We start from the raw sequence: 67,796 nt of genomic DNA, 5'->3' as shown, positions 1-67,796 counted from the left end.
GGGCTGGGTGAAGTCTCCAGATGGTGGGCTGTCTCCCCCTTCCCAGGGCACCCGTGAGCAGACATAAGACTCCACTAGGACAAGACAGCTGTGAGGACTAAATCAGAAAAGGCAGATGCTGGAGACATGGAAGGCTCGCTCCTCATTACAGGAGGTGCAGACTGAAGGCCTGGCAGAGGCCCCTAACAGGATCCAGGGAGGATGGGGAAGGAAACCTTAGTCTGAAGTGTGAACAAATGCAATAGCGCAGAGGCGGGAAAGCACAGGGGAGGGCTTCCGTGGTGACTCAGCAGTAGAGAATCTGCCTGCAATGCAGGAGACCCAGGAGACGCAGGTTCGATCCCTGGGTTGAGATGATCCCCTGGAGGAGGACATGGCAACCCACTCCAGTATTCTTGCCTGAGAAATCCCATGGACAGAGGAGCCTGGCGGGCTACAGTCCATGGGGTCACAAGGAGTTGAACATGACTTAGTGAATAGACCACCACCACCAGGAAAGTACAGGGAGATTTCCAGGTTACCAAACATCTGGCCACCATGTGTGTTGCTAATTCTTTGACTTGGGGAAAAGATACAGCTTGACCAAAAGACCAGTGGGGCAATATCTGGGTGGTGTAACGAGGTTGCACAAAACTCACTTTTCTTTCCTTCTCCAAGGCTGAGTGGTCACCCGGCATCTCCCATCCAGGCTGCCACCTTCCAAGGTGCCCTGGCCCAGCCCTCAAGGGTCCCACAGGGCAACTGAGTCCACAAACCTCCCCAGGCCTCACAGGCACATGGTGCTTCCCTGGTGTTGATGGATTAGAATGTTCTTCTTGGCTTCAGCACTCCTCTGTCCCTTGGGCATAGTATTTCCCCCAGCTGTGCTTTCTTTTCCTCCCAGCATCTTCCTCCCCAACCAGAGCACTGAGCAGGGAGTCCTGGAGGTCAAATCAGAAGGGATGTCCTAGACTTTCCTGGTGGTCCTGTGGGTAAGAATCTGCCTGCCAATGCAGGGGATGCGGGTTGGACCCCCGGACCAGGAGGATCCCACATCAGGCAAGAAAGCCCTTGGGCCACAGCTACTGAGACCTCACACTCTAGAGCCTGTGCTCCACAACAAGAGAAGCCACCGCAATGAGAAGCCTGTGCACCGCAACTAGAGAGTAGCTGTTGCTCTATGCAACCAAACTAGCTGGTGGGCATCAACGAAGACACAGTACAGCCAGAACTAACTAAATAAATAAAAAGCACATTTTGATAAAAAAGCAAAAAAGAAGAGGGGATGTCCTGAAGGCTTTGGGAGTCAAGAGGAAGAGGTAAAACTTTTGGTTAAGATCAGGGAAAGCTTTGCAAGGTGGCATGTCAGGGCGAGCAGAGGCATCAGCTGCAGAGATGGGGGACAAGCAGGAGGCTCTGAGATGGCTTGTGGTTGGAATGGTCAAGGCAGCTTGAGACCTGACCTGCAGAGCTGGGGTGTGGACAGTGAGGAGTGTCAAGACCCAGACTCTGCTGTCAGGCGCGGGTCTGTGTTCTGAAGGTGGAGGGTAAATGGTCAAGTCAGCATTCTGCCTCTGCACTTAGAAATAGAGTGAAGTGTGCACATTGGCCTGGGAGAGCCTGAAAATCAGGAAACATGGAGTCTGGAGGTTCTGGCTTCACTGAGAGGAGAGAAGATGGGGGTAGGACCAGGGCAGGGGTGGTGGGAGGTCAGGGGAGTATCCTCAGGAGGAAGAAGGAGCAGGTGGGGCTCCCAGGCTTCCAGCTCAGAGCTCCTGCGGCAGCACCCAGCCAACAGCCCAGTGTAGACAACCAGGGCATTCATGGGAGTCCTGAACCCAGAGGCAAAGTCCAGTATGTGTGTGATGGGCACTGGTGTCTTGACAAGGGCCATCCCCAGGAACGTGTGAGGACTGGGAGGAGAAGCAGCCTGGATGCACCTGAGCCAGCCCTACCTCCTAAGAGGAGAGTCCTTGGAGGAGAGTCAGTAGGAACCCCCAGGGAATTGGAGGGGACCCAGGAGAGCAGGGACAAGGGAGAATTGGTCAGGGGCAAGTTCAGGAGGACAGAGTGTTTCCCTCATGATAAATATGTTGAGTGTAGCAACAGGCCACAACTGCTGGGGTCTTTGGATGTGACATCCTAGTCTGAGGAAGGCAGAGGAGAAGACTAGGAAAAGGGGACAGGTGAAGCTGAGCCCCTGACTGTCTGAGGGTTGTGAAGAGAGAAGAGGATGGTTTGGCCCAAATGGCTGCCTAGGGACAGGGTGGTTGGGTGAGGGGCTAGAAGGGGTCGGTCCTGTCTTCCGCTCATCAAAATTTAACTAAGTGCCTATCAGGTGCCAGGCAGTGCCTAAAGGAGAAGATCGAATAGTAAATACCCTCCTTTACTCTGAATCCTGAGGAGCCCATGGTGTGGAGGTAGAGTGGATGTAGACAGTGCCTGGCCCCTCCATCTCCTGGAGGACTCAATCCTCTTGAGCAAGCCTGCTGGTGACACTCCCCGTGGGGTCCAGGAGAGGCCAAGGAGTTGTCAGGGAGATGGAGAAACCCTTTCTTCACCTTGCTCAGGGGCCTCCCTGCCCACTGCCCAGAAATCCCATGAAGCAACAGCAGGGGCAGAGGCAAGTCAATCTCACACCCTGGAAGGAGGGCAGGGGTGGGGTGGGTCAGGAAGACTCCTGGTTGAGCCTTTGCATCAGGACCCAGGCTGAAAATAAAAGGAGGGTCCCTCGGGCTGGGAGGAGGCAGGCTGGGGACGGTGAACCCAGAGGTCCAGCTTCTCCCTGGGACGGTGGTCACTATGGCTACTGCGGCTGGGACTAGTGCTGCCCTCGACCTCTGCCCAGGCCCTCAGCTACAGGGAGGCCGTGCTTCACACTGGGGATTGCATCAATGACAGGTCCACAGAAGCTAATCTCTACTGCCTCTTGGAGCTAGACTCACCTCCCAAGGATGTGAGTTGGAGAGGGGGCTGAGCCATCTCCCCTCAGCCTTGGTCACATTATCCCTCCCTTCGCTCAGGCTGTTCCGCCTGTCAGGAAAGCACTTCTCCCTCTAGGTGGGCTCTCACCTCTTCAGGACACCTTCCCAGAACTGGGACCCTCCCAGCCCCAGGCTTCCTGCCTTAGCATCTCTGCTGTGGGAACAGGTGCCCTGCACACCTGGCTCCCAGGACTTCCGGGAGCTCCAGGGATGGAGGGGGTCACAGGCTCTGTGAGGTGACGTCCCTGCTGAAGCCCCTCTGCACTGCGGTGTCTCCCTGCCAGGGAGGCCTCTGTCAGCTCTAGGTTCCAGGTACAAGGGCTCTCCCTGCAGGCGGCCCCGACCTCCCTCAGCCCCTCTGCGGGGAGGCGCTGCCCTCAGCGCTGCTGTGCGGTCCGCTCCTGCCCTCTGTGAGCCCTTGAGGCCGGGGACGGGCTCTGTCCCCTCCCCTGGGCTCTCAGCACCAAGCCTGGGGCTGGACACACAGGGGGCTGGAGAGGCTGCCGTCCGGGTGGGGGCGGGGAGACAGATCAGAGAAGGAAAGATGAGCCCGAGTCCAGTCTCCCCACTTTGATCTTTGACCAGGTGGAGGACCACAGTGCTCCAAAGCCTGTGAGCTTCAGGGTGAAGGAGACCATATGCCCCAGGACGAGCCAGCAACCCCCAGAGCAGTGTAACTTCAAGGAGAATGGGGTGAGCCTGGGGGCTGGAGGCTGAGGGCTGGGATAAATGCTTCTCAGCGCAAGCTGAGCAGGGGCCTTCAGGGAAGATTTCCAGCCCCTGAGGGGTGAGGTTGGCTGAGCCTGGGAGGTTATGGCCTGGGGGGTTCCAGTTTGACCTGGAAACTCCCCTTCCAGCTAGTGAAACAGTGTGTGGGGACAGTCAGCCTGGACCAGTCCGAAGACCAGTTTGACCTAAACTGTAATGAGGTGAGTGGCCCCTTCTGTGTTGTGGAGATGCTAACAGGGTGGGTTGTGGAACATCCTTTGGACCAATGACCCGCTGCTCCATCCAGGGCAGAGAAAAGGCCCTCCTACCCAGGCCCATTCTCCCCAATCTGCAGGTCTCCAGCCCTGGCTCTGTATCCTTTAGAGAAGTGGCTGTCTAAAGGGGTCCTCACCCAGGAACTGACAGTAAGGCAGATTCTCAGCCCTGCTGAGATCTCCTGAATCAGACTTTGGGGTGGGGCCCAGGCATTTGTATTTTCACAAGGCCTCCAGGGGATTCTGACAATGCTGAAGTTGTGACACCCTGATGCAAGTCATGGTCTTGAGGCCATGCTCCAGTCCATCTTTGCCCGGATGGGCTTGTGACATTTGGAAGCTCCTTGTCATCTCTGGGATCAGTTTCCCCATATGTTGTGGGTTTAAGGATTCAACCACATGCTCCAAAGATCACCGCCAGAGGATGAGCTGGGGCCAAAGTTCCTTTGGTGGCCCAGTTTGGGGGTTGTTCAGGTGGGGAGAGAGTGGTCTTCTCTTGACCCTTGCCCAGTCCCACAAGTAATCTCTTCCATTGTGGTTCACAGCTTCAGAGTGTCAGGGCTAAACGACCTCAGCCTCCCAAGCCTCAGCCTCCTCACAGGCCAAGGCCAAGGCCACGGTCATTGTTCCTGCCAAGGTTCCCCGGAAAGCGGTGAAGAACTGGCTATCACACCTATTAATGGCTTTTGGTGAATCCCGAGCCTGGGGAAGTGTTTTAAAGATCTGATTTGTTCTGTCTCAGACTTCTGGATGGTGAAAAATAAATTCTTGTGAAATCAGCTTCCTCCAGCCTTCAATTTCAATTATTTCCCTTTCTCCCACTTACTGAGTCCTTGACTCTGAGAGGCCTCCTCTCTGTTTATGTGTGTTTGTGTGTGTATGTGTGTTTGTGTGTGTGTGTGTAGCTATGTGTATGTGTGTGTCTATTTGTGTGTGTGTCTGTGTGTGTCTATGTACGTGTGTGAGATCACTCCTGTGAACACAGAGAATCGTGAGGCTCCTGTTCCTTCCAGGAGGGTGTAGGGGGAGGCAGCAGTGCCAGGAGGTCCAGGACAGTGTCTCCACCCTCGGGTCCCTCCCGAGCCCTTCCCGCGCCCCTGCCCTCCTCCTCCAACAACCAACAGGACGTAAGGAGACCTGCTGTGTGTGCAGTGCTGGTGGGAATGCTGTTCCTGCTGACGTGGAACTGACAGTCCACGAGGGGCCAGGCTTCTCATCTTGTTAAACACTCACAGAGATGCAATTCAGTCTCAGGGTTGAGCATGCAAGTACAATGCCCTAAGCGTTCCTCTTGCCCTTGACAATCTTAATTCTGGAATAGCCTGCCCCTCCTGGCTTTTCCTGTGGTTTTGAGACACACTACCATTTCTTCAGCTGGGTCCCAGATTTCAGTGGTGGGCTTGTGTTTAGGGATCACATGACACAAAAATTTGCACCATTAAATACAAGCATCCTGCTCTTTGGGATGAAGGGCACTGCATGAAGGTGAGAGATACACAGAGTGACACATAGGTCACATCACTGTTTGCCTGGGTGTTTCAGACACTGTCCACGCCCCGCCCACTCCTTATTCTCTAACCGGGCTTTGCTCTGGGGCAGACTGGAAGCACTGGTTTGGGGCTGGGGGCTGTTGGATCCAGGAAGCAACTTCAATCAACCATTGCAGGGACTTGGTGGAAAAACACCTCCTCTTCCTCAAGCCTTGGGTGGCTGGTTTCCAGACCTGTCACACCACTCCCTGATGTCCACAGCTGGATTGAGCCCCTGTCTCCCATTTTTTTTTTTTCTCCTGTCTCCCATTTTTGTAACCTCTTCATTGAAACATATCCTCTTTGACTTAAGTCCTGCCCTGTCTCCCCTATCTACACTCCTGCTGGTGCTTTCTGGAATCATCTCCCAAACAAAATGCTGAGTTAGCCAAAAAGTAATATCTTACGCCAAATCCCGAACAACTTTTTGGCCAACACAATACTTCCACTAAATGCTTGTCTTAGGTCTGCCTTGGAGCCAACCTGAACCAAGACACAGATTCCCTTCTCTGAGGGGGACAGAGGGCAGGATCTCACAGAGCCTTTACTCTGGTACCTGGCAGGCTTGGCTCCTCTTGGTGAGCACGTGGGGCTGATTTCAGGCAGGTTGGAGGAACCTCATGCTTCTCACGATACATCACTCTACTTCATCCAGTATTCTGGGATGAATGCCACAGGGAAACTTGGGACTGTGCTGTGTCTGTGCTGGAGGATTCAGACTTGCCAGAGCTACAGGCTAAATGGTCAGGATTTCTTTTTTTGAGTTAGTTGTTAAACTCTTGGTTGCTTGAAGTTGGTGGTTGTTCCTGCTGACAGGTTGATGCCTCCCAAGTTCCGTGCCATCCCCTCCTGCCTGTGTTGCTGAGGCAATGAAGACTGCAGGGAAGAGGGGTGGTACTAGAACATATGGCTGGAGTCCGCTGTTGCCGATGACCAGCATCTTGCGACAGGAGCAGTCCTTCCCCATTGTCTTTATGGTTGAGTTTGGTGACTGCTCCTCTTCCTGACCTCACTCCATTCTGTGATGTCATCATTCCTCTGAGAGGTTTCCTTGAGCCAACATGCATTTCCTCTTAGGCACGTGAAGAAAAATTTCACCCTGGTGGCTCAGCTCTGTAGGTCAGGTGCTAGGAGCTATGATGGGTGTCTCTGCTTTGTGTTCACAGGGCCAGTCAAGATGCTGATAAGGCTGGATTCCTTTCAATAGCCTTTAGGGGAGAACTGCTTTCAAGCTCATTCAGGTTGATGGCAGAATTTGGTCCTTTGTGCTTGTAGGATCAAGACCGTGAATCCCTTGCGTGCTGTTGGGTGGGGTTGGTCTCCATTCCTAGAAGCTGTAACAAGGCCTTTGCTCACCTTTCTCCATCTTCAAAGGCAACAATGGCCAGTGGAGGCCTTCCCTTTCTCCTAATCTCTCTGACTTCTGGGAGTTTGAATTTCTTAATAATTTTTGATTCAAGGGACATGTATTTCCATCTTGCAAGTTATGTAGCTGGCCCTGGCCAGTGGTGTCTCCACACTTCCCACAGCACTTAAAGGAGACACTGGAAGTCATTCTCAGAACAACTGGTTTCACTCCATCCTTGTGGGAAAACATCTAGATGTCTTTTTGAAGCCTTGAGATTACAAGAAATACAGTTAAAAATAACCAGAGTACCTGGGCTGATTAGCTGAGGTCAGTGAGACCTGCATAAGCAGTGGGAAATTGAAAGGTGCAGACTTAGGAGAATTGGGTCACCACAAGTTAGAACGCTGCTTGCACACGCACTGATGGTTTCTCTGATGTTCCTGTAGGGATCTTTGCTTCCAGCCATCTAGAGTCCTTTGTACAGAAAATAACACAGAAGTTCCAAAGAAAATCATTAACTGGGGACGTGACTGGGAACATGAGAAAATTATGTTATCTAAAAAACCAGACACTTTCTGCATACCAAGAGTTCAATAAAAGCAATATGGAATTGGTCAGCGGGGTTCTTGATCCTCGAGGTCTTGAGTCCCCTTGTCCCATCTTTAAAAATTTAATTCTGTCTGTAGTTTCTTTTTTCCAAACTGTGCTTTGACCCACTTTCGATCCCTACCCGCTGTGCTGGCCACAGAGCACACTTACAAAGCTTTTATGTGTTGTCTTCACCCATAGTCTTGAGTGTCCAGAGGACAGGGGACAGCCCAGGAAGGGAAGAAAGAGAGTGGGAGTTGGCACACGCAGAAAGAGACCCCCAGAGCAGCCTGTCAATGCTCATCATGCTGCAAGTCAAAAAGCTGAGTCTCCAGGCCTCTTAAAGCAGTGGGCTGCAGGAGTGATACAGGGCTGACCAGGGTAGTGATGGGGACCAGGCAGAGGTGGCCTGCGGGTCATCTGAGAGAGACGTAGGAGGCCCCATATCGGACTGGGAAAAACTCAAGAGCCAGAGCTCTGAGCGCTGCCATAAGCACGGGCCAAGACCTCCCTCCCAAGACCACACCCCTACCCCACCCAGGGCCTCCGTTTCCTCCCTGGTCCGATGGTGGTAAGCCCTGCCCTGCCTCCTGACAAGAGTGCTGTGAGGACTTCCCTGGTGGTCCAGTGGTTAACAATGTGCTTGCCAATGCAGGGGACACCGGTTCGATCTCTGCTTTGGGAAGATTCCACATGCCACAGAGCAGCTAAGTCCATGCAGCACAACCAATGAGCCGCCTGTCCTAGAGCCTGCGGTCTGCAACAGGAAAAGCCACTGAAATCAGAAGCCTGAACACTGCAACTAGAGAGTGGGCCCCGCTCGCCACAACTAGAGAAAGCCCATGCTCAGCAATGAAGACTGTGGTGTACCAAAAAGAAAAAAAAAAAAAAAAAAAACTCCTAGGTAGCCAACGCTGTTGCTGCTGTTTACTCACTATGTCAAGTCCAACTCTTTAGGACCCCCATGGACTGTAGTCCACGAGGTTCCTCTGTCCACGGGATTCTCCAGGTAGGGATACTGGAGTGGGTTGCCATTTCTTCCTCCAGGGGATCTTCCTGACCCAGGGATCAAACCCGAATCTTCTGCTTGTCAGGTGGATTCTTTACTACTGAGCCACCTGGGAAGCCCATATATCACACACAGCAGTATTAATTATATTTTTTTACAAAAGAATGCTGTGAGCTTGGAGGAGGTGGATTCCCAGAAGCCCTTTGTACCCTGAAGGACCACACACACAGGTCCCATTCTTGGACTCAGGTCTCCAGGTTCCATAGACAACATGGCTGTGGGAGACTAGTTGGGGGGCAGGACAGAAGGGGCCCCACTCTCCTCTCACAAGTGTTTTCACCATGACCATCCCACAGATTCATGTTAGTGTTGTTGCACTGGTGATAGGATGGACCCCAGGCACCTCACTCACTGGAAGGAAACTGGTGCCACTGGAGGAAAACCCACTTCGATGAGCTCACCCATGGGCAAACAGGTGACCATGGCCGCAAGGAGCCGTGGAGGGAGCCCCCTGCTTCAGCAGCTTCAGGAACAGTCAGGGGGATCTGTCCTGTGCCCACTGCAGAGCTTGGGTTTCACGCCAACACAGCATGGCTCTCACCAAACACAGTTCTAGCCCACCCCATCCCTGCCACTCATCAGTCCTCCCAGTCTCCATCCCCATCCAATCCACAATCCCTCCTGCTCAGGCTCCTTCCTTGTGTGTTGTTTTTAATCAAGGTCAGTATCTGAAAAGAGGTTGCCCCTCGGGAGGCAGTTTGCTGCCAGAGACATGATCAGTGGTGAGCAGTCCGAAAAGTGCTTTTAAAATCTCCAAATTACTTTGTTCTGTTTTTTCTTTTTCTTTCCTTTTAAAAAAGTTAATTATTTATTTATTTTGGCTGTGCCGGGTCTTCAGGGCTACAGCTTTGTCTAGTTGCAGCAAACGGGGACTCATCTCTAGTTGTGGTATGCAGACTCCTCATTGCGGTGGCTTCTCTTGTTGCAGGGCACCGACTCTAGGCATGCAGGCTTCACTAGTTGCAGCACATGGGCTCTACAGCGCAGGATCAGGAGTTGGGGCCCACAGGCTTAGTTGTCCCACGGCATGCGGGATTTCCCTGGACAAGGGATCGAAACCGTGTCTCCTGCATTGACGCATGGTTTATTTACCACTGCATCACTAGGGAAGTCCTGTCTTTTTCTTTCTTTTTTTCTGGTTTAATTTTTGCTGGCTTCCAAATTGCTTTGTGGAAATAAGAAAAGCAAGTGCCACCTGGATCTATTGAGGTTGGACCTGGGATCAGAGGAAAGGTAGATTCATGAGAAATGGAGGAGATTACATTCTGATTTCCAGTCCATCATTCTGCCCAGGAGTTGGTCCCTTCTGTCTTTCCAAAGTGCATCAGTTCAGTTCAGTTCAGTTCAGTCGCTCAGTCGTGTCCGACTCTTTGCGACCCCATGAATTGCAGCACGCCAGGCCTCCCTGTCCATCACCAACTCCCGGAGTTGACTCAAACTCATGCCCATCAAGTCGGTGATGCCATCCAGCCATCTCATCCTCTGTCGTCCCCTCCTCCTCCTGCCCCCAATGCCTCCCAGCATCAGGGTCTTTTCCAATGAGTCAACTCTTCACATGAGGTGGCCAAAGTACTGGAGTTTCAGCTTCAGCATCAGTCTTTCCAATGAACACCCAAGACTGACCTCCTTTAGGATGGACTGGTTGGATTTCCTTGCAGTCCAAGGGACTCTCAAGAGTCTTCTTCAACACCACAGTTAAAAAGCATCAATTTTTCGGTGCTCAGCTTTCTTCACAGTCCAACTCTCACATTCATACATGACCACTGGAAAAACCATAGCCTTGACCAGACGGACATTTGTTGGCAAAGTAATATCTCTGCTTTTTAATATGCTATCTAAGTTGGTCATAACTTTCTTTCCAAGGAGTAAGCATCTTTTAATTTCATGGCTGCAGTCACCATCTGCAGTGATTTCGGAGCCCAAAAAAATAAAGTCTGACACTGTTTCCACTGTCTCCCCATCTATTTCCCATGAGGTGATGGGACCAGATGCCATGATCTTAGTTTTCTGAATGTTAAGCTTTAAGCCAACTTTTCCACTCTCCTCTTTCACTTTCATCAAGAGGCTCTTTAGTTCCTCTTCACTCTCTGCCATAAGGGTGGTGTCATCTGCGTATCTGAGGTTATTGATATTTCTCCCAGGAATCTTGATTCCAGCTTGTGCTTCCTCCAGCCCAGCATTTCTCATGATGTACTCTACATATAAGTTAAATAAGCAGGGTGAAAATATACAGCCTTGACGTACTCCTTTTCCTATTTGGAACCAGTCTCTTGTTTCATGTCCAGTTCTAACTGCTGCTTTCTGACCTGCATACAGGTTTCTCAAGAGGCAGGTCAGGTGGTCTGGTACTCCCATCTCTTTCAGAATTTTCCACAGTTTATTGTGGTCCACACAGTCGAAGGCTTTGGCAGTCAATAAAGCAGAAATAGATGTTTTTCTGGAACTCTCTTGCTTTTTCGATGATCCAGCGGATATTGGCAATTTGATCTCTGGTTCCTCTGCCTTTTCTAAAACCAGCTTGAACATCTGGAAGTTCTCGGTTCATGTATTGCTGAAGCCTGACTTGGAGAATTTTGAGCTTTATTTTACCAACGTGTGAGATGAGTGCAATTGTGCGGTAGTTTGAGCCTTCTTTGGGATTGCCTTTCTTAGGGATTGGAATGAAAACTGACCTTTTCCAGTCCTGTGGCCACTGCTGAGTTTTCCAAATTTGCTGGCATATTGAGTGCAGCACTTTCACAGCATCATCTTTCAGGATTTGAAATAGCTCAACTGGAATTCCATCACCTCCACTAGCTTTGTTCGTAGTGATGCTTCCTAAGGCCCACTTGACTTCACATTCCAGAATATCTGGCTCTAGGTCAGTGATCACACCATTGTGATTATCTGGTCTGACTCTAGGTCAGTGATCACAGCATTGTGATTATCTGGGTCGTGAAGATCTTTTTTGTACAGTTCTGTGTATTCAAAGTGCATAGCAGATGGCAAAACCTTGGAGGAGCTGCTGGAGGAGTGTTTCTACCTTCCCAGGGCACTCATGGACAGATGGAAGACATCCACTAAACATGCCAGTCAGTGGGAAGGGAACACAGAGGCACCCAGGAAAGGGGGAGGAGTGTGTGGGTTTCGTGTGAAGGGCCCTGTCATCCTCCATTCTCCCAGAAGTTGATGTCTAGACAGGTTCAGCTCACTTCCTGCTTGCAGGTCATGGTCTCCAGGAGGCTGACCCTGAGATACTGAGGGTTTGCAAATCTTTGTCCTGGTATAAGAATGAGGGAGGATTTGCCTTCTTGATGTACCCGAGATATCCAGGGTCCTGTCTGGGGAGAGAACATCCCCTCAGTCTCTCTGCTGATAGGTCTGACCTGGGCCCCCAGCTGCCCTCTCTACACCCATGTCCCCAGAAAAAACCCACTCACAGGAATGGTACCCATGCCCCACAGTCTGTTCACTGCCTAGGGCTGGGCCTGAGCCTGGTTCTCTTCTGCAAAGCTCAGGCACCTTCCTGCTCAGCCCCAAGGCGGGTCCGGGTCACCTTGTCACACAGCCCCAGATCCTGCTCAGAGGAGCTGGTAGGAGGTTTGCTGTGGTTGGTGGTGGTGAGATTTGGAGCCCGAGCTTGGCTCAGCTGAGGCCTTTGGAATGACTGGGCTCAAGGCTGACTCAGAGCAGTCACCTCGATGCCCTCCAAGTACTCTGGCTATGGTGTGGCTGGTGCAGCCTCTGTTGGTTTTATGCACCCCACGCCCCCAGTTCCTGGAGGTGGGATGGTACTGCCCCCCCTGCCAGTTGGCCTGCTTCATCAAACCCCGTGCCTGGGAAATCCCAGCCTGGATGAGGAGTTTCCAGGAGGACTTAGCCTCCCCATCTCTTGCTTCACCTGAAGTGGTCTTTGGGAAGGAGGAAGTAGACCCTGAGCAGAGAGAGAGTCCTGATGCTCAGCCCTCACCCAAGTCCACCCTCGCAGCTCATTGGAACCTTCCCTGTTTCCTGCAGAGGGCAGGAGGGAGGGCCAAATTGCCCTCCACTGGTCGCCGAGTGGTGGACAGCATGCTGGGTCAGTGGAGGGATTGGGTCCCCCACTGGGTCTGCCATTTCCTAGTGACTGGTGGTGTCCTTGATTGAAAGATTTACCTATGGGTCTCATTTTCCTTGTCAACTGATCTACACAGAGAGCTGGTGGGTGTTCCCAGAGTTCAGGGCACTGTTTAAAGCTGGGTTTGCATTCCACTTGCCCCAGAGTCTCAGGGACTGAAAGGGTGGCTGGCAGGAGAAAAGGAGGGGTGATGCAGGATCAGGGCTCCTATCCAAGTTTGTTGGGGGTGAAAAGTGTATGTGGATTTCCCAAAGACCGGCTGTGGAGTTGGGGGCAACCTGGCTTGGGACATGGGTGTGGTGTGTCTCCTGAGAAGAGCTCTGTTCTGACAGGCGGTGAGGACTAAACCAGGATCCTGGAGGCATGGAAGGCTCACACTCGGCATCACAGGAGGTGCAGCCTGAACCTGGCAGAGGACACGCCACTGCATCCAGAGAGGATGGGCGAGGGGACTTCAGTCTGAAGTCTGAGCAAAGGCAAAGGTGCACAGGCAGGAAAGCACAGGGAGCGTGTCGCGGTTACCAGTCACCCAGTAACCATGTGTATTGCTAGCTATTTTCTATTGCAGTCATCTCCCTTTCCTCCTTTTACTTGGGAAAAGGATATAGCTTGACCAAGGTGCCTCTGGGGCAATATCTGGGCTGTGTAACCAGGTTTCACAAACCCCACTTTCTTTCCTCCTCCAAGGCTGAGTAGGGTGGGCAACCAGCACCGTCCATCCAGACTGCCATCTTCCAAGGCAGCCTGGCCAAGCCCCCAAGGGTCCCACAGGGCAACTGAGTGTACAAGCCACCCCAGGCCTCCTGGGCACATGAGGATTAGAATGGATTAGTGATGCTGGTGATGGATTAGAATGGGCTTCATGGTCTCAGGACTCCTCTGTCCCTTGGGCACACTGTTTCTCCCAGCTGTGCTCTCTTGTCCTCCCAGTGGGCCCCGCCCCCCACCTCCATCGGTGTTCAACCTGAGCAGTGGGTAGCGAGTCACTGAGGTCAAATCAGAAGTGATGTCCTGAAGTCTCTGCGAGCCAAGAGAAGTTTCCTTGTGTGGTTGCAGGCCAGGGAGGGCTTCTCAAGGTGAAAGGCAGGTCAACAGAGGCATCATGTGCAGAGATGGGAGGAGAGCAGGAGGCTCTGAGGTGGCCTGTGGTTGGGGTGGGTGGGGCACGCTGACACCTGAGAACCACAGGGCTGGGGTGTGGACAATGATGAGGATCAGTATCCAGGCCCTGGTGCCCTTGCCTGAAGGCAGCTGGTCAGTGGTCACATCAGTGGCTGGCAGGAGCCCTAGACGATGGTGTGGAAGGTGGACAGTAGTTAGGGAAGAGCCTGGAACACAAAGAAGTTGAACTCTGGGGCTTGTGGCTTCACTGAGAGGAAAGGAGACTGGAGGAGGAGCTGGGCAAGAGTGGAGGGAGGTCAGAGGGGATGTAGACACTGTCTACTCCTTCCCTCTTGGAGGGCACAACCCACCTGAGCAAGGCTTCCTGTGATACTCCCCATGTGCCCCAGAGAGGCCAAGGTATTAAGAGAGATGGAGAAACCATTTCTTCACCTTGCCCAGGGTCCTCCCTGCCCACTGCCCAGAAACCCCATGAGGCAACAGCAAGGACTGTGGCAAGTCCAGCTCACACCCTGGGAGGAGGGCAGAGATGGGGAAGGTTCCTGGTTTATCGTTTGCATCAGGTCCAGGCTGAAAATAAAAGGAGGGTCACTCAGGTGGGAGGAGGCAGACTGGGAACCATGGCGTCCCAGAGGCCTAGCCTCTCCCTGGGACGGTGGTCACTGTGGCTACTGCTGCTGGGACTAGCACTGCCCTCAGCCAGGGCCCAGGCCCTCAGCTACAGGGAGGCCGTGCTTCGTGCTGTGGGTCAGCTTAATGAGTGGTCCTCAGAAGCTAATCTCTACCGCCTCCTGGAGCTAGACCCGCCTCCCAAGGATGTGAGTTTGGGAGGGGACTGTGGTTGGGCCCTTCTCCTGCCTGCCTTGGCCACGCTCAGGCTGTTCCTCCTGTCAGGAAGGCACTTTGCCCTCTAAGTGGCTCCCACCACTTCCAGAAAACCTTCCCAGACCTGGGTCCCCTGCCAGCCCCAGGCTTCCTGCCTTAGCATCTCTGCTGTGGGAACAGGTGCCCTGCACACCTGACTCCCAGGACTTCTGGGAGCTCCAGGGATGGAGGGGGTCACAGGCTCTGTGAGGCGACGTCCCTGCTGAAGCCCCCTCTGCACCGTGGTGTCTCCCTGCCAGGGAGGCCTCTGTCAGCCTGGAGGTTCCAGGTACAAGGGCTCTCCCTGAAGGCGGCCCTGCCCTCCCTCAGCCCCTCTGCGGGGAGGCGCTGCCCTCAGCGCTGCCGTGCAGTCCACTCCTGCTCTCTGGGTGCCCGTGAGGCCGGGGACGGGCTCTGTCCCCTCCCCTGGGCTCCCAGCACCAAGCCCAGGGCCGGACACGCAGGGGGCTGGAGAGGCTGCCGTCTGGGTGGGGGCAGGGAGACAGAAGCCCGAGCCCAGTCTCCCCACTTTGATCTTTGACCAGGTGGAGGACCACAGTGCTCGAAAGCCTGTGAGCTTCAGGGTGAAGGAGACTGTGTGCCCCAAGACGAGTCAGCAGCCCCTGGAGCAGTGTGACTTCAAGGAGAATGGGGTGAGCTTGGGGGCTGGAGGCTGAGGGCTGGGATAAATGCTTCTCAGGGAGCTAACCAGGGGCCTTCAGTGGTGATCTCTAGCCCTGGGCTGGGAGGAAGGGTGAGCCAGGGAGGTTATCGCCTAGGGGATTCCAGTTTGACCTGGAAACTCCCCTTCCAGCTGGTGAAGCAGTGTGTGGGGACAGTCACCCTGGACCAGTCCAATGACCAGTTTGACCTAAACTGTAATGAGGTGAGTGGCCCCTTCTTGATTGGGGTATTCTAGGGGGTAGTGTGTGGAACATGCTTTGGACCAATGACCCTCTGCCCCATCCAGGGCAGAAAAAAGCCCTCCTACCCCGGCCCCTCCCTCCCCCAAGCCCCAGGTCTCCAGCCCTGGCTTTGCATCCCTTAGAGTAGTGGTTCTCTAATGCGGTCACCACCTGGGAACTGACATGAGACAGATTCTCATGTCTGAGATCTCCTGAATCAGACCTGGGGGCGAGGGGGTTCAGCCATTTGTATTTTCACAAGGCCTCCAGGGGATTCTGACTGGGCTGAAGTTGAGAGGAACCGACTTAGTAATGATCTCTAATCCCCTGCTCTAATCCAGCTTTGCTAGGATGGGCTTGTGAGCCTGGGAAGCCCCATGCTGTCTGTGGACCTCAGTTTCTCCACAAGTATCTGTATATAGGGAATCAATCATATGCTTCAAAGATTACAGCCAGAGGGTGAACAGGGCCCAACACTAGTGGTGTCCCACTTAGAAGGCTGTTCAGGTGTAAAGTGAGGGATCTTGTCTTGACCCTTGCACGGTCTCACAACAAATCTGTTTTGTCATGGTTTACAGCTTCAGAGTGTCAGGAGATTTCGCCGGACTCGACGTTTGTCACGGCCAATTATAAGGCCATTGCCTTTACCACGGCCAGGGCAAAAGCCAATTATAAGGCCATTGCCTTTACCACGGCCACGGCCACGGCCACGGCCATGGCCAAGGCCAGTTCCAGTGCTATTGTGATAATCATTGCAGAGGCCAACGTCAAGGTTAGCACTACGGCCAAGACCAATGCTGAGTCCACATCCATTCCTCCTGACAACTCCCATTCCAAGGTTTCCTGGAAAAGAGTGAAGGATTGGTCGACATCACACCCATTAAAGAATTTTAATGAATTCTGAGTCCACGGAAGGATCCTAAGGGTCTGATTTGTTTGACTTAGACTTCTGGATGGTGAAAAATAAATTCTTGTGAAAACAACTTTCCCCCATGCTCAGTTTCAATTTTCTCACCTCTTAACACTTACTGAGACCGAGTCCTTAAGTCTGAGAGGCCTCCTTTGTGTGTGTGTGTCTGTGTGTGTCTGTGTATAGGTGTGTGTCTATGCGCATGTGTGTATCTGTGTGTGTGTGAGATCACTCCTGTGAACACAGAGAAGCGTGAGGCCCCTGTTCCTTCCAGGAGGACATGGGGGAAGGCAGCAGGCCCAGGAGCTCCAAGACAGTGTCTCCATCCTCGGGTTCCTCCCGCTCCTGCCCTCCTTCAACAGCCAGCAGGACATACGGAGACCTGCTGTGTGTGCAGTGCTGGTGGGGCTGCTCCTCCAGCTCACATGCAGCTGACAGTCCATGAGGGGCCAGGCTTCTCACCTGAGTAAACACTCACAGAGTCACAGTTCAGTCTCAGTGCTAAGCTGGAAAGTTCAATGTCCAGAATGTTCCACCTGCCCTTGACAAATTTTTTTTTTTCTCTTGACAAATTTAACTCTGGAAAAGCCCACTCCTTTTGCCTTTCCCTGTTGCATTGAGACACATCTCTGTTTCCTTACCTGGTCCCAGATTTCAGTGGTGGGTTTGTGCTTACAGATCACATGGTATAAAAATTTGCACCATTAAATATAAGCATCCTGCTCACTGGGGTGAAGAGCACTGGATAAGGGTGAGAGACACAGAGTGACACACAGATCACATGTGTTTGCCCCGGTGTTTCAAACACTGTTCGTGTCCTGTCCACTCCCCATTCTCTAGCTGACCTTTGCCCTGGGGCATACTGGAAGCACTGGGGAGTTTGTATCCAGGGAGCAGCTTCAACTAACCATTGAGGGGACTTGATGGAAAAACACCTCCTCTCCCTTAGTCCTTGGGGTAGCCCACTCCCAGACATATCACACCTCTGTCTGAGGTTCTGTGCACTTCAGTAACCTCTTCATTGAATGTACTCTTCTGACTCAGGCCCTGCCCTCTCTCCCGTCTCTACATCCCTGCTAGAGCTTTTTGGAATTGCCTCCCAAATAAACTACTTCCACTAATACTTGTCTTAGGTCTGTTTCCGGGTCAAGACACAGATTCCTTTCTCGAAGAGGGACAGCATGCAGGATCTCACAGAGGGTGTGTTTTTGTTACCTGTCAGGTTTGTCTCCTCTTGGTGAGTAGGCGGGGCTGATTTCAGGAAAGTTCATGCATCTCACTCTACATCACTCCTCACTGTGGGAGGAAACCCTACAGGGAAGTTTAGGACTCTGTTGTGTCTGTACCAGTGATACAGGCTTGCCAGAGCCAATTGTAAAATGATCAGGATTTCTTTTTTAGCTGCTTGTTAAGATCCTGGTAGCTTCAAAACGGTGAATGTTCCTGCCAGCGTGTTGATGCCTCCCAAGCTCCATGCCACCTGATCCTGTCTGTACTGCTGAGACAATGAGAACTGCAGAGAGGAGAGTTGGTACCAGAACACTTGACTGGAGTCCACCATTGTTGATGAAACTGAGTATCGATGTCTTTATTTTCCAAAGCGCACACTAGATGTCAAAACCTGGGAAGAGCCACGGGAAGGGCTGTTTTTTTTTTTTTTTTTTTCTTTTATTTACTTATTGTTATTTATTTTAATTGGAGGCTAATTACTTTACAATATTGTAGTAGTTTTTGCCATACATTCACATGATAAGCCATGGGTGTACATGTGTTCCCCATCCTGAACCTCCCTCCCACCTCGCTCCCCATCCCATCCCTCAGGGTCATCCTAGTGCACCAGCTCTGAGCATCCTGTCTCATATATTGAACCTGGACTGGCGATCTATTTCACATATGATAATACATATGATTCAATGCTATTCTCTCAAATCAACCCACCCTTGCCTTCTCCCATAGAGTCCAAAAGTCTCTTCTTTACATCTCTTTCACTATCTCGCATATAGGGTCATTGTTACCATCTTTCTAAATTCCATATATATGTGTTAATATATTGTATTGGTGTTCTTTCTTTCTGACTTACTTCGCTCTGTGTAATAGGCTCCAGTTTCATCCACCTCATTAAAGCAGATTCAAATGCATTCTTTTTAATAGCTGAGCAATATTCCTTTGTGTATATGTACCACAGCTTTCTTATCCATTCGTCTGCTGATGGACATCTAGGTTACTTCCATGTCCTGACTATTGTAAACAGTGCTGTGATGAACATTGGAGTACACATGTCTCTTTCAATTCTGGTTTCCTCAGTGTATATGCCCAGCAGTGGGAATGCTGGGTCGTATGGCAGTTCTATTTCCAGTTTTTTAAGGAATATCCACACTGTTCTCCATAGTGGCTGTACTAGTTTGCATTCCCACCAACAGTGTAAGAGGGTTCCCTTATCTCCACACCCTCTCCAGAATTTACTGTTTGTAGACTTTTTGATAGCAGCCATTCTGACTGGTGTGAGAAGGTACTTCGTTGTGGTTTTGATTTGCATTTCTCTGATAATGAGTGATATTGAGTATCTTTTCATGTGTTTGTTAGCCATCTGTATGTCTTCTTTGGAGAAATGTCTGTTTAGTTCTTTGGACCATTTTTTCTTGGGTCACTTATTTTTCTGGAATTGAGTTGCAGGAGTTGCTTGTATATTTTTGAGATTAATTCTTTGTCAGTTGCTTCACTTGCTATTATTTTATCCATTCTGAAGGCTGTCTTTTCACCTTGCCTATACTTTCCTTCGTTGTGCAAAAGCTTTTAAGTTTAATTAGGTCCCATTTGTTTATTTTTGCTTTTATTTCCATTAATCTGGGAGGTGGGTCACAGAGGATCTTGCTATGATTTATGTCAGAGAGTGTTTTGCCTATGTTTTCCTCTAGGAGTTTTATAGTTTCTGGTCTTACATTCAGATCTTTAATCCATTTTGAGTTTATTTTTGTGTATGGTGTTCAAAAGTGTTCTAGTTTCATTCTTTTACAAGTGGTTGATCAGTTTCCCCAGCACCACTTGTTAAAGAGATTGTCTTTTCCCTACAGTATATTTTTGCCTTTTTTGTCAAAGATAAGGTATCCATAGGTGCATGGATTTATCTCTGGGCTTTCTATTTTGTTCCATTGATCTATGTTTCTGTCTTTGTGCCAGTACCATACTGTCTTGATGACTGTTACTTTGTAGTATAGCCTGAAGTCAGGGAGGTTGATTCCTCCAGTTCCATTCTTCTTTTTCAATATTGCTTTGGTTATTTGAGGTTTTTTGTATTTCCATACAAATTGTGAAATTATTTGTTCTAGTTCTCTGAAAAATACCGTTGGTATCTTGATAGGGACTGCATTGAACCTATAGATTGCTTTGGGTAGTATACTCATTTTCACTATATTGATTCTTCCAATCCGTGAATGTGGTATATTTCTCCATCTATTTGTGTCATCTTTGATTTCTTTCATCGGTGTTTTATAGTTTTCTATATATAGGTCTTTCGTTTCTGAAAGGGCTGTTTCTACCTTCCCAGGGCACCCATGGACAGATGGAAGACCTCCACTAGGGCATGCCAGTCAGTTGAGAGGGAACACAGAGGCACCCAGGAAAAATGGAGGAGTGTGTGGGCTTCATGTGAAGGGCCCTGTCATCCTCCATCCTCCCAGAAGTTGATGTCTGAATGGGCTCAGCTCACTTCCTGTTTGAAGATCGTGATCTCAGGAGGCTGACCCTGAGATCGCGAGGGTTTGCAAGTCTTTGTCCTGGTAGAAGAATGAAAGAGGATTTGCTTTTCTGATGTACCTGCGGATTCCAGAGTCCTGTTTGGGGAGAGAACACCCACTCAGTCTCTCTGCTGACAGGTCTGGCCTGGGACCCAGCTGCCCTCTCTACACCCTTGTCCCCAGAAAAAACCCACTCACAGGAATGGTACCCATGCCCCACAGTCTGTTCACTGCCTAGGGCTGGGCCTGAGCCTGGTTCTCTTCTGCAAAGCTCAGGCACCTTCCTGCTCAGCCCCAAGGCGGGTCCGGGTCACCTTGTCACACAGCCCCAGATCCTGCTCAGAGGAGCTGGTAGGAGGTTTGCTGTGGTTGGTGGTGGTGAGATTTGGAGCCCGAGCTTGGCTCAGCTGAGGCCTTTGGAATGACTGGGCTCAAGGCTGACTCAGAGCAGTCACCTCGATGCCCTCCAAGTACTCTGGCTATGGTGTGGCTGGTGCAGCCTCTGTTGGTTTTATGCACCCCACGCCCCCAGTTCCTGGAGGTGGGATGGTACTGCCCCCCCTGCCAGTTGGCCTGCTTCATCAAACCCCGTGCCTGGGAAATCCCAGCCTGGATGAGGAGTTTCCAGGAGGACTTAGCCTCCCCATCTCTTTCTTCACCTGAAGTGGTCACTGGGAAGGAGGAAGTAGACCATGAGCAGAGAGAGGGTCTTGATGCTCAGCCCTCACCCAAGTCCACCCTCACAGCTCATTGGAACCTTCCCTGTTTCCTGCAGAGGGCAGGAGGGAGGGCCAAATCGCCCTCCACTGGTCCCCGAGTGGTGGACAGCATGCTGGGTCAGTGGAGGGATTGGGTCCCCCACTGGGTCTGCCATTTCCTAGTGACTGGTGGTGTCCTTGATTGAAAGAGTTACCTGTGGGTCTCATTTTCCTTGTCAACCGATCTACACAGAGAGCTGGTGGGTGTTCCCAGAGTTCAGGGAACTGTTTAGAGCTGGGTTTGCATTCCACTTGCCCCAGAGTCTCAGGGACTGGAAGGGTGGCTGGCAGGAGAAAAGGAGGGGGTGATGCAGGATCAGGGCTCCTATCCAATTTTGTTGGGGTGAAAGTGTATGTGGATTTCCCAAAGACCGGCTGTGGAGTTGGGGGCAACCTGGCTTGGGACATGGGTGTGGTGTGTCTCCTGAGAAGAGCTCTGTTCTGACAGGCGGTGAGGACTAAACCAGGATCCTGGAGGCATGGAAGGCTCACACTCGGCATCACAGGAGGTGCAGCCTGAACCTGGCAGAGGACACGCCACTGCATCCAGAGAGGATGGGCGAGGGGACTTCAGTCTGAAGTCTGAGCAAAGGCAAAGGTGCACAGGCAGGAAAGCACAGGGAGGGTGTCAGGGTTTGCAGTCACCCAGTAACCATGTGTATTGCTAGCTATTTTCTATTGCAATCATCTCCCTTTCCTCCTTTTACTTGGGAAAAGGATACAGCTTGACCAAGGTGCCTCTGGGGCAATATCTGGGCTGTGTAACCAGATTTCACAAAGCCCAACTTTCTTTCCTCCTCCAAGACTGAGTGGGCAACCAGCACTGTCCATCCAGACTGCTACCTTCCAAGGTAGCCTGGCCAAGCCCCCAAGGGTTCCACAGGGCAACTGAGTGCACAAGCCACCCCAGGCCTCCTGGGCACATGAGGATTAGAATGGATTAGTGATGCTGGTGATGGATTAGAATGGGCTTCATGGTCTCAGGACTCCTCTGTCCCTTGGGCACACTGTTTCTCCCAGTTGTGCTCTCTTGTCCTCCCAGTGGGCCCCGCCCCCCACCTCCATCGGTGTTCAACTGAAGCACTGGGCAGGGAGTCACTGAGGTCAAATCAGAAGGGACGTTCTGAAGTCTCTGCGAGCCAAGAGAAGTTTCCTTGTGTGGTTGCAGGTCAGGGAGGACTTCTCAAGGTGAAAGGCAGGTCAAACAGAAGCATCAGGTGCAAAGATGGGAGGAGAGCAGGAGGCTCTGAGGTGGCCTGTGGTTGGGGTGGGTGGGGCACGCTGACACCTGAGAACCACAGGGCTGGGGTGTGGACAATGATGAGGATCAGTATCCAGACCCTGGTGCCCCTGCCTCAAGGCAGCTGGTCAGTGGCCACATCAGTGGCTGGCAGGAGCCCTAGACGATGGTGTGGAAGGTGGACAGTAGTTAGGGAAGAGCCTGGAACACAAAGAAGTTGAACTCTGGGGCTTGTGGCTTCACTGAGAGGAAAGGAGACTGGAGGAGGAGCTGGGCAAGAGTGGAGGGAGGTCAGAGGGGATGTAGACACTGTCTACTCCTTCCCTCTTGGAGGGCACAACCCACCTGAGCAAGGCTTCCTGTGACACTCCCCATGTGCCCCAGAGAGGCCAAGGTATTAAGAGAGATGGAGAAACCATTTCTTCACCTTGCCCAGGGTCCTCCCTGCCCACTGCCCAGAAACCCCATGAGGCAACAACAAGGACTGTGACAAGTCCAGTTCACACCCTGGAAGGAGGGCAGGGATGGGGTGTGTCAGAAAGACTCCTGGTTTATCCTTTGTATCAGGTCCAGACTGGGCATAAAAGGATGTTTCTTGGGCTGTGAGGAGACTGACTAGGGACATGGAGATCCAGAGGCCTAGCCTCTCCCTGGGACGGTGGTCACTGTGGCTACTGCTGCTGGGACTAGTGCTGTCTTTGACCAGTGCCCAGGCCCTCAGCTACAGGGATGCTGTGCTTCATGTTGTGGATCAGTTCAATGAGCGGCCCTCAGAAGCTAATTTCTACTGCCTCCTGGAGCTAGACCCGCCTCCCAAGGATGTGAGTTGGGGAGGGAGCTGAAAACTCCCCCCAGCCTTGGTCACATTATCCCTCCCTTCACTCAGGCTGTACCTCCTGTCAGTAAGGCACTTTGCCTTCTAGGTGGCTCCCACTTCTACCAGAAAACCTTCCCAGACCTGGGTACCCTCCCAGCACCAGGCTTCCTGCCTTAGCATCTCTACTGTGGGAACAGGCGCCCTTCACACCTGGCTCCCAGGACTTCCGGGAGTTCCAGGGATGGGGGGCATCACAGGCTCTGTAAGGTGCCGTCCCTGCTGAAGCCCTCTGCACTGCGGTGTCTACCTGCCAGGGAGGCCTCTGTCAGCTCTAGGTTCCAGGTACAAGGGCTCTCCCTGCAGGCGGCCTCGACCTCCCTCAACCCCTCTGTGGGGAGGCGCTGCCCTCAGCACTGCTGTGAGGTCCGCTCCTGCTCTCTGTGAGCCCGTGAGGCCAGGGATGGGCTCTGTCCCTCCCCTGGTCTCCCAGCACCAAGCCCAGGGTCGGACACGCAGGGGGCTGGAGAGGGTGCTGTCTGGGTGGGGGCAGGGTGACAGATCAGAGAAGGAAACATGAGCCCGAGTCCAGTCTCCCCACTTTGATCTGTGACCAGGTGGAGGACCACAGTGCTCGAAAGCCTGTGAGCTTCAAGGTGAAGGAGACCGTGTGCCCCAGGTCGAGCCTGCAGCCCCGGAGCAGTGTGACTTCAAGGAGAAAGGGGTGAGCCTGGGGGCTGGAGGCTGAGGGCTGGGATAAATGCTTCTCAGCGCGAGTTGGACAGGAAACTTCTGGAAAGCTTCCAGCACGTAGGTGGTGAGGTGAGCCTGGGAGATTATGGCCTGGGGGTTCCAGTTTGACCTTGTGCTCCCTTCCAGCTGGTGAAAAAGTGTGTTGGGACAGTCAGCCTGGACCAAACTGATGACCAGTTTGACCTAAACTGGTCAAATGAGGTAAGTGGCCCTTTCTGTGTTGTGCAGATGCTAACAAGGTGGGTTGTGGAACTTCCTTTGGACCAATGACCCGCTGCCCCATCCAGGGCAGAGACAGGCCCTCCTACCCTGGCCCCTCGTTCCCCCGAACCCCAGGTCTCCAGCCCTGGCTCTGCATCCCTTAGAGCAGTGGTTCTCTACTGGGGTCCCCAATCAGGAACTGACTTGAGATAGGTTCTCAGGTCCCACCGAGAGCTCCTGAAACAGACTCTGGGTTGAGGTCCAGCCATTTGTATTTTCACAAGCCCCCCAGGGAATTCTGACAGGGCTGAAGTTGAGAGGCATTGACTCAAGTCCGTAATGATCTTTCATCCCTGCTCTAATCCAGCTTTGCTAGGATGGGCTTGTGACCCTGCGAAGCCCCATGTTGTCTGTGGGCCTCAGTTTCTCCACAAGTGTCTGTATATAGGGATTCAAACATATGCTTCAAAGATAACAGTCAGAAGGTGAAGAGGGTCCAACACTCGTGGTGTCCCAGTTAGAGGGCTGTTCTGGTGTGAAGTGAGAGATCTTGTCTTGACCCTTGCCCGTTCCCACAACAAATCTGTTCTGTCATGGTTTATGGCTTCAGAGTGTCAGGAGACTTCGTGCCCGGTGTCAACATCTCCCAAGGGAAAGGCCATGGCCAAAGCCATTACCATTACCAGTGCCAAGACCAGGGCCAAAACCATTGTGATAATCACTGTGAAGGCCAAGGTCAAGTTTAGCACTGTGACCAAGACCAATGCTAAGTCCACATCCATTCCTGCTGACATCTCCCATTCCAAGGTTTCCTGGGAAATAGTGAACAATTGACTGCCATCACACCCGTTAAAGAATTTTGATGAATCCTGAGTCCACAGAAGAGTCCTAAGGGTCTGATTTGTTTTGGCTTAGACTTTTGGATGGTAAAAAATAAGCTCTTGTGAAAACAACTTCCTCCAGGCTTCAATTTCTACTTTCTTGACTCTTCCCACTTATTGAGACTGAGTCCTTAACTCTCAGAGGCCTACTCTGTGTATGTGTGCCTGTGTGTGGTGTGTCTATGTACGTGTGTGTCTATGTTTCTGTGTGTGTCTGTGTGTTTGTCTATGTGTGTGTGTATGTATGTGTGAACACAGAGAAACATGAGGCCCCTGTTCCTTCCAGGAGGAGGAGGCAGCAGCCCCAGGAGCTCCAGGACAGCGTCCCCACCCTCGGGTACCTCCCAAGCCCTTCACCCGCCCCTGCCCTCCTCTTCCAACATCCGTATGATGAACAGAGACCTGCTGTGTGTGCAGTGTTGGTGGGAGTGCTGGTCCAGCTCACACGGAGCTGACAGTCCATGAGGGGCCAGGCTTCCCACCTTGTTAAACACTCACAGAGACACAGTTCAGTCTCAGGGTTAAGCCTGAAGTTTCAGTGCCCAGAATGTTCCACCTGCTCTTGACAAACATAACTCTAGAGAATCCCACCCTTTTTTGGGTGCCTTTTCTTGTTGCATTGAGACACATCTCTGTTTCTTTACCTGGCCCCAGATTTCAGTGGTAGGTTTGTGCTTACAGATCATATGGTATAAAAATTTGCACCATTAAACACAAGCATCCTGCTCATTGGGGTTGGAGATTTCTGCATGAGTGTGTGAGACACACAGAGTGACACACAGATCACATCACTCTTTGCCTCAGTGTTCAGACACTGCCCATGTCCTGCCCACTCCCCATTTTCTAGCTGACTTTTGCTCTGGGGCAGATGGAAGCCCTGGGAAGTTTGAATCCAGTGAGCATCTTCAACTAACCATTGGGGGAACTTGATGGAAAAACATCTCTTCTTCCTCCCTCCTTGGGTATCCCACTCCCAGATGTGTCACACCTCTGTCTGAGGTCCCCAGCTGGCTTTAGTCTCAGCCATGCACTTCAATGACCTCTTCATTGAACGTACTCTTCTGACTCAGGCCCTGTCCTGTCTCATGTCTCTACATCCCTGCTCGAGCTTTCTGGAATTGCCTCCCAAACAAACTACTCCTGCTAAATGCTTGTTTTAGGTCTGCTTCTGGGTCAACCTGAACCAAGACATAGATTCCTTTCTCTGAGAGGGACAGAGGGCAGGATCTCATAGAGCATGTACTCTGTTACCTGTCAGCCTTGTCTCCTCTTGGTGAACAGGTGGGGCTGAATCAGGAAGGTTAGAGGAAAATAATAGAATGGAAAAGACTAGAGATTTCTTCAAGAAAATTAGAGATACCAAGGGAACATTTCATGCAAAGATGGGCACCATAAAGGACAGAAATGGTATGGACCTAACAAGCAGAAGATTTTAAGAAGAGGTGGCAAGAATACACAGAAGAACTATACAAAAAAGATCTTCATCACCCAGATAATCAGGATGGTGTGATCACTCACCTAGAGCCAGACATCTTGGAATGCTAAGTCAAGTGGGCCTTAGGGAACATCACTACGAACAAAGCTAGTGGATGTGATAGAAATCCAGTTGAGCTATTTCAAATCCTAAAAGATGATGATGTTAACATGCTGCACTCAATATGCCAGCAAATTTGGAAAACTCAGCAGTGGCCTCAGGACTGGAAAAGTTCAGTTTTTATTTCAATTCCAAAGAAAGGCAATGCCAAAGAATGTTCAAACTACCACACAATTGCATTCATCTCACACGCTAGTAAAGTAATGCTCAAAATTCTCCAAGTGAGGCTTCAACAGTATGTGAACCGAGAACTTCCAGATGTTGAAGCTGGATTTAGAAAAGGCAGAGGAACCAGAGATTAAATTGTCAACATCCATTGGATCATAGAAAAAGCAGGAGAGTTCCAGAAAAACATTTACTTCTGCTTTATTGATTACACCAAAGCCTTTGACTGTGTGGACCACAACAAACTGTGGAAAATTCTTAAGGAGATGGGAATACCAGACCACCCTACCTGCCTCCTGAGAAATCTGTATGTAGGTCAAGAAACAACAGTTAAAACCGGACATGGAATGATGGACTGGTTTCAAATTGGGAAAGGAGTGCATCAAGGAGGTATATTGTCATCCTGTTTATTTAACTTGTATGCATAGTACATCATGAGAAATGCTGGATTCAATGTTGGATGAGGCACAAGCTGGAATCAAGATTGCTGGGAGAAATATCAATAACCTCAGATATGCAGATGACACCACCCTTATGGCAGGAAGTGAAGAGGAACTAAAAAGCCTCTTGATGAAAGTGAAAGAGGAGAGTGAAAAAGCTGGCTTAAAACTCAACATTTAAAAAACAGAGATCATGGCATCCAGTCCCATCACTTCCTGGCAAACAATTGGGGAAATAATGGAAATGGAGACAGACTTTATTTTCTTGGGCTCCAAAATCACTGCAGATGGTGACTGCAGCCATGAAATTAAAAGATGCTTGCTCCTTGGAACAGATGTTATGACAAACCTAGACAGCATATTAAAAAGCAGAGACATTACTTTTCTGACAAAGGTCTGTCTAGTCAAAGCTATGCTTTTTCCAGTAGTTATGTATGAATTTGAGGTTGGACCATAAAGAAAGCTGAGCTTTCTTCCACTAACTTTCTTCCACTCGCTTTGTTCTTAGTGATGTTCCCTAAGGCCCACTTGACTTAGCATTCCAAGATGTCTGGCTCTAGGTGAGTGATCACACCATCCTGATTATCTGGGTGATGAAGATCTTTTTTGTATAGTTCTTCTGTGTATTCTTGCCACCTCTTCTTAAAATCTTCTGCTTGTTAGGTCCATACCATTTCTGTCCTTTATGGTGCCCATCTTTGCATGAAATGTTCCCTTGGTATCTCTAATTTTCTTGAAGAAATCTCTAGTCTTTTCCATTCTATTATTTTCCTCTAACCTTCCTGAAACCAAAGAGTTGATGCTTTTGCACTGTGGTGTTGAAGAAGACTCTTGAAAGTCCCTTGAACTGCAAGAAGAATCAACCAATCAATCCTAAAGAAAATCAGTCCTGTATATTCATTGGAAGGACTGATGCTGAAGCTGAAGTTCAAATTCTTTCGCCACCTGACATGAAGAACTGAGTCATTGGAAAAGACTCTGATGCTGGGAAAGATGGAAGGCAGGAGGAGAAGGGTACGACAGAGGATGAGATGGTTGGATGTCATCACCGACTCAATGGACATGAGTTTGAGCAAGCTTTGGGAGTTGTTGATGGACAGAGAAGCCTGGTGTTCTGCCGTCCATGGGGTTGCAAAGAGTTGAACATGACTGAGCAACTGAACTGACTGAATTGAAAGGAACCTCATGTGTCTCACTCTATATCACTCCTCACTGTGGGAGGAAACCCTACAGGGAAACTGAGGGCTCTGTTCTGTTTGTGTCAGTAATACAGGCTTGCCAGAGCCAATTGTTCAATGGTCAGGATTTTTTTAGCTGCTTGTTAAGAGCTTGTTAAGCTCTTAGCGGCTTTCTTGGAAGCTCAACTGGTAGAGAATCTTCCTGCAATGCAGGAGATCCCGGTTCGATCTCTGGGTCAGGAAGATCCTCTGGAGAAGGGATATGCTACCCACTGCAGTATTCTTTGGCTTCTCTTGTGGCTCAGCTGGTAAAGAATCCACCTGCAATGTGGTTGATCTGGGTTCAATCCCTGGGTTGGGAAGATCCCTTGAAGAAGGCAAAGGCTACCCACTCCAGTATTCTTGCCTGGAGAATTCCATGGACTGTACATCCATAGTGTTGGAAAGAGTCAGACATGATTGAATGACTTTCACTTTCATTTTAAGCTCTTGGTAGCTTCAAATCAGTAGACATTCCTGTCAGAGTATTGATGCCTCCCATGCTCTGTGCTGCCCCGTCCTGCCTGTGCTGCTGAGGCAGTGAGAACCGCAGGTAGGAGAGTTGGTACCTGAACAAACAGCTGGAGTCTGCTGTTGGTGATATAACTGAGTAACATGTGTCTTCACTTCCCAAAGCACATACAAGATGTCAAAACCTGGGAGGAGCCACTGAAAGGGCTGTTTCCACCTTCCCAATGCACCCGTGGGCAGATGGAATACCTCTGCTAGGACAAGCCAGTCAGTGGGGAGGGAACACAGAGGCACCCAGGAAAAAGGGGAAAGAGTGTGTGGGCCTCGTGTGAAGGGTCCTGATTTCCTCCATCCTCCTGGAAGTTGATGCCTGGATGGGCTCAGCTCACTTCTTGCTCAAATGTTGTGGTCTTCTAGGAGGCTCACCTTGAGATCCTGAGGGTTTGCAAAGATGGGAGAGGGGACTTCAGTCTGAAATGTGAGCAAATATAAAGTTTCAGAGTCAAGAAGGCACATGGAGGGTTTCAGGCTTACCTAGTAGCCAGTAATTATGTGTATTGCCAATTCTTTTCTACTGTGAACATCTCCTTTTCCTCATTTGAGTTGGGAAAAGGATACAGTTTGGCCAAGAGGCCACAGGGGCAATACCTGGACTGTGAAACCAGGTTGCACAGGGGCCCACCTCTACTTCCTCCTCCAAGGCAGATGTGTAACCAGGACCATCCACCCAGCTACCACCTTCTGAGGGGTCCTGGCCAAGTCCCTAAGGGTCCCATAGGAAAACTGAGACCAAGAGCAACCCCAGAACTCACAACTACATGATCATTCCTCCTGAAACTTGTACAAGAATTTCCTTCTTGGCCTGTGGCCCGTCTATTGCTTTGGTCCATTATCCTCTCAACCAGCTGTGTTCTCAAAACCCCGCACACTGGCCACCCCAGTGGAGTGTCCCTACCAGGGCACAGGACAGGAAGTCACTTGAGGTCAAATCAGAAGAGACTTCCTGAAGGTTGTGGGACCCAAGATGAGGAGGTGCTGAATCTCCTTGGACATCAGTGAAGGCTTCCTAAGGAAGAAGGTCAGGGCAAGCAGAGGGATCAGGGGAAGAGATGGGAGACGAGCAGGTGGCTCTGAGGTGCCTGAGTGTTTGGGATGGACAGGGGAGCCTGACACCCGAGGCCTGCAGGCAGGGGGAAATGACAACACGGAGCATCAAGCTCCAAGCCCTGTTGCCCCTGACTCAAGGCAGCAGGTGAAATGGTCAAATCAGTGGTTTGCAGGATCCCTAGACAATGGTGTGGAGGGTGGACAGTGGTCAGGGAAGAGCTGGGCACATGTTCCCTAGAAACTGGGTAAAGAAAAGGCTTTAACCCAACCTGAGTATTTAGTGAGGACTGTCCATCCTGTGGTTGCCTTCACTGTGAGAGAGAACAAAGAACTGTGGTCATGATACAGATGACACTTACTCATACTTAGTTGGGGAGGTACCAGAGTAACAGCTCAGGCATCTGACCATAGGAAATATATGACTGAGAAAGTAACCAGAAGAATCCAGAAGAGGGGACAGATGGATCTGAGCTCCTGACTGACTGAGAAGCGAACCCAGAGGACAGGATGGTGTGGCCTTTATGCCTGCCTCGGTACTGGCTTGGGGGGAAGTTAGGCTCTAGGCCTGATGATACTGTCAATCATTCATGAGAGTTGTTGAGTGCCTAGTGGCCAAGAGCCTTGAGCTGGACATTTATTATTGAGTATACTCCTTTAAGGGCTTCCCACGTGAAGTTTGTGGTAAAGAACTCGCCTGCCATTTTAGGAGATGTAAGATGTATGGGTTTGATCCCTGGATGGGGAAGATTTCCTAGAGAAGGGCACAGCAACCCACTCCAGTATTCTTGCTGGAGACTCCCATGGACAGAGGAGCCTGGTGGGCTACAATCCATGGGGTCACAATGAGTTGGACATGCTGAAGTGACTTAGCATTCACGCATGCAAAGTCCTTTAAACTGTTGTCAAGTGTGCAGGTGTAAGACAGATTTCTGACTCCTTCCCTCTCCTAAGAACTCAACTATTTTGAGCAAACCTGCTGGTGACACTCCCCAGGGTGTCCAGAAGAGACCAAAAAGTTGTCAGGGAGATGGAGAAAACATTTCTTCACCTTGCACAGGGGCCTCCCTGCCCACTTCCCAGAAATCCCATGAAGCAACAGCAGGGACTGAGGCAAGTCCGGCTCACACCCTGGGAGGAGGGCAGGGATGGGGTAGGTGAGGAAGACTCCTGGTTGAGCCTTTGCATCAGGGCCCAGGCCAGGTGTAAAAGGAGGGTCCCTCGGGCTGAGAGGAGGCAGATTGGGGACCATGGAGACCCAGAGGGCCAGCCTCTCCCTGGGACGGTGGTCACTGTGGCTATAGCTGCTAGGACTAGTGCTACCCTCGTCCAGCGCCCAGGCCCTCAGCTACAGGGAGGCCGTGCTTCGTGCTGTGGATCAGCTCAATGAGAGGTCCTCAGAAGCTCATCAGGATGACATGGATCTGTGCAGGTCACATCTGTTTTTAATTGTTCTCCATGATTGCCCATCCAGCTTCCATGGCCACCCACCTATAGCCTCAGGCCAGTCTCGTCCTTTCATATTCTACATTGGCATTGACCAGACGTTCCTTGCTGTGGAGGAGGCTCTCAGCAAGCATAGGTAACCACTGATAGCAGAAAGGGGTGGATGCTTACATTGGTTTCATCTGAATCCTAGCACAGGGAGCTGAAGTGGTCCCTGGCAGGGAGGTCTGCAGGCCTTCTCAGTACCTTCTACGGGGATTGACTTCTGAGTTTCTGCTGTTTGATCCCTGGACCTCTTACTCCTGAGAGAACAAATATCAGATCCTTCCATTAATGGGTTTCCGCATCAGGCCAGGGCAGTGGCCATGAGAGGAGGGAAGAGCCTCTAGAGGCTGAGAGAGTGTGGGCTGCCTGGGATGAGGTACTGAAGACTCAGTGAGGCAGGTTGGTTCCCTGACAGGTTGGATCATGCGGGCGTGGGTCGTGAGAGCATGGTCCTGGGCTGCTCGGCATCCAGGTGTAGGTATGAGATGTGTGTGGGGGGAGATGACAGTTCAGTTTTGACCCCTTTGGTTTGGGGGGCCAGAGGGATGCTGGTCTCTGGGTGGGGCGCTGGGCAGTAGGCATTGTTAGAGTCCTGCTCAGATCCTGTGGGCGGTAGATGGTAAGGGCTCACAGGTCCCCCTTCACAGCTGCCTCCCCCTCCCCAGGAGATGCCTGGGGTATTGTGTCTCCTCTGCACTTGGCCTGTGTAAGTGAGAGCCTGTGAAGGGACATGAAAGCCCAGCTCCCTCCTCAGTGAGTCCTAAAGCAGGGGTGCAATGCCAGTTCCAGGGCTTTTGTGGGTGAGGTTTATTTTTTTTGTTTGTCTGTTTGAATGTTCCATCAGTTTTAATTTTTAAATACGATTGTCACATTGGGAAAATGAAATAAACACAGTAAAAGAAACTGTACAAAGGCAAAGTAGAATAACAAAAAATATTTTACTAAAACATAAGATTTACAGAAGTTTCCACACAAGCCATACAAAATGGTCACAAGCTTTTTCTTGAAGGGAGGATTCTACACTTGACAGCAAGGTCACAATGTTATTAGTGAGGGCTGTGATGTCTGTTTAATGTTCCCACTTTGGCTCAAACAATCAAGCTTGTCCATCTACAGCGTTTAAATAAAGTTAGACTTGGCTAGAGAACATATTCTAAAGAACTGATTAGCTGCTTTTAACCAATGCAATTAGATCACCATAAAAAGGGGGAAAGGAGTCCATAAAATTAAAATAAAACTACCTTCCCCCCCACCAAAAAAAATAATAACAATAAAATAAAGAAAAACACCCACACCCCTGCAGCTAACCCTGACAACTACCTTCATTCACAGTGTTTTATACTTAAACCATGATGGGGGAAATGAATAAAAGCAGAGAGGCACCACTGCTTTTAAACGTTTCACAACAATCCAGATGGTACTTCTAGCCTCTGCTCATGCTTTACAACAGTGAATCAGGACAAGACATAGATTTGCTAATGCGCATTTAATCACCAAAGGGTTGAAGATGTCTGGGTTTTTATTCTGTAATGTTTCTAAGAGTGTGTCCATTAAATGCAAACAAAAAAGGAAGAAGTCTTGGCAGAACAGGAGAAGTGATGCACACTTGAGGATCGAAGCGATTTAAATATTATTCATGGCATATAGCCTAGTCCATGCTGTAGGTGTTTCTATGGCTTGGGCTTCGTTGGTCTTCCATTGCTCCGCTACATCATTTGCTAATGGATCATCTGTATTGGGAGCACTTAACAAAGCCTGGATCGATAGCAGAACTGTGCGGATCTGCAGTGCTGGGGACCACTTATCTTTCAAAATATCTAAACATATTCTTCCCAACTTGTCTACATTAGGATGATAAATTTTGTTCATGAAACATACTTTAGGGGCTGCCATTGGGTATTCTTCTGGAAGGAAGAGTTCAAGTTTAAAAGTCCCTCCCTCAAAGGGGGAATCCTGAGGGCCGGCAATGACCACATGAAAATAACGGGCATTGCTCTCATCTGGTTTTGCTTTAATGCCAGGAACTGGTTCTGTCAGCAAACGCTGGGTTTCCTTGATAATCCTGCGGGGTAGCCCGGCCATCTTGTCAGATCCCGAGTTCGGCCTCTGGTCTCGTCTCCAGCTCCGCTCTCCTCACGCACGAGTGGTGTGGGTGAGGTTTAAGCTCGTCTCAGAGTAAAGCGCCTTCCTGACGGAGGGTTTGGGTCACCCTGCTGAGTTTGCCATTTCCTGGTGATTGAATGGTTTACCTGTGGGTCTCATTTTCCTCATCAACTGACCTACACAGAGAGCTGGTGGGTGTTCCCAGAGGTCTGGGGGCACTGTTAGGGACTGGATTCTGGTTCTCCTTGCCCCAGTCTCATGGACAGGAAGGATGGCTGGGAGGAGCAAAGGAGGGGGCGATGCAGGGTCAGGGCTCCTACCCGAGTCTGTTGGGGTGAAAGATGCATGTGGATTTCTCAAGGATCAGATGTGGAGTCGGGAACAAGCTGGCTGGGGACAAGGGCTGTGCTGTCTTTCCCGAGAAGACCTCAGCCCTAACAGTCTGTGAGGACTAAACCAGAAAAGCTGGTTGCTCAGGGCATGGAAGACATGCTCCTCACCATGGGAGGTGCCATCAAGGACCTCGCTGAGGACCCTACACATAATTAGGGAGGATGGGGGAAGGGACTTCAGTCTGAAGTGTGAGCCAAGGCAAAGGCCCAGAGGGAAGAAAGCATGGGAGGGTTTCAGGCTTACCTAATAGCCAGTAACCGTGAGTACTGCTAGTTATTTTCTATTGTAATCACCTCCCTTTCCTTCTTTGACTTGGGAAAAGGACACAGCTTGACCAAGAGGCCACTGGGGCAAGACCCGGGCTGTGAAACCAGGTTGCACAGAGGACCACCTCTCCTACGCTCTCCAAAGCTGATGTGTAACCAGCACCATCCATCCAGCTGCCACTTTCCGAGGGGCCCCAGCCAATTGTCCAGAGTCCCACAGGCTGAAAGAGGCCAAGAGCTACCCCTGGCCTCCAGTCACATGGCCATCCCAAGGGAAGCTGTATTAGAATTAGCTTCATGCTCTCTGAGTCCCTCTAACACTTTGGCTGCTCATATCTCCCATCTGTGCTCTCTCTACCACCCAGCACCAACCCTCAAGTCTGGTGTCTCACCCACAGGCCTGGACATGGAGTCAAATAAGAAGAAACTTTCTGAGGGCTGTGAGAGCCAAGAGGAGGAGATGCTGAGTGTTCTCAGATGTCAGGGAAGCCTTTGAAGGAGGAAGAGCAGGGCAAGCAGAGGGATCAGGGGCAGAGATGGGAGACAAGCTGGAGGCTCTGACGGGCCTGAGTGATTGGGGTGGCCTGGGACATGATACCTGAGGCCTGTAGGGTGGGGAGTGAGGACAATAAAGAGATCCAACCATCCAGACCCTAATGGCCCTGGTTCAAGGAAGCGGATGAAATGCCCAAGTCAGTGATTTGCAGGAGCCCCCTAGACAATGGTATGGAGGGTGAACAGTGGTCAGGGGGGAGCCAGCAACACGGAGGAGGACTTTGGGCATTCCGGCTCCCTGTTAGAGGAGAGAAGACGGGGGTAGGACCAGGGCGGGGTGGTGGGAGGTCAGGGGAGTGTCCTCAGGAGGAAGAAGGAGCAGGTGGGTCCCCCAGGCTTCCAGCTCAGAGCTCCTGCAGCAACACCCAGCCAACAGTCCAGTGCGGACAACCAGGGTGTTCACGGGAGTCTTCAGAGACAGAGAGCAGTGACGTGTGTACATGAGAACTGGTGTCTTGAAAAGGGAAGGGACAGCCCCTGGGACATGTGAGGACTGGGAAGAAAAGCAGCCCAGATGCACCCAAGCCAGTCCCGCCTCCTAAGAGGAGACTCCCTGGAGGAGACTCAGCAGGAGAACCCATGGAGGAGGAAGGGACCCAGGAGAGCAGCAACAGGGGAGAATCAGTTTTTGGAGGACAGACGGACTCCACAGCCTGTGAAGATAAAGATGAGGCTCAGTGAGGCCCCTGTACATAGGGAGGGCTGTCCAGCATGCGATGGCCTGAGTGTGAAACAGAGGAAAGAAGTGGGCAGATGACTGTTTCTCAGGCCAGATGAGAAGCAGCCAAAGCAATAGGCCAGGTTTGGTGGGTTCTGGGGACAGGACATTTTTAGACTGAGAAAAGCAATGCAGAGGAATCCAGGAGAGGGGATCAACGGAGCTCACTGTCTGAGGCCTGGGCACTGAGAAAAGGGTGGTGTGGGGCTTGTGTCTGCCGAGGGACTGGCTGGTGTGGACATCTTTAGATGTGGTACTGTATCCCCTCATCAAATGTTAAGTGACTCTCTACTGGGTTCCAGGCAGTGCCAAGTGTTGGAGGCTGACTCCTGAATACACTCCTTTACCCCGAATCCTGAGGAGCCCATGGTGTGGAGTCAGAGGGGATGTAGACCGTGCCTGGTCCCTCCCTTTCCTGGAGGACTAAACCCCTTTGAGCAACCCTGCCTGTAACACTTCCCATGGACCCCAGGAGACGCCGAGATATTGTCAGGGAGGTGGAGAAACCCTTACTTCACCTTGCACAGGGGCCTCCCTGCCCACTGCCCAGCAATCCCATGAAGCAACAGCAGGGGCTGAGGCAAGTCCACCTCGCACCCTGGGAGGAGGGCAGGGATGGGGCAGATCAGGTTGAGTCTTTGCATCAGGCCCAGGCTGAGCATGAAAGGGGGTCCCTCGGGCTGGGAGGAGGCAGGTTGGGGGTCATGGACCCAGAGGGCCAGCTTCTCGCTGAGACACTGGTCACTGTGGCTACCGCTCCTGGGACTAGTGCTGCCCTCGGCCAGCGCCCAGGCCCTCAGCTACAGGGAGGCCGTGCTTCGTGCTGTGGATCAGCTCAATGAGCAATCCTCAGAACCTAATATTTACCGTCTTATCGAGCTGGACCAGCCTCCTCAGGATGTGAGTCAGGGAGGGGGCTGGGGAAGGGAACCACTAGGTGGGCGAGCGGGGACACAGAGCAGAGAGGGAAGCCTGAGCCTGAGCCCAGTCTCCCCACTCTGATCCTTGACCAGGATGAAGACCCAGACACCCCGAAGCAGGTGAGCTTCAGGGTGAAGGAGACCGTGTGTTCCAGGACCACCCAGCAGCCCCCGGAGCAGTGTGACTTCAAGGAGAATGGCGTCAGCCTGGGGGCTGGGGGCAAGGAGGATGCTTCCCACATGGCTGAACAGGGCACTGCCAGCAAGATTCCCGCCCCTGGTGTGAGGTTGGGAGGTCATGGCCTGGGGGTGGCTGGTTCCTCTTTGACCTTGAGCCTCCCTTTCCAGCTGCTGAAATGGTGTGAGGGGACAGTCACCCTGGACCAGGTCAGGGGTAACTTCGACATCACCTGTAATAATGTAAGTGGCCCCTTCTGTACTGCGGGAACTGCCGTGGGGGTGGGTTGTGGAACTTCCTTTGGACCAATGACCCGCTGCCCCATCCAGGGCAGAGAAAGGCCCTTCTACCCTGCCCCCTCCCTCCCCGAGCCCCAGGTCTCCAGTCCTGGCTGTGTGTCCCTAAGAGCAGTGGTTCTCTACTGGGGTCTCCACCCAGAGAACTTGTCAGAAAGGCAGATTATCAGCCCCATTCAGAGAAACTAAGCCGGTCTCTGGGGTGGGGTCTGATCATTTGTCTTTTCCCAAGACTTTCAGGGACTCTGACCGACCGAAAGCTTTGAGAGTCACAAACTCTCAATTAATGCTCCCTTCCAGCTTTGCTGGGATGGGCTTGTGACTCTGGGAAGCCCTTGTCTTCCCTCAGTGTCCTCATCTATCTGTGAGTGTGGCGATTCCACCTCATGCTCCAAATATCACAGCCAGAGGTGAACTGCTGCCCGAGGAGCCTGGTGTGACCCTGGAAATGGGAGGTGCAGGTAGGGAAGGATGTTGGGTTGATGGTGACAAGCAGCCTGTGTTCCTTTCTGTTTCACAGCACCAGAGCATCAGGATAACAAAGCAACCATGGGCGCCTCCACAAGCAGCCTGAGTATGTCGCATCGTCGTGTTAAGGGTTTGCAGATAATCAGCGCTTGAAGATTTCCATCATAAGGCAGAGAAGAGTCCTAAGGGTTTTCTTGCTCTGCCTCAGGCTACTGGATCTGAAAAATAAATTCTTGTGATATGACTATCCTCCAGGCCTCAATTTCATTGTCTCCTCTCCTCACGCTTATCAAGAAAGAATCTTTAACTATTCCATATCTCGTGTGTGTATGTATGTGTGAGTGTGTGTGTGTGTATGTGTGTGTCTGTGTGTCTGTGTGTACATGAGTGTATGTTGTGTGAGATCCCTCCTGTGAACACAGAGGAGGGTGAGGCCCCTGTTCCTTCCAGGAGGGCACGCGGGAGACAGCAGCCCCAGGAGATCCATCCTTGGGTTCGTCCCAAGCCCTTCACCCGCCCCTACCCTCCTCCAACACCCAGTCGGACCTAAGGAGACCTGCTGTGTGTGCAGTGCTGGTGGGAATGCTGACCCTGCTCACACGGAGCTGACAGTCCACGAGGGGCCAGGCTTCTGACCTTTGAAGCACTCAGAGACGCAGTTGATTCTCAGGGCTAAGCCTGCAGGTGCAATGCCCATGAGTCTCATGGACATGGCGCTGGCTTGAGGAGCAGAGGAGCGGACGATGCAGGATCCTGGCTCACACCTGAGTTTGCTGGAGAAAAGGTTCATGTGGATTTCTCAAGGACCAGGTGTGGCAGCGGGGGCAAACACTCTAAGATGAGGACTGTGATGTTTCTCCTGAGCAGACCTCACTTCTGACAGGCTGTGAGGACTAAGCCAGGAAAGCTGCATGCTGGAGGCATGGAAGGTTCACCATTCGCATCACAGAAAGTGCAGCCTGAGAACTCGGATGTGGGACCCTCCGAAGGATCGGGGATGGATGGGGGAAGAGGACTTCAGTCTGAAGAGTGTAAGAGTGAAAGGCCGAGAGGCATGAAAGCACAGAGAGATTTTTCAGGGTTACCAGACACCAGACATTAAGTGTATTGCTAACTATGTTCTATATAATCATGGCCCTTTTTGCCTTTGATGGGGGAAAAGGATACAGCATGACCAAGAAGCCACTTGACCACAGTCCAGCATCAAACCTGGACAAGGAAAGCAGGTTTCATGGAAGCCTACCTCTCCTTCCTTCTCCAAGATTGAGTGTGTAACCACCAGCATCTATCCAGCTGCCATCTTCTGTGGTGTTCCAGATAATTATCCGAGTCCCAGAGGCCCACAGAGGCCAAGAGCTACCCCCGAACTGCAGTCCCGTGGCCATCCCAAGGGAAACTGGATTAGAATTTGCCTCACGGCCTCTGGGACCCTCTAACATTTTGGCTTGTTATCTCTCCCAGTTGCAGTCCTTCTATCCCCAGCACTGGCCACTCTGGTTGATGTTAGACTGAACACAGAGTCACTTTTGGGTCAGACTAGAAGAGATGTCCTGAAGACTGTGTCAGAGAAGAGGAGGAGGTGCCTTCTTTGCCTGAATATCCCTGAGGCTTCCCAAGGAGGAAGATTAGGGCAAGCAGAGGGATCAGGGGCAGAGATGGGAGACAAACTGGAGGCTCTGAGTGGCCTGGGGGGTTGGGTGGACAGGGCAGTCTGACACCCAAGGCTCACAGGCATGGGGTGATGACAAGTAAGAACAGCAACCGTTTAGGCCCTGATGCCCGATGGGGGTGGTGTGGGCTCTGGAGGCAGTGGGTGACATGTTCAAATGGGGGATGTGTCAGACCCTAGAGAATAGCGCGGAGGGTGGGCAGTGGTCAGGGAGAAACCGGTGTTCTCCAGCTTCTGGAACGTGGAGTCTGGAGGCTGTGGCTTCGCTCAAAGGGGAGAAGACAGGAGTAGGACTAGGGCAGGGTTGGCGGCAGGTAAGAGGAGTGTCCTCAGGAGGAAGAAGGAGCAGGTGGGGCTCCCAGGCTTCCAGCTCAGGGCTCCTGCGATAGCACCCCGCCAACAGTCCAGTGAAGACAACCAGGGTGTTCTTTGGAGTCTTGAACCCAGAGACACAGAGGAGTGATGATGTGCATGAGAACTGGTTTCTTCAGGAGGGCCGTCCCAGAACATTTGAGGACTGGGAGGTGAAGCAGCCCAGATGCACCTGAGCCAGCCCTGTCTCCGAAGAGGAGAGTCCGTGGAGGAGAGTCAGCAGGAACACGCAGGGAGGAGGGGACCCAGGAGAGCAGGGACAGGGGACTATTGGTCAGGGGCAATTTCAGGAGGACAGAATGTCCCCAGAACCTGTGCTGATAAGACAAGGCTTGAGTGTGGCCTCTGGATCTAGGCAGGGCTGGTCAGCCTGTGATGGGCTTGATGTAAGCCAGCAAAGAATTGTTGGAGGTGGTGTAGGGAACACTTCCTCAGGCTCTGCTGGGGAGGGGCCAGGACAATGGGCCATGTTTTGTGGGGTCTGAGGACAAGACATTAGTAGACTGAGAAAAGGAATGAAGAGGAATCCAGGAGAGAGGAGAAATGGAACTCACTCCCTGGGCCTGGGCACAGAGAAAAAGATGGTGTGGGCGTGTGTCTGCCTAGGGACGAGCTGTGTGTATACGTCTTAAGGTGTGAGTAGTACTGTCAGACATCATTAAATGACGCCCTATTGGGTCCTAGGCAGTACTGAGAGCTGAAAGTTGAGTGCGCAACACACTCCTTTACCCTGAATCTTAGAGACCTTAGACGGGAAGCCGAGGAGATGCAGACAGTGCGTGATCCCTCCCTCTCCTGGAGGACTCAATCTTCTTGAGCAAGCCTCCCTGTGACACTTCCCATGGACCCCAGCAGAGGCCAAGACATTGACCGGGAGATGGAGAAACCCTTACTTCACCTTGTTCAGGGGCCACCCTGCCCACTGCCCAGCAATCCCATGAAGCAACAGCAGGGGCTGAGGCAAGTCCACCTCACACCGTGGGAGGAGGGCAGGGATGGGGCGGGTCAGGGAGACTCCTGGTTGAGCCTTTGCATCAGAGCTCAGGCCGAGCATAAAAGGAGGGTCCCTCGGGCTGTGAGGAGGCAGTTTGGGGACCATGGAGACCCAGAGGGCCAGCCTCTCCCTGGGACGGTGGCCACTGTGGCTACTGCTGCTGGGACTAGTGCTGCCCTCGGCCAGCGCCCAGTCCTACAGCTACAGGAGAGCTGTGCTTCGTGCTGTGGATCAGTTCAATGAGCAGTCCTCAGAAGCTAATCTCTACCGCCTCCTGGAGCTAGACCCGCCTCCAGAGCAGGATGTGAGTTGGGGAGGGGGCTGGGAAGGGGATCTGTCTCCTGACATCCTTGGCCACACTGTCCCTCCCTTCGCTCAGGCTGTACCTCCTGTCAGGAAGGCACTTCTCCCTCTTGGTGGGTTCCCACCTGTTCTAGGAAACCTTCCCAGACCTGGGTCCCCTGCCAGCCCCAGGCTTCCTGCCTTGGCATCTCTGCTGTGGGAACAGGCGCCCTGCACACCTGGCTCCCAGGACTTTCGGGAGCTCCAGGGATGGAGGGGGTCACAGGCTCTGTGAGGTGACGTCCCTGCTGAAGCCACTGTGCACCGTGGTGTCTCCCTCCCAGGGAGGCCTCTGTCAGCCTGGACATTCCAGGTACAAGGGCTCTCCCTGCAGGCGGCCCTGACCTCCCTCAGCCCCTCTGTGGGGAGGCGCTGCCCTCAGTGCTGCCGTGAGGTCCGCTCCTGCTTTCTGGGTGCTCGTGAGGCTGGGGACGGCCTCTGTCCCCTCCCCTGGGCTCTCAGCACCAAGCCCAGGGCTGGACACGCAGGGGGCTGGAGAGGCTGCCGTCTGGGTGGGAGGGGGCAGACAGATCAGAGAAGGAAACATGAGCCCGAGTCCAGTCTCCCCACTTTGATCTTTGACCAGGTGGAGGACCACAGTGCTCCAAAGCCTGTGAGCTTCAGGGTGAAGGAGACCATATGCCCCAGGACGAGCCAGCAGCCCCTGGAGCAGTGTGACTTCAAGGAGAATGGGGTGAGCCTGGGGGCTGGAGGAGCAGGAGAATGCTTCTCAGGGAGCTGAACAGGGACTTTTGGGACAGAATTGCAGTTCCTGGGGTGAGGTGGGGTGTGGCTGGGAGATATGGCCTGGGGTTTCTAGTTTGACCTCAAGCCTTCTTTTCCAGCTGGTGAAACAGTGTGTGGGGACAGTCACCCTGTACCAGAGCAGGGGTGACTCCGACATCACCTGTAATGATGTAAGTGGCCCCTTCTGTTCTGCAAGGACTGCCAGAGGGGTGGGTTGTGGAACTTCGTATGGACCAATACCCGCTGCCCCATCCAGGGCAGAGAAAGGTCCTCCTACCCTGGCCCCTCCCACCCCCGAACCCCAGGTCACCTGTCCTGGCTCTGCACCCCTTAGAGCAGTGGTTCCCTACTGGGGTCCCAACCTGGGAACTGATATAGAGGCAGATTCGCAGGCCTACTCAAACCTCCTGAATCAGATTCCTGGATGGGGGGCAGCTTTTTGTATTTTCACAAAGCCTCCAGGCGTTTCCGTCGATGCTGAAGTTTGAGAGGCATTGACTCAAGTCATGAGCCCTCAACCCTGGTTCCCTTCCAGCTTTGTTGGGATGGGCTTGTGATCTGGGAAGCCCCGTGTCACCTAAGGGACCTTGGTTTGCTTATCCGTCTGTGGTGTGGCGATTTAATCACAGGCTCCAAACATCACATGGGAGGTAACCTGGGGCTCCAAACTTACTGATGTGGCCCAGGAATCGGAGTGTTCAAGTGGCAAGGGATCTGGTTTTAATGCTGAGCCAATCCCCCAAAGCAACTATTTCCTCCTGGTTCACAGATTCAGAGTGTGTCGCTTCCGCATATTGCGCGGATCATCCTCGGAGCATGGAGAATTGCTCGGACTGGTCAGACAATCAGAGATTTCTTCAAGGGATGAAGTCCTAAGGATCAGGTTATCCTGGTTCAGACTTCTGGTTCCTGAAAAATAAATTCTTCTGAAAACAACTTCCTTAACATTGAAATTCACTTCTCTTCCCTCTCAGTCTTACTAGGACCAGGTCCTTAACTCTGAGAGTCCTCCTGAGTGTATGTGTGTGTGTGTGAGAGAGACAGACAGACAGCGATCACTCCTATTAACTCCCGGATGGGTGAGGCCGTCGTCCTTTCAGAAGGGTATGCGGGTACAAGGATGTAATGACGACCATAGCTAACACGGATATATTTGAAAGTTGTTAAGAGAGTGGAGCCTGAGTGTTCTCATCACAAGGAGAAGACCTCATTTGCTTTTTTGTATCTCTAAGAGACGATGGAAGTTAAGGAAACTTACTGCAGCACTCATTTCACAGTATAGGTAAGTCAACTCCTTTTGCTGTACACTTGAAATTTATAGTGCTGTATGTCAATTATATCTCAAATGAAACTGGGAAAATACTTATAGAGTGTGAAAGGATTATTACAGCAAAAAGTTTGTGAACCGCTACTTAGAGAAACTCTCCATGGGTGTGCAAGGAGACACATATGAAAATATCCAATTGGAGTATTGGTCTGTTTCTACTATAGATAGCAAACAGCAGTGAACACAAATAAATGGATTACCGTTTATCATTAAAGAAAAAACCCTACAAAATAAGCTACAAATACGTTATAAGGATACTTATATAATGTTTAAAAGCGTGGAAACAACACTATGTTTTGCTTATGGGTACTGGTGTAAAAACAAAAAACGTGCTAGAGGAGAACTGAGCAGGTCAACGCGCTAAGACAATGTTCATCCGTTCCACTAGAGTCGCATTCTGGCCCCAAACTACGCTTCCCGGCAGGCTGCGCGCCGCGCCGTGACGCACTCCCTGCTGACGCACTGCCTTGCCTTTGCGTTTTTCGTTGCTGGGGAAGCGCCGCGCTCTCTTTTAGTCGCTTGACGCGACTGCCGGTAACTTTGCTGCTGCCGCGTCGCCCAGCCGGTGGCAGATGTGGAACTCGCGGGAGCAGTTCCTGGGCTCGCCCGCGGACTGTGAGATGGACCGGCTGGCTAGTGCTAAGGCAGGAAGAGAGCGACCGCACCTCCTTCCCCGGCGTTCGGACCTCAGGCGCAGACCTGGCGTGGGCCTGGGTGTCGCGGGGCTGGTTCCCTAAGGAGTTGTGGAGAGGCGCGCTGAGGATGCGACACCCCTCCCAGCTGCTTGCCTGCCTTGTGGGTGGGGCGGCGTTCCCTCCCTCGTTGCCCAGTACCCTGTTCTTGTGGTTTATAGCTACCTCCCCAGAGTCCCCGGCCTCGCCTTTCCGCGGGGTGCTGTCTGCGCTGTCCACTCTGGCGGCAGATCCGCTGCGGGCGAGAATTGAGCGCTTGAATTGTGGCGAGTGCTACTGAAGAACTACATTCTTACGTCCTGTTAATTAATATCTAACTGAAGAATGAAGAAGTCTAGAACTTGGTTTTCATCGGACACGAGTTTGTTGTTCAGTCGCTAAGTCGCGTCCGATTCTTGCGACCCCATGGACTCTACCCCATCAGGCTCCTCTCTCCATGAGATCTCCCAGCAAGAGTACTGGAGTGGGTTACCATTTCCTTCTCCAGGGAATCTTCCCTACTCAGGGGTCAAACCTGTGAGTCCTGCATTGGAGGCAGGCTCTTTACAACTGAGCCACTGGGAAAGTTCCCGACACAAAGTGATTATTTTGCTGAGGCTACATTTCGCTTTAACCGTGTTTTTAACGTCTTTTGAAATGTGCTGTAGGTGTGCAAACCACCTCTGATATCAAAGAGATTACTGGGGGCGGGAGGAAGAATCCAAACTCTTGATAACCTTTTAACATTGCATATGTGTTGAAATGATAATATCTTACATATGTTGGGTTGAAGAAGTGAAGTTGGTCACTCAGTGTTGTCCGACTCTTTGGGACCCCATGGACTGTAGTCCCCCAGGCTTCTCTGTCCACGGAATTTCTCCAGGCAAGAATATTGGAGTGGGTTGTCATTCTATTCTTCAGGGGATCTTCCCAACCCAGGATCCAACTGGAGTCTCCCACATTGCAGGCAGATTCTTAACCATCTGAGCTACTAGGGACGCCCATAAAATTAATTTCATCTTTTAAAAAACTCTTGAGATGGCTGCTATGGAATTTTTTTGCCCCTGGTGTTGCCGTGTGGCATGCGTGCGTCCGGGATCTTAGTTCCCTGACCAGGGATGGAACCGATGTCCCCTGCAGTGGAAGCAAGGAGTCTTACGCCTGGGACCGCGAGGGAAGTCCAGGAAATTTTAAATTATATATGTGGTTGTGCTGTAGCTCCTATATTGCTCTTGGATAGTGCTGCCCTTGGAGAAGGGATATTTCTGCATCAGACAGAGCCTTTCTGGGCTCTTGGGGACACTTCCTAGAGGAGTTGATGTGTCTGGAGGGCATTCTTACCCTGTCTTGTCTGAGGGGTCTATATCTACCACATTTAATATTTCTGTTGGAGGTTCCTGCAGAATGGCTTTTTCAGCCCCTCTTCCCTAGCCACCAGGAGCCTTCCTGGGTTGGGTTGTGCTGTAGAGAGAAAACTAAGGACCTGATGGTGACTTGAGAACACAAGATGGCAGGAGGATGCATCTGTTAGAACCAAATGCCTGCTGGTACTCAGGTTTTCTTTTCTACCAAGGTGAAGAAGATTCTAATGGTTTTAGAAGTCAACGTTTGTAATTTTAATATATGCTGAACTGCCATGTAGTTAGTAGTTTGGGCCCACCAATTATTGATGAGGCATTGTTTTTTCATTGACTTGAAATGCCATATATGCCATATACCACAATTAGGTTGTCCTTCATTCCACCCACCCATCCAGCCAGCCATTCATCCTTCTTCCTCTGCATTAAGAATTGTAGATATGACCAACCTATGATTGACCTGGATCATGAGGGAGGGGGGAAATTATACTAAGTACATATGTATAAATATATAAGTAGAGCAGAATAAGGGGGATCCAGAGTGCCAGGGTGTAGAGGCAGAGTTGGGCCATCAGGGTTGGCTTCTGTGAGGAACTATGTGTGAGCAGAAGATTGCAAGAGGTAAGGAAGGTAGATATGTGGGTGTGGTGGGAGACTCTTCCAGGCAGAGAAGCAACCAGTCGGAGACCCCGAGAGAGCAGAGTAAGGAGGCCAGCGTGATCGGAGTACAGAGAGCAAGGAGGAGAGCAAAGTATTAAAAAGAGGCCCCTCTGAGCCCTACGAGTTAAAAATCTTAAAGTATAATTAAATCTATCAGTTTCGTGTATTTTTTTAACTGATTCTTTTTATTATCATTATTTTACTTCGACTGCGCTGAGTTTTTGTTGCGGCAGACAGGCTCAGTTGGTCCACGGCAGGTGAGATCTTAGTTCCCTGACCAGGGATTGAACCTGAGTCCCCTGCATTGCAAGGTGGATTCTTAACCACTGGACCACCAAGGAAGTCACCAGTTTTGTTGTTTATAGGTTCTACAGTCTACAGGGTCACAAGAGTCAGACACCACTTAACGACTAAACAACAAACTTATTTGATATCATAAATTGTATTTTTATTCATTTACTGAAAACTTGAAACCGATTGTTTGTCTCCATTGGTAGATACAAAATTATTCTGGATATTCCTGAGTTCTTAAGACTGCTATTTTGCGAGTTGCACATCAGTTTCTGTCAGAAGCTTTTTTAAGGTTTTTCTCTATTTGGCATAACTATGAATTAAATAGTTCTGATTTGATCTATTCTTTTCGACTTGTATCTCTTTTGAACTGCTTCTGTCAGTTTAAATGGCTGCACTTCACTCCATTTGGCTCCTCACCTAGTTTCTCTGTGTGTCTCAGTGAGGACTCACCCGTTTAATTTACCTTCAGCTAGCCAGTGTCACTTGGTCTTGTTTTTATCTCAGTGCATGTGGATTGTAAATCTCAGAATCAATGCATTTCATTAATTCTGAGAAGTATATTACCTCAAGGTGTTAGTAAATTAATCTTTTACATGGAAACTTTGGATCATATTGGATCCATTTCAGGCTTTATACTGTTTTGCTACACTTGATTTATCCTTCCTTTTCTCTGTATATCTTTTTTTCTTTTATTGCTGGATTATTTAAAACAAATCCCAAATAGTGTGACGTATCACTCCTAAATAAATCACAAATGTAGCTAACGAATAAGGACTTCATTGAAAATATATAACCACATTATCAGTAGTGCCTTAGTATTTTCTGAAAGTTGGTCTGTGTTCAAATTTACCTGATCATCTCAAAGTCTTTTGCAATTTTGAATCAGGATCTAGACAAGATCCACATACGGCTTTTTAAAAAAATGTTTCTTAAGCCTGTATCAATTCATCAGCCCTCTTCTGTTTGTTTTTTTTCCTCTCCCCAGGCCATGGGTCTATTTATAATGCTTTGAATCTAGCATATAAATCTACTTTAGATAATATTGTAAAGTAGTTTTCACATAGTAGATTGTAAATCAAGAGGAAAATAGTTTTGAACTTTATCAAGAAGTATTCATCAATAGGAAAAGCATGGCAATTCCCTGGTGGTCTGGTGCTTAGGGCTGGGTGCTTTTACTGCCATGGCCCTTACTCAGTCCCTGATTGGGAACTAAGATCCCACACACTGCTTGGAATAGCGGGGAAAAAAAAAGAAAAAAGAAAAACATTATATCACCAGTGGCATTGCTGGTTGTAGTGTTTGAGTTACCACCCATATAGCACACCTGTGTCTGTCATCAGTAGAACGCACACGTCATCAGTAAGGCTTGTCCATGTCTGTCTCCATTTGTAACTGTGACCTGCCTATAGCTATAAGCATCTGATTACTTCACTGTCTCCTAGTGTAGTCCTTCCAAGAAATTCATATCGAAAAGCATAGTATTTTGTTGTCAATTACTTTCCTTTATTTCTCATTTATATTTTGATTAGGGCACTATTTTTTAAATTCTGTGTATGGGGACATTTTATTCAATATGAATCTCATTTCAAGACAGTAAATGAGATGTTACAAAACATAGACTATGACAAGGAGCCTTTGATTCTAACAGTGTTGAGAACAGAACATGTGTCTGTCTTCTGTCTAACCTTTCACGTTCATTCTTAATTAACTCTGCTCCTATCACTCGTTCACTCAAAAGTGTTTATTAACTATTAAATGTCAAGTCCAGTTCTGTGTCCTTGGGATACACCAGTAGTATATCTGGGAGAAGGGTGTTCCAGACATAGGAACCAGTCTGCAGAGCAGCAGGACAGAGGTCAATGCAGCTCAGACTGGAGTGAACGAAGGGCAGAGTACAGATGGAGTCCGAAAGGCAGTAGGTTATGAAAGAATGTGGAACCTAGTGGGCCACTCAGGGCTTGGCTTTTACTCTGAACATTACGGATATATATATATATTCATTTATGTTTGGTTGCACTAGGTCTTCATTGCTGCGTGGGCTTTCTCCAGTGGCAGTGAGCGGGGGCTACTCTCTAGTTGCAGTGCACGGACTTCTCATCGTGGTGGTTTCTCTTACTGTGGAGCACAGGCACGCGGGTTAGGGTCAGGGCTTCAGTAGTTGCAGCTCCCAGGCCCTAGAGCACGGGCTCAGTGGTTGTGGCACATGGGCTTAGTTGCCTCACAGCATGGGGAATCTTCCCACCGAGGATCAGACCTGTGTCCCTGCATCGTCAAGTGAATTCTTTGACTACCACTAGGGAAGTGCTGGATACGTATACATTCTTGAATAAAGTGAACAGTTTTATTAGAAATGTGCGATAAAGAAGGAAGAGATTGGAATTAACTTTAGTCACCTGCTCCCAATCCATTCTTCTAGTCCTGATCCCAGAACAGAACTCTCATGGCTGCAGAGAGTACTTCCTTCAGATCAGTGCGGGTCCTGACTTGATTGGGCACAGTAGACCCTCTAGAGCAATATTTCTTAGCCATCCTTCATTCTATCCTGAGAGAGTCAGTGAAGTTGGACAGATAATGAATGGGGAAATTCAAATGAGGTTTCACATGTGCTCTGGTTAGCCACGATTCTCTACTGTCTTCTGTATTAGAGACATCCAGACTGAGTGACTCCTCTGTATATCCACTCTTTCTCTTCAGAGAAAAAGTCACAAAGAACATTCCCATATTTGTCATGAAGACTGTTCTCTCTCGTTGGAAACAAATTGTTGTAGCTTAGTGTAACTGTTGTAGTTAGTGTAACTGGTTATGGCCTAGAAGATAATTTTAGTATAAGTGTAGATACTTACAAAGCTGACGATGCCTCTGATGTTTACTTGGAAGATTCCTTTTTCGAATAATATATAGAATAATACGTTCTACTGTGGGGTTTTTTGTTTGTTTGTTTGATTCAAATAAAAGATGTAATAAGTAAAAATTGACTAAAGGGTGGTCCAGTGATTGAGAATCCGCCTTGTGATGCAAGGGACACTGGCTCAGTCCCGGGTCCAGGAAGATCCCACATGTCGCAGAGCAGCTAATCCTGTGTGTCACAACTACTGAGCCTGTGTTCTGGAGCCCGCAAGCTGCAACTGCTGAGCCCACGCACTGCAACTCCTGAAGCCTGCATGCCTAGAGACCATGCTCTGCAACAGAGAAGCTGCCACAATGAGAAGCCCACCACCCTGCAATGAAGAGTAGCCCCTGCTTGCGACCACTAGAGAAAGCCCGTGTGCAGCAACAAAAGCAGCAACAGAGACCCACCACAGCCTAAGAATAAAATACATAAACATTAAAAAAAATTGACTGGGTTACATAATCTGAACCTAATCATAGGAAGATGTCAGGAACATTCTATACATATTCTAAACATGAGAAAGATTCTCTGAAAAAAGAACTCTGTTCTTCAGAAATGCCAGTCTCATGAAAGAGACACTAATGGAAACTAAGGAAACATAACTAATTTTAATATGATTGTAGACCATCCTGTGCTGTAGGGAAAATGCTATAAAGGATATTACTGGGTCAGCTGACAACTGGAATACATATGATAGTCATTAAAGTGAAAGTTGCTCAGTCGTGTCTGACTCTTTGCAACCCCATGAACTATATAGTCCATGGAATTCTCTAGGAGAGAATGGGTAGCCTGGAGTGGGTAGCCTTTCCTTTCCCTTCCAGGGGATCCTCCCAACCCAGGGATCGAACCCAGGTCTCCCGCATTGCAGGTGGATTCTTTACCAGGTGAATGACAAGGGAAGCCCAAGAATACTGGAGTGGGTAGCCTATGCCTTCTCCAGGGGACCTTCCTGACCCAGGAATTGAACCGGGGTCTCCTGCATTGCAGGCGGACTCTTTACTACCAGGGAAGCCCTCCTAGTTGTTAAAGTATTACATAAATGTTAAATTTACTGGAGTTGATAACTGTATTGTGGTTATGAAAAAGAATATCCCTACTTTTGTCAGACACACAATGAAGTATTTATAGGTAAAGAGTATTGATGTATGCATTAATTCAAAGAAAAAAATGTATGTACATATACATGTACACACACACATATACAAATTTTAACAATAGGTAGTTTGGGTAAAAGGTAAGAGCTGTTCCGTGTACTGTCCTTATTCTTGCAACTTCTCTGTATGTTTGAAATTATTTCCAAATAAAAAGTCAAAAGGGGTTGAATGGAAATATAGGTCTGGTGAAACTTGCCTTGCAGAGACAGACATTAATGGTTGTGAATGATGAATGGACTATAAGACATTATGACAAAGAGGAAAAGCCTAGCTAACCCTTCCTGTGACTACTTTGAAAACTCTTTCTTCAGATTTAAAGCCAGAAATCCATCCCTGGCCTCTCTGTCCTCTGGCAGGCAGCAGCTTCTCAGCCAGCGTGATCTCTGCAGTCGTCCTATTTCCAGATTCATGTGCAGGAAATCAACACCAACCAGGAGATCCTTGCCCAGATGAGCAGCAGCAGTAGCAGCAACAACATTCTGATAAAAACCAATGTGGGGAGGGGTGGTGGTGGGCAAAGCAGAACATCAAAGAGTGAGGGTGTCTACCCCTTTGTGTTTTTTTCTTTTTTTTTAAAGTACCAATGTACCAATTTGGACCAATGGTTCCAAATAGGAAGAGGAGTATGTCAAGGCTGTATATTTCTCACCCTGATTATTTAACTTACATGCAGAGTACATCATAAGAAACGCTGGACTGGAGGAAGCACAAGCTAGAATCAAGATTGCCAGGAGAAATATCAATAAACTCAGATATGCAGATGACACTACCCTTATGGCAGAAAGCTAAGAAGAACTAAAGAGCCTCTTGATGAAAATGAAAGAAGACAATGAAAACGTTGGCTTAAAGCTCAGCATTCAGAAAACTAAGATCATGGCCTCCAGTCCCATTTCTTCATGGCAAACAGATGGGGAAACAGTGGAAACAGTGGCTGACTTTATTTTTCTGGGCTCCAAAATCACTGCGGATGGTGACTGCTGCCATGAAATTAAAAGACACTTACTCCTTGGGAGGAAAGTTATGACCAACCTAGATAGCATATTAAAAAGCAGAGACATTACTTTGCCAACAAAGGTCCATCTAGTCAAGGCTATGGTTTTTCCAGTGGTCATGTATGGATGTGAGAATTGGACTGTGAAGAAAGCTGAATGCCAAAAAATTGATGCTCTTGAACTGTGGTGTTGGAGAAGACTCTTGAGAGTCCCTTGGACTGCAAGGAGATCCAGCCAGTCCATCCTAAAGGAGATCAGTCCTGGGTGTTCATTGGAGGGACTGATGTTGAAGCTGAAACTCCAATACTTTGGCTACCTGATATGGAGAGCTGACACATTTGAAAAGACCCTGATGCTGGGAAAGATTGAGGGCAGGAGAAGGGGACGACAGAGGATGAGATGGTTGGATGGCATCACCGACACAATGGACATGGGTTTGGGTGGACTCAGGGAGTTCGTGATAGACAGGGAGGCCTGGTGTATTGTGGTTCATGGGGTCGCAGAGAGTCAGACACGACTGAGCAACTGAACTGAACTGAACTGAACCAATGACAGCAGATCTTCAGTGGTTTTCTGTAGCCCATCCCAGGGACCACCAGTAAACTCTCAGGGAGGTAACTGTGTTGAAGGTGCAGCGCAGTCCAGCCCAGAAGGTAAGCTCTGGGGAAACAGACAATGTTCTGGAGAGGGTAGAATCTCAGGATCTGGAGCAGTCCAGTTTGGAGAGTGTGGACTGGATTTTAGCCAGAAGTAAAATTTCTTCAGATGCAGGCTGTCATGGGGAGGGAACATCTGTGTGCAGAGTGTTGGTGAAGCTTTAGTCAGAAGTCACATTCATCAGACATCAGAGGACACACAGGGAAAAGCCTTAAATACGTAGGAAGCGTGGGCCAGGCTTTTTAGATGTTGCCCCTTAAAACCACCAGAGTATGCACTCAGGGGAGAAGGTTTATGTGTGCTTTTAGCCTCAAGTCACACTGCATCAGAGGACACACACAAGGGAGAAGCCCTTTGTGTGCGTGCTGTGTGGGTGAGGTATTAGTGAAAAGTCAGCCCTCATTAAGCACCAGAGGATTCACAGAGGGCATAAACCTTACGTGTGCAGGAACTGTGGCCAAGACTTTAGGGAGAAATCACACCTCAGGACACCTTCAGGTGAGAAGCCTTTTGTTCACAGGGAGTGTGGGTGGGGGCCTAGTCCCAAGACATTCCTCAACACACACCAGAGGACACACTCAGGAGAGAAGCCTGATGAATGCAAGTATGTGGGCAAGGCTTCAGCCGTCCTTCTCTTGCTATTTCTGTCTTTTCCTGGCTTGTGCAAATACTTGTTTCCATAAGTTCTCTATATAAATTCAAGCCTGTTCACTTTCAGATTGTAGATTGTCATGGTAATGCTCCCTCGTGATTCACACCTCCCTGCATCTGTGCCCTGTGCAGTTGCTTCCCACATGGACTCTGGGCTTGACCATGTGACTTGCTTTGGAAGCTCGATAAGCTCGTGAATGGAGGCCTGCTTTCTTGGAAACTTGAAATAACCCTGCAAAGCAGCAGCTCAGGAGGAAAGACCATGCTGGATCCAACTGCTGAACACAGCCATATGCGTCCAGGTGAGCCCAGCAGAATCACCCAGCTCATCCATAGACATATAGACAAGTTCAGTCATTATGGTTTTAAGCCATGAAATCTTGAGGTGGTTTGTCATAGCAGTAGGTAACTGTCATCCTCAGCTATAGCAAAGACATGGCTACCATTAGTGGCTCTGTGCAAATCAGAAAAAAAAAAAAAAGTCATAACAATATGCCACTACTGGCAGACATACTTTTGCTCAAACCAAAGGTGCCCCTTCTTCTAGGATGCAGGTTTATGCCAGTGGCCTTTGTGCTCTACATAAGCTGTACGCCATGTGAACCTCCTGGGAGATTTTGACTCTCTCTTCACTTAGCATAAACCAGAAACTTGACTTAGGATGGGTTTAATTACTCCAGTTAAGGAGAGAGAGAAAGCGCCTCGAGTAGTGCTCCCAGCCTTCATTCAGTAGCACAGTGACTTTTATTAAGGAAAACAGACCAAACGAGACTAATAGAGAGTCACTGCATTTTTCAGGCAAGTCAGCTGCGCAAGCTTCTCCTTGAAAATGATGAACAGTTCCCTGAAAAAGAGGAGTCATCATTCCTCTGAACCAGCCATGAACATTCCAGAGATGAGGTAGATAGTAGATTCTAGAAGAGGTGGCAGTGAGGAGCTTAGGCCCTCACGTAGGTGTTGATGGCCAGCAGAGATGGCGCAAGCAGTCCTAGAAGACTGCTCTGGGACCAGAGGTCTGTGGAGAAGTTTGGGCGATGCCCCAGTCTTCACAAACTCTCAGGCCTGGGTCAGGAGCAAAGTGGATGCCACCCTCGGGACTGTAGTGCACAGGGCCACAGCGCAACTGGGGCTCCTCCTCCTCGTACCAGCGCTGTTCACTGAAATCGGGGAAGAAGGCTGCAATCTCTCTACTGGCTGAAACCACTGAGTCTGTAAGGGGAGGACAGAAAGAGAAGGGGTTCTCATAGGGAGTGCGGGTAGATGCAAGAAGCAGTCATAATCGGCTTCAGAGCCTGTACTTCTCCCACCCCTAAGTCCTGGGCCACATCTGCCAAGGTCACCACAAATGGCCAGAAACCCAACTGGGAGGAAAGCTCCCTGGGGGACCTGCCTTTCAACCCCACCATCCAGCCTGCCCAGCGTCCTTGAACCAAGTTCCCTTTGAATACTGTGGACACAGGAGGCAGCCTCACCTGAGCCGTGGGTTGTGTTACGGGTGTCGGTGAGGCCGAAACTCCCACGAATTGAATCTGGGGCCACGTGACGTGCTCGAAACACTCTGGTGGGTCCCATCACAGTCCTCCAGAGCTGGATGGCGTCCTTGTGGGTGAGGATGTAGGCTCGGATCGGCCCACTGTGAACCAAGGGAGTACATGTCAGGCATCTGGCTCTGGGTTCAGGAGGGCACACTGGACATCCTGAGTCCCCTTGCTTTCTAGCTGAGTACTGTGTCAAAGAGTTGACAGAAGGCCGCTGAGGAAGAAAGGCCACCGAGACAGCTGAGTTGTTAGGAAGCATTCAACAACACTCTTCTACAGCCCCTGGATCAGTAAGCACCTCAGAACAGGTGGCCACGGGGTCAGTCTCGGCCCGAACCCATGTTTCTTCAGACCCTCGACACTGCTTACAACTTTAAAGAGTGGCAAATAAAATTAATAAATCTACTTAGGGGGGCAGGGGAAATAAGTCTCAGTGGATGAAGATGTTGGAACTAAAATGAGAAATACCTGGCCATGAATTCCACCAGCCGCTGATAGAAAAATGCCCTGCAAGGAGAGAGCACCTCCATTAAGACACCAGTGCCAAGAGAACTTTTTGTACTACTGCCTCCCTAGAGGAGGGAACAATCACTGTTTTCGAGAAAGGAACAGGGAGTCTGACTTACCTGGGTCTGAACCCAGGCACTCCAACTTACCACCTGTGTAGTTTCGGGTAAATCAGTAACTTCCCTACCTTAGTTTCCTAATCTGTGTGCTGGGGACATAATAGCTACCTCATGGGGTTGCTGGGAAATGAAATGAAATCATGAGCCTTTGGACAGTATTTGACAGAGTCAATTGTTGACAAGTGATTCTATCAGGATAGAAGACTAAATTTCTTTTTGTACCATAACCCTCCTAGAAAATATTTTAAAAACATTGATAATCATGAGAAGTTCGTGTTATCAATCCACTCTTAAGAAGACTGGCTGAATTTTACGGTTGGTAAGTACAGTAGTCATGTATGGATGTGAGAGTTGGACTATAAAGAAAGCTGAATGCCGAAGAATTGATGCTTTTGAACTGTGGTGTTGGGAGAAGACTCCTGAGAGTCCCTTGCACTGCAAGGAGATCAGACCACTTAATCCTAAAGGAAATCAGTCCTGAATGTTCACTGGAAGGACTGATGCTGAAACTCCAATATTTTGGCCACCTGATGTGAAGAACTGACTCACTGGGAAAGACCCTGATGCCAGGACTGAAGGCAGGAGGAGGAGGGTGCGACAGAGGATGAGATGGTTGGATGGCATCACCCACTCGATGGACATGACTTTGAGCAAGCTCCCGGGAGTTGGTGATGGACAGGGAAGTCTGGCATGCTGCAGTCCACAGGGTCACAAAGAGTCAGACACACTGAGTGACCTAACTGACATCAGTGCGAACCTGACTTGGGTGTCGGTAAAATCTTTCCAGGGATAGAGAAGCCTCCCGCTCAGAGGATGCTTGGCTCCTACCTTCATGCTCTCGGTAAAACTTCCGGCAGTCTTCCTTTCTCCACAGAAGTTCTCTCATTCGCACAATAAGGAACTTGTTGCTCAGAATCTGCTGATGAACAGCCTGGATAAACGCCATCCCAAAGATAAAAGTCAGTGACAGGGAGCATCTGAGTGACCTGGAGACCCAGGCTAACCAAAAGACTCCTGGGGAACCTTTACAGCCTAAAACTTGAAGAAAAGAGACTCCCTGTTGCTATCTTGAAGATGGGAGTGAGTCATGTATGAGGAATGTGAGTAGTCACTAAAACTGGTAGTCCCCACCTGAAGGCCAGCTAGGACATGGGGACCTCAGTCCTATAGTCCCAGAAATCAAATTCTGCCATTCTGAATGAGCTTCAAAATGGATTCTTCCCACACCCTAGAGATAAGGGCCCAGTCAGTTGATACCTGGACTTCGGCTTTGTGAAACCCTCAGGCGAGAACCCAGCCCTCAGCCAAACCTACTGGACCTCTACATTCTAGAACTATGAAGTAATGAATGCTGTTTTAAGCTGCTAAGTGTGTGGTAATTTCTTATGCAGCAATACAGAACTGGGCCTTCCTTCCCAGGTGGTGCAGTGGTACAGAATTTGCCTGCAATGCAGGAGACACAGGAGACAAGGGTTTGATCTCTGGGTCAGGAAGATTCCCTGGAGGATGAAACAGCAATCCACTCCAGTCTTCTTGCCTGGAAAATTCCATGGACAGAGGAGCCTGGCACGCTACAATCCATGGAGTTGCAAAGAGCCGGACACGACTGAGCACATACGCAATAGACAACTAGTATACACACACTGCCCTGAGGTTTGGTTCTTCTTACTGTATTAGAGCCTTTGTTTAATTTTTTTAAAAAAATATTTTATTTATTTGTTTCTTGACTGTATGCATTTAAAGAATCTGCCTGCAAGGCAGAGACCTGGATTCCATTCCTGGGTTGGGAAGATCCCCTGGATGAGGGCATAGAAACCCATTCCAGTATTCTTGTCTGGAGAATTCCTATGCACAGAGGAGCCTGGGGGCTACAGTCCATGGGGCTGCAGACAGTCGGACGTGGCTGAGTCACTAAGCGCTGCACAGAGCCTGGGGTCTAAGTTGCAGCCCGCAGGATCCTCACTGCTTCATGTGGAATCATTTGCTGTGGCCCGTGGCCTTGAGGAGTTGTGGCACGTGGACTTAGTTGCCCCATCTTAGTTCCCCAGTCTCAGTGGGATCTTGGTTCTCTGACCACAGACCAAACCTATGTTCCCTGCATCAAGGCGGATTCTTCAGCACTGGACTACCAGTGGTTGGTTATATTTTATATCTGCCTCAGTTCTCCAACAGATTTTTAGTCTCCTTGGGGTCAGCATCGACGACGTCTAGCTTTGCCTCCACACCATCTAGCAGAGGACTGTGTTGTCAGTCTTCACAAATGGCCCTGTGGCAGCTGAAACAGAAGCAATGCCCAGGGCATACAGTAGAGGCTTAGGACGTGTTCTTACCTCCAGAATCAGGGGGTGAGCAACTGCATCCGGCTTGATGAGGGCCAGAGTGAGCTGGAGAGCCTGCGGGCTCCGCAAGATCGAGGTCATCTCCCTCCTGCACCAGAGAGCCAGATTAGAGACTCATGAGTGTTACACTCCCCATCCTTCTTACTCTGGAGCCACGCAGTCTTGCAAGTCAACTAGGGCTCTCCCTTCTGACATTCATAAAGCAGATGACAGTTGCTTAGTATTTAACTGCCCATTGGGATCATGGGATTGAGGGAAAGGACTAGTACAGGGGCCCTCAAGTTGCCCACTGGGGGACATAATGTTGTTAATGCAACTGTAACCCTGCAAAGGAGTGACCCATTCAGGAGAAGTTCAAGTTTAAACATGATCTGTCTCTGCCAGTACTCCCTTCCCTTCCTATCTTTTGTGTTTTACAGAGGATTTACAATTTACATTCCCAAAGAGCCTAGCCACAAGGGTATGGTCACACAGTGCTCTCCCATCAATTCTGGTGTGGACATCTTTAGATGTGGTACTGTATCCCCTCACCAAATGTTAAGTGACTCTCTACTGGGTTCCAGGCAGTGCCAAGTGTTGGAGGCTGACTCCTGAATACACTCTTTTACCCCGAATCCTGAGGAGCCCATGGTGTGGAGTCAGAGGGGATGTAGACCGTGCCTGGTCCCTCCCTTTCCTGGAGGACTCAACTCCTTTGAGCAACCCTGCCTGTGACACTTCCACGGACCTCAGGAGAGGCCGAGATATTGTCAGGGAGATGGAGAAACCATTTCTTCACCTTGCACAGGGGCCTCCCTGCCTGCTGCCCAGCAATCCCATGAAGCAACAGCAGGGGCTGAGGCAAGTCCACCTCGCACCCTGGGAGGAGGGCAGGGATGGGGCAGATCAGGTTGAGTCTTTGCATCAGGCCCAGGCTGAGCATAAAAGGGGGTCCCTCGGGCTGGGAGGAGGCAGGTTGGGGACCATGGAGACCCAGAGGGCCAGCCTCTCGCTGAGACACTGGTCACTGTGTCTCCACTCCTGGGACTCGTGCTGCCCTCGGCCAGCGCCCAGGCCCTCAGCTACAGGGAGGCCGTGCTTCGTGCTGTGGATCAGCTCAATGAGCATTCCTCACAACCTAATATTTACCGTCTTATCGAGCTGGACCAGCCTCCTCAGGATGTGAGTCAGGGAGGGGGCTGGGGAAGGGAACCACTAGGTGGGCGAGCGGGGACACAGAGCAGAGAGGGAAGCCTGAGCCTGAGCCCAGTCTCCCCACTCTGATCCTTGACCAGGATGAAGACCCAGACACCCCGAAGCAGGTGAGCTTCAGGGTGAAGGAGACCGTGTGTTCCAGGACCACCCAGCAGCCCCCGGAGCAGTGTGACTTCAAGGAGAATGGGGTCAGCCTGGGGGCTGGGGGCAAGGAGGATGCTTCCCACATGGCTGAACAGGGCACTTCCAGCAAGATTCCCCGCCCCTGGTATGAGGTTGGGAGGTCATGGCCTGGGGGTGGCTGGTTCCACTTTGACCTTGGGCCTCCCTTTCCAGCTGCTGAAACGGTGTGAGGGGACAGTCACCCTGGACCAGGTCAGGGGTAACTTCGACATCACCTGTAATAATGTAAGTGGCCCCTTCTGTACTGCGGGAACTGCCGTGGGGGTGGGTTGTGGAACTTCCTTTGGATCAATGACCCGCTGCCCCATCCAGGGCAGAGAAAGGCCCTCCTACCCTGCCCCCTCCCTCCCTGAGCCCCAGGTCTCCAGTCCTGGCTGTGTGTCCCTAACAGCAGTGGTTCTCTACTGGGTTCTCCACCCAGAGAACTTGTCAGAAAGGCAGATTATCAGCCCCATTCAGAGAAACTAAGCCGGTCTCTGGGGTGGGGTCTGATCATTTGTCTTTTCCCAAGACTTTCAGGGACTCTGACCGACCGAAAGTTTTGAGAGTCACAAACTCTCAATTAATGCTCCCTTCCAGCTTTGCTGGGATGGGCTTGTGACTCTGGGAAGCCCTTGTCTTCCCTCAGTGTCCTCATCTATCTGTGAGTGTGGCGATTCCACCTCATGCTCCAAATATCACAGCCAGAGGTGAACTGCTGCCCGAGGAGCCTGGTGTGACCCTGGAAATGGGAGGTGCAGGTAGGGAAGGATGTTGGGTTGATGGTGATGCAGTACCAACAAGCAGCCTGTGTTCCTTTCTGTTTCACAGCACCAGAGCATCAGGATAACAAAGCAACCATGGGCGCCTCCACAAGCAGCCCGAGTATGTCACTTCGTCGTGATAAGGGTTTGCAGATAATCAGCACCTGAAGATTTCCATCATAAGGCAGAAAAGAATCTTAAGGGTTTTCTAGCTCTGCCTCATGCTACTGGATCTGAAAAATAAATTCTTGTGATATGACTATCCTCCAGGCCTCAATTTCATTGTCTCCTCTCCTCACGCTTATCAAGAAATAATCTAACTATTCCATATCTCGTGTGTGTATGTATGTGTGAGTGTGTGTGTGTGTCTGTGTGTGTCTCTGTGTGTGTACATGAGTGTATGTTGTGTGAGATCCCTCCTGTGAACACAGAGGAGGGTGAGGCCCCTGTTCCTTCCAGGAGGGCACGCGGGAGACAGCAGCCCCAGGAGATCCATCCTTGGGTTCGTCCCAAGCCCTTCACCTGCCCCTGCCCTCCTCCAACACCCAGTCGGACCTAAGGAGACCTGCTGTGTGTGCAGTGCTGGTGGGAATGCTGACCCTGCTCACACGGAGCTGACAGTCCACGAGGGGCCAGGCTTCTGACCTTTGAAGCACTCAGAGACGCAGTTGATTCTCAGGGCTAAGCCTGCAGGTGCAATGCCCATGAGTCTCATGGACATGACGCTGGCTGGAAGGAGCAGAGGAGGGGCGATGCAGGATCCTGGCTCACACCTGAGTTTGCTGGGGAAAAGGTGCATGTGGATTTCTCAAGGACCAGGTGTAGCGGCGGGGGCAAACACTCTAAGATGAGGACTATGATGTCTCTCCTGAGCAGACCTCACTTCTGACAGGCTGTGAGGACTAAGCCAGGAAAGCTGCATGCTGGAGGCATGGAAGGTTCACCCTTCGCATCACAGGAAGTGCAGCCTGAGAACTCGGATGTGGGACCCTCCGAAGGATCGGGGATGGATGGGGGAAGAGGACTTCAGTCTGAAGAGTGTAAGAGTGAAAGGCCGAGAGGCATGAAAGCACAGAGAGATTGTTCCTGGTACCAGACATCAGTCACTACATGTATTACTAATTATGTTCTATTGTAATCATGGCCCTTTTCATCTTTGATGTGGGAAAATGATCCAGCTTGACCAAGAGGCTGCTTGACAACAGCCTAGGGTCAAACCTGGACATGGAAAGCAGGTTTCATGGAAGCCCACTTCTCCTTCCTTTTTCAAGGCTGAGTGTGTAACCACCACCATCCATTCAGCTGCCATCTTCCATGGTTTCCCAGATAATTGTCCCGAGTCCCAGAGGCCGACAGTGGCCAAGAGCTACTACCCCCGAACTGCAGTCCCGTGGCCATCCCACGGGAAACTAGATTAGAATTTGCCTCATGGCCTCTGGGACCCTCTAACATTTAGGCTTATTATCTCTCCCAGTTGAACTCTCTCCACACCTCAGGGCTGGCCACTCTGCTTGGTGACTCAACCGGATGACTGGACATGGAGTCACTTGGGAGTCAAATTAGAAGGGATGTCCTGAAGACTGATGTCCTATGTCAGAAAAAAGGAGGAGGTGGCTTCTATGCCTGAAGATCCCTGAAGGCTTCCCAAGGAGGAAGACCTGGGTTAACAGTGGGATCAGGGGCAGAGATGGGAGACAAACTGGAGGCTCTGAGTGGCCTGAGGGGTTGGGTGGACAGGGCAGCCTGACACCGGAGTCCCACAGGCACGGGGTGATGACAAGTAAGAACAGCAACCGTTTAGGCCCTGATGCCAGGTGGGGTTGGTGTGGGCTCTGGAGGCAGTGGGTGACATGGTCAAATGGGCGGTGTATTGGAGCCCTAGAGAATAGCGTGGAGGGTGGGCAGTGGTCAGGGAGAAACCGGTGCTCTCCAGCTTCTGGAACGTGGAGTCTGGAGGTTGTGGCTTCGCTCAAAGGGGAGAAGGCAGGAGTAGGACTAGGGCAGGGTTGGCGGCAGGTAAGGGGAGTGTCCTCAGGAGGAAGAAGGAGCAGGTTGGGCTTCCAGGCTTCCAGCTCAGGGCTCCTGCGATAGCACCCCGCCAACAGTCCAGTGAAGACAACCAGGGCATTCTTGGGAGTCTTGAACCAGAGGCACAGAGCAGTGATGATGTGCATGAGAACTGGTTTCTTCAGGAGGGCCGTCCCAGAACATTTGAGGACTGGGAGGTGAAGCAGCCCAGATGCACCTGAGCCAGCCCTGTCTCCTAAGAGGAGAGTCCGTGGAGGAGAGTCAGCAGGAACACGCAGGGAGGAGGGGACCCAGGAGAGTAGGGACAGGGGACTATTGGTCAGGGGCAATTTCAGGAGGACAGAGTGTCCCCAGAACCTGTGCTGATAAGACAAGGCTTGAGTGTGGCCTCTGGATCTAGGCAGAGCTGGTCAGCCTGTTATGGGCTTGATGTAAGCCAGCAAAGAATTGTTGGAGGTGGTGTAGGGAACACTTCCTCAGGCTCTGCTGGGGAGGGGCCAGGACAATAGGTCACGTTTTGTGGGGTCTGAGGACAAGACATTAGTAGACTGAGAAAAGGAATGAAGAGGAATCCAGGAGAGAGGAGAAATGGAACTCACTCCCTGGGCCTGGGCACAGAGAAAAAGATGGTGTGGGCGTGTGTCTGCCTAGGGACAGGCTGTGTGTATACGTCTTAAGGTGTGAGTAGTACTGTCAGACATCATTAAATGACGCCCTATTGGGTCCTAGGCAGTACTGAGAGCTGAAGGTTGAGTGCTCAACACACTCCTTTACCCTGAATCTTGAGAGACCATAGACCGGAAGCCGAGGAGATGCAGAGAGTGTGTGGTCCCTCCCTCTCCTGGAGGACACAATCTTCTTGAGCAAACCTCCCTGTGACACTTCCCATGGACCCCAGCAGAGGCCAAGACATTGACCGGGAGATGGAGAAACCCTTACTTCACCTTGTTCAGGGGCCTCCCTGCCCACTGCCCAGCAATCCCATGAAGCAACAGCAGGGGCTGAGGCAAGTCCACCTCACACCCTGGGAGGAGGGCAGGATGGGGCGGGTCAGGAAGGCTCCTGGTTGAGCCTTTGCATCAGAGCTCAGACCGAGCATAAAAGAAGGGTCCCTCAGGCTGGGAGGAGGCAGTTTGGGGACCATGGAGACCCAGAGGGCCGGCCTCTGCCTGGGACGGTGGTCACTGTGGCTACTGCTGCTGGGACTAGTGCTGCCCCCGGCCAGCGCCCAGTCCTACAGCTACAGGAGAGCTGTGCTTCGTGCTGTGGATCAGTTCAATGAACAGTCCTCAGAAGCTAATCTCTACCGCCTCCTGGAGCTAGACCCGCCTCCAGAGCAGGATGTGAGTTGGGGAGGGGGCTGGGAAGGGGATCTGTCTCCTGACATCCTTGGCCACACTGTCCCTCCCTTCGCTCAGGCTGTACCTCCTGTCAGGAAGGCACTTCTCCCTCTTGGTGGATTCCCACCTGTTCTAGGAAACTATCCCAGGCCTGGATCCCCTCCAGCACCAGGCTTCCTGCCTTGGCATCTCTGCTGTGGGAACAGGCGCCCGGCACACCTGGCTCCCAGGGCTTTCGGGAGCTCCAGGGATGGAGGGGGTCACAGGCTCTGTGAGGTGACGTCCCTGCTGAAGCCCCTCTGCACCTTGGTGTCTCCCTCCCAGGGAGGCCTCTGTCAGCCTGGAGGTTCCAGGTACAAGGGCTCTCCCTGCAGGCGGCCCTGACCTCCCTCAGCCCCTCTGTGGGGAGGCGCTGCCCTCAGTGCTGCCGTGAGGTCCACTCCTGCTTTCTGGGTGCTCGTGAGGCTGGGGACGGCCTCTGTCCCCTCCCCTGGGCTCCCAGCACCAAGCCCAGGGCCGGACACACAGGGGCCTGGAGAGACTGCCGTCTGGGTGCGGGCGGGGAGACAGATCAGAGAAGGAAACATGAACCTGAGCCCAGTCTCCCCACTTTGATCTGTGACCAGGTGGAGGACCACAGTGCTCGAAAGCCTGCAAGCTTCAGGGTGAAGGAGACCATATGCCCCAGGACGAGCCAGCAGCCCCTGGAGCAGTGTGACTTCAGGGAGAATGGGGTGAGCCTGGGGGCTGGAGGAGCAGGAGAATGCTTCTCAGGGAGCTGAACAGGGACTTTTGGGACAGAATTGCAGTTCCTGGGGTGAGGTGGGGTGTGGCTGGGAGATATGGCCTGGGGTTTCTAGTTTGACCTCAAGCCTTCTTTTCCAGCTGGTGAAACAGTGTGTGGGGACAGTCACCCTGTACCAGAGCAGGGGTGACTCCGACATCACCTGTAATGATGTAAGTGGCCCCTTCTGTTCTGCAAGGACTGCCAGAGGGGTGGGTTGTGGAACTTCGTATGGACCAATGACCTGCTGCCCCATCCAGGGCAGAGAAAGGTCCTCCTACCCTGGCCCCTCCCACCCCCAAGCCCCAGGTCACCTGTCCTTGCTCTGCGCCCCTTAGAGCAGTGGTTCCCTACTGGGGTCCCAACCTGGGAACTGATATAGAGGCAGATTCGCAGGCCTACTCAAACCTCCTGAATCAGATTCCTGGATGGGGGGCAGCTTTTTGTATTTTCACAAAGCCTCCAGGCGTTTCTGTCGATGCTGAAGTTTGAGAGGCATTGACTCAAGTCATGAGCCCTCAACCCTGGTTCTCTTCCAGCTTTGTTGGGATGGGCTTGTGATCTGGGAAGCCCCCTGTCACCTAAGGGACCTTGGTTTGCTTATCTGTCTGTGGTGTGGCAATTTAATCACAGGCTCCATACATCGTATGGGAGGTAACCTGGGGCTCCAAGCTTCCTGATGTGGCCCAGGAATCAGAGTGTTCAAGTGGGAAGGGATCTGGTTTTAATGCTGAGCCAATCCCCCAAAGCAACTATTCCCTCCTGGTTCACAGATTCAGAGTGTGCGGATATTCGGCCGGCTGTGGGATAAAATCCGGAGAGGTGGGCAGAAAATCCTCGACAAAGTAAAGAGAATTGGGCAGAGAACCAGATATTTCTACACGGGATGAAGTCCTAAGGATCAGGTTATCCTGGTTCAGACTTCTGGTTCCTGAAAAATAAATTCTTCTGAAAACAACTTCCTTAACATTGAAATTCACTTCTCTTCCCTCTCAGTCTTACTAGGACCAGGTCCTTAACTCTGAGAGTCCTCCTGAGTGTATGTGTGTGTGTGAGAGAGAGACAGACAGACAAGAGATCACTCCTATTAACTCCCGGATGGGTGAGGCCGTCGTCCTTTCAGGAGGGTATGCGGGTACAAGGATGTAATGACGACCATAGCTAACACGGATATATTTGAAAGTTGTTAAGAGAGTGGAGCCTGAGTGTTCTCATCACAAGGAGAAGACCTCATTTGCTTTTTTGTATCTCTAAGAGACGATGGAAGTTAAGGAAACTTACTGCAGCACTCATTTCACAGTATAGGTAAGTCAACTCCTTTTGCTGTACACTTGAAATTTATAGTGCTGTATGTCAATTATATCTCAAATGAAACTGGGAAAATACTTATAGAGTGTGAAAGGATTATTACAGCAAAAAGTTTGTGAACCGCTACTTAGAGAAACTCTCCATGGGTGTGCAAGGAGACACATATGAAAATATCCAATTGGAGTATTGGTCTGTTTCTACTATAGATAGCAAACAGCAGTGAACACAAATAAATGGATTACCGTTTATCATTAAAGAAAAAACCCTACAAAATAAGCTACAAATACGTTATAAGGATACTTATATAATGTTTAAAAGCGTGGAAACAACACTATGTTTTGCTTATGGGTACTGGTGTAAAAACAAAAAACATACTAGAGGAGAACTGAGCAGGTCAACGCGCTAAGACAAAGTTCATCCGTTCCACTAGAGTCGCATTCTGGCCCCAAACGACGCTTCCCGGCAGGCTGCGCGCCGCGCCGTGACGCACTTCCTGCTGACGCACTGCCTTGCCTTTGCGTTGTTGGTTGCTAGGGGAGGGCTCCACTATCTATTGGCCACTGGATGCCACTGCCAGTAACTTTGCTGCTGCCGCGTCGCCCAGCCGGTGGCAGATGTGGACCTCGCGGGAGCAGTTCCTGGGCTCGCCCGCGGACTGTGAGGTGGACCGGCTGGCCAACTGCTAAGGCAGGAAGAGAGCGACCGCCGCCCCCCCCCCGCACCCCGTCCCGGGGCGTTCGAACCTCAGGCGCAGACCTGGCGTGGGCCTGGGTGTCGCGGGGCTGGTTCCCTAAGGAGTTGTGGAGAGGCGCGCTGAGGAAGCGACCACCCCTCCCAGCTGCTTGCCTGCCTTGTGGGTGGGGCGGCGTTCCCTCCCTCGTTGCCCAGTACCTTGTTCTTGTGGTTTATAGCTACCTCCCCAGAGTCCCCGGCCTCGCCTTTCCGCGGGGTGCTGTCTGCGCTGTCCACTCTGGCGGCAGATCCGCTGCGGGCGATTGAGCGCTTGAATTGTGCCGAGTGCTACTGAAGAACTACATTCTTACGTCCTGTTAATTAATATCTAACTGAAGAATGAAGAAGTCTAGAACTTGGTTTTCATCGGACACGAGGTTGTTCAGTCGCTAAGTCGCGTCCGACTCTTGCGACCCCATTGAACTCTACCCCATCAGGCTCCTCTCTCCATGAGATCTCCCAGCAAGAGTACTGGAATGGGTTACCATTTCCTTCTCCAGGGAATCTTCCCTACTCAGGGGTCAAACCTGTGAGTCCTGCATTGGAGGCAGGTTCTTTACAACTGAGCCACCGGGAAAGCTCCCGACACAAAGTGATTATTTTGCTGAAGCTACATTTCGCTTTAACCGTGTTTTTAACGTCTTTTGAAATGTGCTGTAGGTGTGCAAACCACCTCTGATATCAAAGAGATTACTGGGGGCGGGAGGAAGAATCCAAACTCTTGATAACCTTTTAACATTGCATATGTTTTGAAATGATAATATCTTAGATATGTTGGGTTGAAGAAGTGAAGTTAGTCACTCAGTGTTGTCTGACTCTTTGGGACCCCATGGACTGTAGTCCCCCAGGCTTCTCTGTCCACGGAATTTCTCCAGGAAAGAATACTGGAGTGGGTTGTCATTCCATTCTTCAGGGGATCTTCCCTACCCAGGGATCCAACTGGAGTTGGGGTCTCCCGGCATTGCAGGCAGGTTCTTTACCGTCTGAGCTACCTGGGAAGCCCATAAAATTAATTTCACCTTTTAGACAACTATTTGAGATGGCTGCTATGGAATACTTTTTTCCTCGGTGTTGCGTGTGGCATGCGTGAGTCCAGGATCTTAGTTCCCTGACCAGGGACGGAACACGAGTCCCTTCAGTGGAAGCACAGAGTATTACCTGTGGGACCACCAGGGTAGTCCTGGAAATTATAATTACATATGTGGTTGGCACCCTAGCTTCTATATTATTCTTGGATAGCGTTGTGCTGGGAGAAGGGCTATTTCTGCATGTGACAGATCCTTCCTGGGCTCTTGGGGACGCTTCCTAGAGGAGCTGATGTGTCTGGAGGCATTCTTACCCTGTCTTGTCTGAGGGGGTCTGGTCTACCACATTTAATAATTCTGTTGGCGGTTCCTGCAGAATGGCTTTTTCAGCCCCTCTTCCCTAGCCACCAGGCACCTTCCTGGGTTGGGTTGTGCTGTGTAGAGAGAAAACTAAGGACATGATGGTGACCTGAGAACATGAAATGGCAGGAGGATGCATCTGTTACAACCAAATGCCTGCTGGTACTCAGGTTTTCTTTTCTACCAAGGTGAAGAAGATTCTAATTGTTTTAGAAGTCACGTTTGTAATTTTAATATATGCTGAACTGCCATGTAGTTTGTAGTTTGTGCTCACCAATTATTGAAGAGGCATTGTTTTCTCATTGACTTGAAATGCCATATATGCCACATACTACAGTTAGGTTGTCCTTCATTCCACCCACTCACCCATCCAGCCAGCCATTCATCCTTCTTCCTCTGCATTAAGAATTGTAGATATGACCCACCTAGGAGTGACCTGGATCATGAGGGAAGGGGGGAAATTATACCAAGTATAATATGTACAAATATATAAATAGAGCAGAATAAGGGGGATCCAGAGTGCCAGGGTGTAGAGGCAGAGTTGGGCCATCAGGGTTGGCTTCTGTGAGGAACTATGTGTGAGCAGAAGATTGCAAGAGGTAAGGAAGGTAGATATGTGGGTGTGGTGAGAGAGTCTTCCGGGCAGGGAAACAACCAGCGCTGAGACCCCGAGATAGGGAAGTAGGGAGACCAGTGTGATCGGAGTACAGAGAGCAAGGAGGAGAGGAAAGTATTAAAAGAGGCCCCTCTGAGCCCTACAAGTTAAAAATGTTAAAGTATAATTAAACCTATCAGTTTTGTGTATTTTTTTTAACTGACTCTTTCTATTATCATTATTTTACTTCGACTGCACTGTGTTTTTGTTGCGGCAGACAGGCTTAGTTGGTCCACGGCAGGTGAGATCTTAGTTCCCTGACCAGGGATTGAACCTGAGTCTCCTGCATTGCAAGGCAGATTCTTAACCACTGGACCACCAAGGAAGTCACCAGTTTTGTGGTTTATAAGTTCTACAGTCTACAGGGTCACAAAGAGTTGGACTTAGCGACTAAACAACAAAGTGATATCATAAATCTTACATTTGTTCATTTATTGAAAACTTGAAACTGATTATTTGTCTCCATCGGTAGATAGAAAATTATTCTGGATATTCCTGAGTTCTTAAGACTGCTATTTTGCGAGTTGCACGTCAGTTTCTGTCAGAAGCTTTTTTAAGGTTTTTCTCTATTTGGCATAGCTATGAATTAATAGTTCTGATTTGTTCTACTCTTTTCGGCTTTTATCTCTTTTGAACTGCTTTCATCAGTTTTAATGACTCCACTTCACTCCATTTACATCCTCACCTAGTTTCTCCATGTGTCTCAGTGAGGACTCACCCGTTTAAATTTGCATTCAGCTAGCCAGTGTCATTTGGTCTTGTTTTTAACTTGTTTCACCTGGTGGTCTTCTCTGTCGCTATGGTCATGCATTTCATTGATTCTGAGAAGTATATAATCTCAAGGTGTTAATAAATTAATCTTTTACATGGAAACTTTGGATCATATTTGATCCATTTCAGGCTTTATACTGTTTTGCTACATTTGATTTATCCTTCCTTCTCTCAATATCTTTTTTTCTTTTACTGCTGGATTATTTAAAACAAATCCCAAATAATGTGACGTATAACTCCTAAATATATCACATT

At 50.5% G+C, this 67,796-nt stretch overlaps 8 protein-coding genes and 1 pseudogene across 8 annotated transcripts in view; 7 read left to right on the top strand and 2 right to left on the bottom strand.

Annotated features, from left to right (window-relative positions):
* LOC136167480 (cathelicidin-3-like) overlaps positions 1-4,602 on the top strand; it is a 5,111-nt gene extending 509 nt beyond the window's left edge. The window contains exons 2-5 of the mRNA XM_065935039.1: positions 2,750-2,935; positions 3,549-3,656; positions 3,821-3,892; positions 4,492-4,602. Of these exons, the coding sequence (XP_065791111.1) occupies positions 2,750-2,935; positions 3,549-3,656; positions 3,821-3,892; positions 4,492-4,602 (477 nt within the window). The remainder of the gene's footprint in view (positions 1-2,749; positions 2,936-3,548; positions 3,657-3,820; positions 3,893-4,491) is intronic.
* Positions 4,603-14,318: 9,716 nt separating this feature from the next.
* Positions 14,319-16,213, top strand: LOC136167836 (cathelicidin-3-like). The gene is made up of 4 exons (XM_065935383.1): positions 14,319-14,516; positions 15,108-15,215; positions 15,377-15,448; positions 16,046-16,213. The coding sequence occupies exons 1-4, from the start codon at positions 14,319-14,321 to the stop codon at positions 16,211-16,213; spliced, it is 546 nt and encodes a 181-aa protein (XP_065791455.1).
* Positions 16,214-22,732: 6,519 nt separating this feature from the next.
* LOC136167479 (cathelicidin-4-like) lies at positions 22,733-24,711 on the top strand (annotated as a pseudogene).
* Positions 24,712-30,999: 6,288 nt separating this feature from the next.
* On the top strand, positions 31,000-37,243 carry LOC136167835 (cathelicidin-1-like). The gene is made up of 5 exons (XM_065935382.1): positions 31,000-31,037; positions 35,998-36,175; positions 36,289-36,396; positions 36,544-36,615; positions 37,190-37,243. Exons 1-5 carry the CDS (start codon positions 31,000-31,002, stop codon positions 37,241-37,243), a joined length of 450 nt encoding a protein of 149 aa, XP_065791454.1.
* On the bottom strand, positions 32,247-33,322 carry LOC136167834 (ubiquitin-conjugating enzyme E2 N-like). Its single transcript, XM_065935381.1, has one exon. It carries the CDS (start codon positions 33,320-33,322, stop codon positions 32,864-32,866), a length of 459 nt encoding a protein of 152 aa, XP_065791453.1. The 3' UTR covers positions 32,247-32,863.
* A 3,032-nt stretch (positions 37,244-40,275) lies between the features above and the next one.
* On the top strand, positions 40,276-43,560 carry LOC136167478 (cathelicidin-6-like). The gene is made up of 5 exons (XM_065935037.1): positions 40,276-40,476; positions 41,101-41,208; positions 41,360-41,431; positions 43,104-43,203; positions 43,442-43,560. The coding sequence occupies exons 1-5, from the start codon at positions 40,276-40,278 to the stop codon at positions 43,558-43,560; spliced, it is 600 nt and encodes a 199-aa protein (XP_065791109.1).
* A 7,296-nt stretch (positions 43,561-50,856) lies between these two features.
* Positions 50,857-56,751, bottom strand: LOC136167833 (nucleoside diphosphate kinase 6-like; the record flags this gene model as incomplete). Its single annotated transcript, XM_065935380.1, has 5 exons — positions 56,410-56,751; positions 54,904-55,010; positions 53,922-53,957; positions 53,388-53,548; positions 50,857-50,867 (listed from the first exon to the last, which is right to left on the bottom strand). Coding segments are annotated over exons 1-5 (405 nt in total), but the record flags the coding sequence as incomplete, so codon positions are not given.
* A 631-nt stretch (positions 56,752-57,382) lies between these two features.
* On the top strand, positions 57,383-58,695 carry LOC136167832 (cathelicidin-1-like). The gene is given in 5 exon segments (XM_065935379.1): positions 57,383-57,431; positions 57,434-57,579; positions 57,693-57,800; positions 57,949-58,020; positions 58,606-58,695. Coding segments are annotated over 5 exon segments (465 nt in total).
* A 3,013-nt stretch (positions 58,696-61,708) lies between these two features.
* LOC136167831 (cathelicidin-7-like) lies at positions 61,709-63,580 on the top strand. Its single transcript, XM_065935378.1, has 4 exons — positions 61,709-61,909; positions 62,533-62,640; positions 62,792-62,863; positions 63,464-63,580. Exons 1-4 carry the CDS (start codon positions 61,709-61,711, stop codon positions 63,578-63,580), a joined length of 498 nt encoding a protein of 165 aa, XP_065791450.1.
* Positions 63,581-67,796: the final 4,216 nt, after the last annotated feature.

This window comes from Muntiacus reevesi, chromosome 4, assembly GCF_963930625.1.
Source record: "Muntiacus reevesi chromosome 4, mMunRee1.1, whole genome shotgun sequence".
NCBI lineage: Eukaryota > Metazoa > Chordata > Mammalia > Artiodactyla > Cervidae > Muntiacus > Muntiacus reevesi.
This window is presented reverse-complemented; position numbering and strand designations above follow the sequence as displayed.

Excerpts from the sequence above, each read along its gene's own strand:
- LOC136167836 (XM_065935383.1), top strand. The coding sequence starts at position 14,319 with ATGGCGTCCCAGAGGCCTAGCCTCTCCCTGGGACGGTGGTCACTGTGG. Across the intron at positions 14,517-15,107 it reads TAGACCCGCCTCCCAAGGAT|GTGGAGGACCACAGTGCTCG; the intron begins GTGAGTTTGGGA and ends ATCTTTGACCAG. Across the intron at positions 15,216-15,376 it reads GTGACTTCAAGGAGAATGGG|CTGGTGAAGCAGTGTGTGGG; the intron begins GTGAGCTTGGGG and ends CTCCCCTTCCAG.
- LOC136167835 (XM_065935382.1), top strand. The coding sequence starts at position 31,000 with ATGGAGACCCAGAGGGCCAGCCTCTCCCTGGGACGGTG. Across the intron at positions 36,176-36,288 it reads TGGACCAGCCTCCTCAGGAT|GATGAAGACCCAGACACCCC; the intron begins GTGAGTCAGGGA and ends ATCCTTGACCAG. Across the intron at positions 36,397-36,543 it reads GTGACTTCAAGGAGAATGGC|CTGCTGAAATGGTGTGAGGG; the intron begins GTCAGCCTGGGG and ends CTCCCTTTCCAG.
- LOC136167834 (XM_065935381.1), bottom strand. The coding sequence starts at position 33,322 with ATGGCCGGGCTACCCCGCAGGATTATCAAGGAAACCCAGCGTTTGCTG.
- LOC136167478 (XM_065935037.1), top strand. The coding sequence starts at position 40,276 with ATGGAGACCCAGAGGGCCAGCCTCTCCCTGGGACGGTGGCCACTGTGG. Across the intron at positions 40,477-41,100 it reads ACCCGCCTCCAGAGCAGGAT|GTGGAGGACCACAGTGCTCC; the intron begins GTGAGTTGGGGA and ends ATCTTTGACCAG. Across the intron at positions 43,204-43,441 it reads CCTGGGCTCGCCCGCGGACT|CTACCTCCCCAGAGTCCCCG; the intron begins GTGAGATGGACC and ends TGTGGTTTATAG.
- LOC136167831 (XM_065935378.1), top strand. The coding sequence starts at position 61,709 with ATGGAGACCCAGAGGGCCGGCCTCTGCCTGGGACGGTGGTCACTGTGG. Across the intron at positions 61,910-62,532 it reads ACCCGCCTCCAGAGCAGGAT|GTGGAGGACCACAGTGCTCG; the intron begins GTGAGTTGGGGA and ends ATCTGTGACCAG. Across the intron at positions 62,864-63,463 it reads CCGACATCACCTGTAATGAT|ATTCAGAGTGTGCGGATATT; the intron begins GTAAGTGGCCCC and ends CCTGGTTCACAG.